Consider the following 60,624-nt stretch of genomic DNA (forward strand, 5'->3'; position numbering starts at 1 on the left):
CAAAAGTGTTGTAGTAAACATTAGGCCCAATTTAGTTTTTAGGAGGAAGTGAGTCTGAGAGGGAAGAGGGGATTGTTTGAGAACGTACTAAACTAAATTCTAAAACAAATAGAAGAGTCCATGTTTGAGGGAAAGAAGGCAAGTTTTCGTGGTACAAAATTTCATAGGGTGGGAAACACAAAACAATCTTCCAAACACACCCTTTCTCATGTTGCTGGCAAAAGATCGCAACAGGCTCTCGGGTGGCGACCTCCATCTATTTCTCTGTCTTCTATCTCCCTTTCTCATCTATCTCTCTCGCCAATCTTTTTCATGCTTTTCTCTATTTCTCTCTCTAAGTTCCGACGAAGGGGAGAGTCTCTTCGTCTGATTTCCAGAGGACTCTTCGTCTAGAAAACCAAACGGATTTCCAACGAGGAGAATCAAAGGTGAAAAGACATTAAGGGAGGGTGATGTTTGGAAGAAACAAAAAATTATAATTTTTTTTGTTTCCATCCAAAAATTTGTACTCCGAAATTTTTTTTTGTTTCTCCAAAACATCGACCAATCGTAGCTTAAGTAATTAATACAACAAATACGATCAAAAGTAACAAAAGAAGTTGTTACTAGAGTCGTAAATACAATATTTTGGTGAAAAACCTAAAAAATTGACTTAAATAGTACAATAAGTCCAATGTTAACACAAAATTTACAAAAGCCTAAAACTTTATAAATTTATTTTTGGATTCATCACTATTTTTGCATGATACCATTATCTTACTGCATTAACCAACGTAATTTGTCCTACGTATTTTACTTTATTGCAAGCAACTTAGTTTGTGTTGCGTAAAAAACAAACTTGTTCTTATACATTTCTACACATTCACTAAACAATTAAAACATTATTGAAGCATTTGTGTATTGCATGAGAAAAAAATCAGAGATTCAAATATGTCCCCGAATAGCCATTTAAAGATAGTTTCAGTTTAGTTGAGCAAATAATTGCAAAGGTATCTCATCAAAAGAAATAATTGCAAAGGTCAACACATTAATTTGTTCATGAGCTTTGCTAACTAGAATTTTCATAAGAATACTTTTCTCGGTCCTCTTTTCTTGGGAGTCAATGTTATCTAATATGTAGTAAATTTCACCATTTTGAGTGTTGTCTCAGCACAATAATCAATATATTATCTGTTTCTAACAAAAACTTATTTTTATTTTTCATTAAATATTTACAGTAGCTTCCTCATCCACTTCCTCACCACAAAGTGACATAATTCTCAACAAAAAAACGATAAAGTGACATAACATTCCATTAAATTCCTTGAAAGAATCAAATAAGCCAAGAATATAATTTATTTTAACCCATCTCTCATCAGAGTTTCATACATTTCACCGGCGTTTAACAAGGGTGACAAGTTCTCCCACTGAAAATTGATTCGTATACAGAAGGGAGACCAAATTTTAATAGTAAATGATCTCCCGATTCAAAATCAATCAACGCTCTCTCGTTTAACACTCAAAGGTTTAGTAAACCACTTGGATATAAGGCATGAAATTAACTTTGTGGTCTTGACTTCTAATGGAGTTGTTAATTGAATATAAAGCAAACCAAACGTAAGGTGATAAAAAGAAGTTGAAAGATGACAATTGACATCAAATGTGATGGGACTGGCTTTGGCCACACACATTTCCTTATTGCTAATGAACAGAGTAACATCTGAATTAAGTTTGTAGATTTGTACCCCTCCCTCTTTACTTTTTGTTGGGGGCTCACCTTCAATTGTGCCTCCCAAACTATTCAAGGAAGACCCACCAGGCCACCAATGCCCCAATGTTTTGTGATTGGCCCCTAACTCTGATGAGCTTTCCGCATAACTCCTTGAGTTAGAAAAAAATTCGATGCGGTTTTCTTTTTTACACTTTCCAATCAAGGCAACAAAAAACACAAAAGGGAGTCATCTATAAGGCCACGCAAGAAGCTAATCATACTTTAGGGGGCTAATTAACTTGTAAATAACCCAAATAAAATTTTGAAAATGAGAAGTCTAAAGAGAAGGAACTTTAATCACTTGGATAGTTGGGTTGCAGCCAAACTGGTTGTGCATTCACTATTAATAGGGAAAGAATATCCCAGACAATAAGGAAATTCACAAGAAGAGAAAACAGGAAACTAAATCATCATATATTTCGATTTTTCTATTTTACATTTGTCCTTTCCTTTTATCTTAATCTCCTTGATATGTTTCTACTTTCTGTCACCTCAATATTATAAATTAAGGTGCAGAAGACTCTAATAATCACTCCAGTTTCATAATCTATTAACTACCATCGGGGGTGGTCATGGACTAGTCGTAGAGTTGATAGTTAACCTTCTAAATATGTATATTAAAAAACAAACTAGTTCCTGATGGCAGGTAGAATTTAGTGTCATGATCATCAGGATACGTTTCTAGGTCTTTGTTTTCATGATGGTTTATGAGCTTATTTCATGCTCTTGACGTGTCAAGGCCATACTACGTTTTGTAGTTGTTATGTGCTCATTTCATCTTTTGATCTCTATCTATGCTATATGATATGATAACTAGAAGATGTGGGTGCAGTCTAACTAATCAAATGTTAACACCATATTTGGAGGTCTAAATGAATCTTATGAAGATTAAACCAAACTCAAACAATAAATTTCGACAATTTGATTCGCAATATTTTTCATACAACAAATTACACCTCGCTCATAAAGCCATTTATTAACATTGGATACTTAAAACACAACTTATTCTCTTAGGAATTGGTACAATCATACACTAAGTCTTTGCCCAAAGTCTCCCTCGAAGCATTGATGGCACAATCAATATCGTCGACGTTACGTTATTGAAACTTATTAGTTATTTTCAGAAAGCAGATAAAAGTACCTGGTTAAGGTGTGCTAAGTGAGACTGATTGAGACTCTTGGTAAAAGAAGCAACCGTCAGCTGAATTTATAATTTTGCTACTTGCTGAGAGAAGGTTGGATCAATACACACAACCACCTAAAGGGTTTTTACATCAAGAACGCAATTTAGCAACACAAAAATTGGTGGCGGGGTGAAGAAGTAGATAAATAATAGTTTAACTTTTACATACCTTGCCAACACTTTTTCCAGAGTGGAGGTATTCGACAGCATCTGCAACAGATTCAACACCTACAAATCTTTTTGGGTCTAAGGAGACCTGGTATAGAAGTAAAAATTGGCTACTAGTTAGGTTATTCGAGTAAATAAGAACTTGGAAACAGATAAAATAAGTTCGCTTATGAATCTATCCAGGGTACAACCAAACGGGGAAACATATTGTCACGGAAATATTTTGTTATTTCAATCTTTTCGATGGAAACTTGTACGCAGTAGAACTATAAGTGAAACTGTGTTGGCTGAGCTGAAATGGTATTTTGGTCATATAAGTAGAAATCTGTCGACATTAAGTAACACGGGTAAAGTATAATTTAGCATTTTTAAGTTCAAACAGACTTACCTTAAGCTTCTCTGAGGAGAAGAGATGAAAAAGCTTATCCAAATGCTCTTGCCATAAGTGACTGTACTGGACCAGGAAAAACCCCGCCTGAAAACAATAAAATACTGTTAAGATAGCCAACCCCTAAAAAAACCGATATCAGAAGTTTTAACTGCGGATCCATTTACTTTGATGAAAAGCTTTATTCTAAGGAAGAAAAACGTTGTGCTTTATGGGACTTTAGGTGCTGCTTGGTTTGCCGATCCAAAAACATATTTCACAAACTATTAGACTAATTATATTCTAGTATTCTACACCTTTACTACATCCATCTGATTTCTGAGTGAAAAAACGAAAAGCACGTTTTCCTTTACACAAAGGTGAATGACTAGAGGAAGTTAATATCGTTTTCTGAGCTGTATACATACCACAGTTTGGCTTTTCGCGAGAATCTTTTCACACAGTCCAGTATAATTTGAAGGAGTCCATCCATTTTCTCCTTGATACTGAAAACCAGAATTTATAATTCATTAGCAGAGAAATAACTCATAGACAACAACTAATTTAGGAACGTTTAGTACTAAATTTTAAATAAAAATGACGATAAACCCCCTAAAGAACCAGTTACTAGGTACACCCATAGAAACCAATGTAATTCTTTAAGTGATATTAAAACTGGAAAAGACACTAGTACAAGTAGTAATAAACTACTAGATGTTAGAAGAATATTCGAGACTTTGGGAATTCAACTGACCTGAGAAATCATTCCAATCACAACAAGTCGTCCATAGACTGCTAGTGCATTGAAGCACAAGTCGAACATTTCTCCACCAACAGACTCGTACACAATATCAACACCTTTAGGGAATTCCGTCTTCAGAACCTAGAACAAGTTAACAAACAAAAGTATTAACTCAATAAACAAGAAAATAAAATCACCAGCCACTATTAGTCTGAATTATTCCTCAGAAATATTAGAAATGTAACTCTATTCACTTCTTCTCTCCACAAACTTGCTCAAGCAGATGTAAGAATAGCTTGATATTTATAACATCTCTGTTATATCTATTATTATTTCTTCCGCTACGGGGTGTCTTCTTTTATGTTTGATATTGGACAAAATTAACAATGAGCCATTCGTAAAACTTCAAGAATGAAGCAGATACACAAGATAGTTGAGGACATGAAAATATGAATTGAAGCATGTTACGATATTATTAATAACTGCATACTATAAGAGATGCAAATCTAATTGAAGCACGAAAACGAAAGATATTGGAGAAATAACTTACTCTGGAGCACAACAAATTTCATTTAAGAATGTGGCAAAAAAAATCCAACCTTTTCTCTTTAATTAATTTTGTAGATATAATTCTTACAAGTGAGAGAGAAATACATACAGATTTCACATCTTCAGATCTATAATCAATTACACGATCAACTCCCAGATCTTTCAAAAGCGAAGCCTTTCCCTGACCACCACATGTAGCAACGACTCTATTTCCTGCTAATTTTGCAAGCTGCACATGAAGTAGTTTTGAGATCATTAATTTCATTATGAAGTACGGTGAATATAAAATATAAGGTTATCCTTAATTAGTAGACAAACAATGTATTTTTACAACGTATATGAACACATATTGGGATATGTCGAGACTTGAGAGACATGCTTCCAGGACAAGTTTGATTATGGTAGAATACTAGCAGGAAGCACACATATTTTGTACTGCTACATTACTTAGAATGCACATACTTCAAATCAGTAGCATAAGTCTTCTCGTGGTCAGACTAGTTTAAGGATTTTACAAATTAATTATAAAATCAGATGGGATGAAAATAAGAAATAGCCTATGATCAAATAAAAGTTGACTACACCTCTCTTTTGTCTGTATTAATTGCAAATTTGGCATTTCAAATTATCGATCTTTCTTAAATATTTTTTTTTTTTTGAATTGTTCAGCGTGTGCCTCGAACCCTTGACCTCTAGGTGGAAGATTATACCTCTTACCACTCCAACCAAGGGTTGTTGGCATCAATGTGATGAGATCTACTCATTTGAAGGTATCAAATGTTATTCCTCTTAGTGACAAAATGAGTTTGACTTTCTACTGATAACGCACAGATTGTGAATTCTAAGCAATTCACTTTATGAAATTTCTTATATTAAGAAAGAATATTTCCGAGTTAGCATGTAAACGATGATTACTGGTGGCTAACTAGCTAGCTCATTAGATCTTTTTGGAGGCTCGTCTTCAGACTGGATTATAAATGATAAAACGTTATTGATGTATTGCATGAAACTACAGTTTCAGAAACTTTGGGAGTTACCTACAAACACCAAGCTCATATATATCCAATCAGTAACGAACCTGTACAGCAAACTGGCCTGTCCCTCCTGCAGCAGCAGTAACGAGAACAACTTTCCCAGATTCCATCTGTGCTGCCTACAGTTTCAAAGAAATAATAAATCATTTCCTGAACATAGGGTTAAATGGTAAAGTGGAAGTCACGATGCAAAATCTACTAAAAGTTACTTGAGATCAAGCATCATATCGTGTAAATGGCAGAAGGAACCATCAGCCAGGCTTTTGTAGTAAACTAAACAGTATTACAGTAGGTTAACTCTTTAATTAACTTTTCTCTACATTTTACGTAGAAAAGGCACAAACCTTCTCTAGAGCAATTGATGCTGTAAGTCCTGAAGTAAGCATGGCCACAACCTCTGGATCTGGTCTAGGCACAGCAAGAACGTGTCTTGAAGGTACCTGCAATTTAGAGCATGAAAGAGCTGAAGTAAAATGATCTAAAAGTTGCTACGATGATTCGGGGCGGATTTGAAAACCCAAAAGGTTAATTGTATCATGGAAATGGGAGTAAGTTAATTCGACAAAATGAGAGATAACCTCTGCACAAAATTATACCATCATAAACTCAGAATAGCTTCCAAAAGTCATTACTGCAACTGGAGTGCCTACTTTTAGATCAGTGATTGAATCACCTACAGCAGCAATCAATCCCACACCCTGCAGTAAAAGAGAATTTCCATGAGAGAAGAAATATGAATAGATAGAGTTTTAAAAGGACCCAAGTCTGGTATTAGGATGTGTTGGTAACTTTTGGTCCAGTACTAGCTGACAACTTATTGAACCACCAACACTAGCTTACTTAAATTGAAATCCTATGAAAGAAACAAAACTACTCTCTACATGCTACTACAAGATAGTTGATTGGGTCATGCAAATTCATTTGGTGATCACTAATGGATCACATCCGACAAGATAATCTATAGAATCTGTGCATGGATAATCCTTAACTTTAAAGCTGAAGTCTGAAAAATCCAAGACGAAGGAAAATAATTTAATGTTGAATACCAGACTCTAAGATCGGCAAGATGGTCAATCTGTAGTTTGCTGCATTATTTAACACTAACAAGACCAGAGAAGTCACTTCGAAGAAACTGACAAACTTGAGAATAGACTGTTTAAGAGGTACAAGTACTCTATGGTTTCAGGTACAAAACTAATAGAATCAAGGTCATTAAAGTTCAGGTCGTTTTGATATTTATACATTCCTGCACATTGGATACGGGGAACTAATTAGAATAGCTACAAACTCGATACTTCTTAACAATCATTATGAATATGTAGAAAACACAGGAAAACATGGAAAGGCTCCGAACACCACACTCAGATAATAAACTTTACAGCACCTCAAAACCAGCATCGAGTGGAAGAAGAGAAGCCAATTCTTTGCCACCCCCACTGAAATATCGTCCAGAACTGTAATTTACCTGCCAATTGTTTCTTCATGTTAACTGAAGCAGGAAGCATAAGCTAGAACTGTTAACTATAACAAAAAGAATGACAAGGACAGTGTTTCCGTGAATTGGTATCATGAAAAATTAAAAACCTAATAAATAAAAAGGAACAAAAGTAAATTTGTGATGCTAGAAAGATAGAAATAGAGGAAAAGATAGACTTACATCACTAGCATTTACGCCAGCATAAATGATTTTGACAAGAACATGATTTTGTTTGATAGGCAAATTCAATTGTGTACGCACCACCTTTGTTGCATTTCTGAAATTGTGACTTAGAGTATGCACAATTCTGTATAATAGGAGCAGATAATATAATGTGTTAGAAAAAGCAAGCTTTCCTTTTAGTGTCTTGGAAGAGAAATATATGACAAATTAATCAGATAATGCCTTAATCTTAGAAGAAGACACAGAACAAAGGAAGGAAGACCAGAAGCTAACTCAAGTGTCACATAAGGAACAGAAAACTATATGCATTCCACAGTCTATGTAACATTCTGCAGGTTTACTCATGCACTATGTAGTTTCCTTTCCCTTAGTGACGATGGTGGATTTTTTTTTTTTTAAACTTTGAATGAATATATTAAAGGAAAAACTATGTACAGAAGGGGGGTATACCTTCTCAGGGTAGGTTCTAGACATAACATAAGAGATAACTTTTTGCAAATACATGTTCCAAACCTTGCGCACAAATATCCATCGGGATGTATAAACCTTTCATGAAAATCTACGAAATAAAAAAATGATCAAAAGATTGAAGAAAGTATGAGGGGTTTTCCCACAAATATCCATTTTTTATTTCTTAGATTTCTTAGGGACTGAGATATAGCTTCAATCTTTGTTTTATATCCTTTATTTGCTCTTTTAAAAAAATTCTGTTGTTTGTCAACAAATAACCATTGTCAAATTTATTAAATCATGAGAGAACAATTCTACACAAAAATCACGAGAGAATTCTTAATGATATGGATAATAAAGAACAGTTTCTAGGTTCAAATGATAAAAAGTAAAATATATAAGTATCAAGAAAACTTGAAAAAAGTTCCACTTACACTTTCTGGTAACTTTGAGGGATTTGGAAACTAGATTGTCCAGTATAGGAGAATCTTCTCTTCAACTTATAAGAAGGTATTAAGTACTTAGATTCTTCTACAGGAGTGGGCCAGTACTCCATGCCTCTGCGCTTCGTGATCCATAAACATGAGCCAGCTTTACTCTCATCTTTTATAAGTTGAAAAGCACCTAAACAAGTACAATATGAATAGTAAGTATATAGTCACACGCATCACCAGATCTATATAACTGTATGAGAGTACATATATTATTTATATATATATACAAGACATGCTTGAACCAAGATATCTATAATTCACTATGATAATTCCTTATGACACTTCATGTTTACGTCATATATAAAACAGATGTTCGAGACCTGATTGAAGTAAACGACGTATGAGCATAATGAGACGAACATTTCTTGGGAAGTTATAGCAATCTATGAGACTCATTTTCTCCAAATAGGTGTAACTTATCACATGACTTACCTACTTATTGTGCATTATTTTTGAGAATTTGAGGATCCCCTTGTGCTTGATTTACAAAGGTACTGGATTAACATGCAAAAAAAATTTTGGCTGTCTGACATACAAAAAATTGTTGTTGTTGGTTGTGCATGAAATCAAGGAATGAAATTTTGGTTTAGGTGGAAATTGGTAGGCATCGGATATTTCGAAATATAATTACTTGATCAGCCATTGATAAGAGAAAGTAATTAAATTCCGTGGTAATTTCGGTAAGCATAGAAATGGAGATATTTCGGTCATTTCGGCCGTAATATTTTTTAAATTTAATTCCTTGCATGGAATATTACTCTCTCATCTCACCCACATACTGGTAGACCCAGAGTATATGGAGAAAGTAGAGATAACATTTAATATGACGTAATTTTATGATTTGTAATTGTCAGTGTCACTTTAATAGGTAAAGAGCAAAGATCTTACAGACATCACATTTAGGATAGAAAACTGAAACACAAAACCAATAGAACTGTGAAATCATTTCATTGTGGTTCTTCCTGAACATTATTTCATCATATGTAAGATGTTACCCAAGTTTAGCCTAATAGAAGTTGGAGTATGGACTATGGACTGAATTTCGGCGTTTGAAACACACTCAAGATCAACAAGTGGTATAATGCTTCATTTCTGTTCCTCTAATTGTACTATGCAGTGGCTCCAAAAACAAGAAACACTGATGAAAGCCAAAGGAACACAGAAAAAAAATAACCTTCATTTTTTCGCCTTCAAAGAAGAAAATAACATAATAACCAAGTGGAAAGTGGGTAATGGTCATAAGATTATGTTCTGGGAAGACACTTGGTTAGGGAACTTGACCCTAAAAGATCGATTCCCTAGCATATATTCTGTCGCGGTGGAGAAGAAGGTGAAGGTGTGTAAAATGATCTATTTAGAGTCTGGAGTTTGGGTCATCAAAACTCGAAGAAGCCTAAACGACTGGGAGGCAATAGACTATGTGGGGCTACTCGAGGCTCTCCAGGAGGTAAGGCTGAACAGTAGCCAGGACACTAGAGTTTGGAGAAGGGAGGAGAAAGAGAAGATGTCGGTTAAACAGTGCTACTCGTTGATGGAAACAGGAGACCAAATCATGCATCCAACACTAGTGAATATACTCAAGAGGAAGGGCATCCCTCCGAGAGTTGGATTCATGCTTTGGGCGACCTTTCTCAATAGAATCCCGACGGCGGACGCCCTCAGGCATAGGGGTTTTATGATTGTTAATCGCTGCATCATGTGCAAGGAAAATGAGGAATCTAGTGACCACTTGTTCATCCATTGTAAGGTGGCGCAAGGCCTTTGGACATATTTCCTCAAATCAGCCGGCATCAGCTGGTGTTTGCCATCGTCGGTCGCCAACTTATTCGAACAATGGGAGAATACCCCTAAGCCACGTGGAAAGAAGGAGATTTGGGACTTTATCCCAGCAGCTATAGTGTGGAGCATTTGGAAGGATCGCAATAACAAGATTTTCAAGGACGCGAATGAAAACTCGAGCCTCGATGTGGAGGATATAAAGTCTGTTATTTTTGGTTGGGCTAAAAACCTTACTTTAATTGGATCTGCTTCTTTCAATGATGTTGTCTTCAATTGGGAGGCGTGGATTGCTTAAGTCTACCACCATCCTCCCTCTATTTGTATAATTCCCTTTTGATTAATATTAATTCAAATTTTCAAAAAAAAAAGAAGAAAAGAACATGATGCAAATGCAGCAAATCCAAAAAGATAGAGTTAACAGTAAGTTTCATTGGTAAAGTGTTTGATTGCTTTATCAAATTTGACGTACCATCCACAACCATTTGCATAGGCATGAAACCGCCAATAGACTTGATGAACTTCTGGTCCACCTTTAATCCCATATCAGTTTCAACAAACTGCATTTCAAAACCATAGGTTAAGTAGCAAGTTTAATTGATAATACAACAATACGATAACATTCACATTGATCAGCACACGAAAATTTGCTGAAATCATTCTACGGAGGGATGGCAAGGCACAATGATTCAGTATTTGCTTGCAAGGAATGGTTGAAGTGGAACTGTGGGAGTACCAATAAAAAGTGGTTGTTTATCTGGAAGGCATGCCTAAGGGAGCTCGTCACATACAATAGGTTAGAGCAGATTGCTAGATGGGCTATTCGTTGGTAAATAGATGCCGCATGTGCAGAGCAAAGAGGAATAGGTAAGGCATCTTTATCCTACGGACTATTCTATTATATACTCTGAACTGTATATGAATATAAAGGAGGGAGCATTCCTAAAAAATGCTGAAACAACAAAGACTATCATGTTTCAATAGCGACAAGCAGGAAGTTTTAGAGGTTGAAGACAAAATATTGAAGAAAAAAAGTGGCTTGACCAATGAAACAATCAAAATATTGAAGAAAAACCACCAAAATGTTTTCTCAAGACTCAAGTTCTCTTCAAGCAATTATTACCTCTGGGCAAAGCACATTGACCCGAATTCCTTGTCGTTTGTAGGGAAGCAGCGATCTAGTAAATAAAACCACACCACCTGTGAAAGTATAATGACGAGAAAGGACAAAAAGTGGCATATAACACGTATAAGAGAATGTCTCATTAAGGAATTAGTTTGCTTAATAATAAAAGAGAAGAAAAAGGAAAACAATACTGAAAAAAAAAAAAGGCAACAAACCTTTGGATCCAGAGTATATAGGATCACCGTACATAGGATAAAGACCAGAAGCAGATCCCATATTTATAATCACACCAGGTCTTCCTCCAGCTTGCATGGCTTGAATCTGTCAATGACTCAATAAATTCATTACAAATTATAATGTAAGAAAATCCTGTATTCTAACTTAAGCAAGATGAAAGGAATGCTGAGTACACCACCAAACCTGACACTAGTAAATAAAAAGACTGGTTTCTCACCTGAATGAATAATTAAAGTTCATGATGGAAAACGAAATCAGCAGATAAATCAGTCTTGACCTATTTCAATTTTCAAGTTACCATTTTCTTTTTAACAAATCTAAATATAATGCACACTAATTACGCCACAAAGTAAAACTTCATCATCATGCGTTATCCAGTAAAGAACTAATTTCATAACTCTTCTCTTACATAGATGCAATCAACTCCAATTGATTGTATCGCGAAAAATGAACAAAACTGAGGAGAAGGTTTATATATTCTGTGCTTAATTGTGCGAGGTATATCCTGATCTCACAACTATTTGAGCCAAGGTGATGACTTTTACAAGATCAACAACAAATATCTACCCAAATCTCATTCAACGCCTTAACAGAAAATACAAATACTGCTAATGGATGATACTTGACAAGCAGCACTAGTCCGCCAATATAGCAGCACCCCTACCCTTCAGACTTTCTGAACGGCCAATCTGCTTCTTTGATCTTACCATTTCGATCGACTAAACTCCTCCATACAAGAGAACATGAATATAAAAGTCTTAGTACAAGATTAGTTTATGTGCGAACTCAACTTCACCCAATATATTGCAATTAGGATCTCTATGTACATGTCTCAAGACATAAAGATGTAACAAGTACCCACAGTCGGAACCCAAATTTATTTGATATTATATTTAGCCTCCTACAAAGAGTTTTATAGATTATTCTGAAAAAGAAACTTGCAATTTGCAATGGCGTATACCAAAATGAGATAAAAACAAACTGCAGTAAGCACCCAATAAAAGGAATTCAAAGGCACTGCTATGATGATTTAGAGAAATTCTAGTCCAAAGGAATTCAAAAGCACCGCTATGATAATTAGAAGAAAATGTAGTCCTTTTAAGTACATACCGCATGGCGGGTGCAATCGACTATTGCTATAAAGTTCACGTCTATAGTACGTCTCCATGAATCAGCACCATCAGAATTATCTTTATAAAATGAAACAGGGTTACTTATACCAGCACAGTTGATACAGATATCCAACCCTCCATATGTCGCCAAATGCTTCTCAAAAGCAGAAGAAACATCTCCTGCTCGCAACGATTAATTCAGTACTTAAAACATATTAAATTAAAGTCAGTACGTAAACAGAAGAACTTGTGTTCTGGAAACATGAAACGTTCATTTTTTTACCCAGCTAAAATGTGGAGTACCTATCATAGACATAGACTACCATGTAATTTGTACAATCAGCACAAACTCTGGTTTGTTTGAATGTGACAAGTCACAGTTATTATGTTTTTAAGAGTTTCAACTGCCAACTTCGTGTAAGGACTGAATAGTTACCACTATTTAACAAGCACAAATCATACATTAAACACTTCAAGTGAAAATAACAGTCAAATTACCAGAATTAGAAACGTCACATCTGATAAACAAAGCTGAAGGAAACTTCAGTTCTGAGTGAAACTTCCCACATTCCTTTTCGACCATGGACACCACTTCCTTGCCATTCTCTTCCGAAAAATCAACAACAGTCACAAAAATGCCTTTCTTTCCGAGAGCAAGGCTAAGTGCTTTACCTGTATATCAGTCAGTAGTCCTTATGTTAAGAAAATGTACATGAATATCGTATATCCATACCGTCAAATTCAAAATATAAAGCGGGCAACAAATGGGACCAAACAACCAACTCAAAAATTAAGGTACAGTGGTTATATTTCTAAGATTAAGTTAAGGATGTGCAGTGTAAAAGCCAAAAGGACAGCGAGGATAATGTGATAAAATTAGTTTAGCATTTGATATGCACATATTACATCTACTAATGATCAGTTCTTGCACTAAAATTCATTATCTTGTGCAAGGACATTTTGTGGTGCTGTACGCATATAAAAAATGGTAAGTTCGATTGCTATTAGCATTCGAGCTCATTTCATCAAAATTCCGTTAATTTTGGGGATGGACTCAGAGTCGGATTCAACAGGAAAGATTCTAGAAATCTGGTCACCCTCAGTTAGGCACAATGATAGGAAATCTCACAAATCATTTCCATCCTTTTAAGGATTTAATTCATGAGAAAATTGACCAAAACCCTGTACGCCAAAAAAAATGTTGTCAGAAAAGGATTTATGAACTATTGTTTAGGTTTCAACTCCCTTTGTAAGGTTTGTGCGGGTTTGCACCAATATGGTTTGCATAAAATCACACACATTTTGCATGGGATTTCTCTACCAGGAACCCAAATCTAACAAATATTGGCATGTCCTTTTAACCAATACTAACACGAATTCGAGTCTTGGGTCTAATTTTGTGTTAGTTAGTCGGAGTGGGAGGGGTTGCACTAGGGGTGTAAACGGTAGTTTACCGGATCCGATATAGGCATATATAGGTATCTGATAAGGCAGCCATGGTGGCAAGTTGCGACCTTGACTCTTATCTTCTTGAGAATTCATCAAATTTAAACTTGTACTATTTTCTTAATGTACATGTCCAACCGGATTCAAAACTATAAACGAGCAAGTATAAAAGCACATACGACTTTGATTTAAACACTGACTAGAAAGAATTAATCAATCAATTAAATTCCCAATTATGAATTCCAATTTGATTTGATTTCTGTAATCAAACTTTTATCCAACTGAGCGATTCAAATACGATAGGAAGTTGAGTAAGATAGTAAGAGAGTAAGAGAGAGAGTACCAATTCCAGAGCCTCCGCCAGTGACAAGAGCTGATAAACCTGGTTTTAGCTCCATTTTTTTCTCCGATCAAGTAGGGTTAAGTGAAAACTTAGGGCAGATGAGGAAGTGAAGAAAAGAACTTGAGTGTTTACAATCTCTCTACTCTCTCTCTCTCTAGTCTATATGTTCCGTATTCGAGTTTCTGTTGATTTTGTCTGTTTCAGCGTTGGACGTTGTGCCGATTCGGCTGAGCTCTATATCAACTGAACCGTTATCAATCATCGTCACCAAGGGGTCTTTTTTCTCCTGGGATCCGTTTGATACGTGGGAATGTATGTGGATGAGAAAACTAACCTTCTTTTTTGTTTTTGAAACCCCAGAAACCATATTCCAAACATAAGAGCATCTCCAATGCGAAACTCATAAAAATCTCTATTCATCCTATGTGTCAAGTTCCAATTGAGATTCTCACTCCTAGATGGCTTTAATAGAGATCCTCAATTTTTTATGTCTCGAATGCAAAACTCTAAACTTATCTTATTTACTTATGTGACATAGTTAATTTTTTCAATAAATAATTAGTTATTTTAGAAAATATAGAAGACCCGATTTCTATTGGTTGAAAATCAAATGTTGATGAGTTGGACAATTAGAGATATCTCAAGAGGACACTCTAGAAATAGAGTGTCCTCTTGAGATATCTCTATTCCACTCTCGACACGTCATCTTAGAGATCCAAATAGAGTGTTGCGTTGGAGGGGAGTTTTAAGAAAAAACTCTAAAAATCTTAGGTGGCACTCAGAGTTTCTAAGATTGAGTGTTGCATTGGAGATGCTCTAAGTGATACAATCACAAATTTACAGGGATAATATCTTATTCCTCTCGGCCAGATATTTTTTTTTTTTTTAGGGGAAAATACTTTAAACTAACAGTATGATACAATTAGTTCATATAACGTTATCATCTAGGACTAAACCACAACAAAATTAACCATTAGGGGTCAATAAGGAAGCAGCCAGAGAGTGGGCATCTTTATTGTAAATTTTGTTGCAATAGCAAAGTTGCACTTGTCTTTCTCGATTCTCACACGTGCTTCTTTAACCTCCTGAATCAAGCGCCACGGTATGTCCTCATCAACGGACAGGATTGCTTTAATTAACACCCTTGCGTCTCCTTCTAGTATAAATTCAGCTAACCCTAACTCATTCGCCACCTCCATTCCACACCAAAACCCTTCCATTTCACTGAAAAGCGACGGTATCGGATTGAGGAGTTTTGCCTTCGATCCAATGGTTTCTCCATACGAATTCTTTGCTATAGCAACACAGGAAGCCCGGTCATTCCTATATGATCCATCGAAATTGATTTTAATCTTTCCACTTGGAGGAGGCATCCATCTGTTAACCGGCAAAATGGAGTTAGTGTTTGAATTTACATGCGAATCAGTGATGTACCTTAGTTGATCTTCCGATTTCCATAGACATCTTGTAAGGTCAGATACTTGAGAGTTACATAAGTAAGTTCGCAAAATTGTAAAGTGCCTCATGTATTGAGAGAAATTGACAAGACACTGACGAAAATAAGTAAGAAGAAAGATGAAAAGATCCTAAAGATCAAAGATGAAAAGACCCTAGAGGTCAACAACATAACTGAAAAGAAAAACTAAGAGAATCGTCGTTGTCACCGGAAACCACCGCTGTCACCGGAAGACCGTCGTCGGGAAACCGTCGTCATCACCGGAAAACCGCCGACACTGAATCTCAGAACCCGCCTTTCTCCGTGCCACCACCGCCACGAAATACACCACCAAAAACACCCCCATTGCTAAACACCACAAACCAACACCACCATCACGGAACCCACAAAATCCCCCACCACCGCCAATAACCACAAACAACCCTCTTCTCTACCACCACCCCCACCAGTACCATCGTTCTTTAATCATAACCATCGTGTGAAAGTTTTAGAGAGAGGAAGAAAGGGTTTTAGAGAAAAATAGAAAATGGGATGAATCATAAACCAAATCGGATAAGCACTACACAAATAAGGAGAGAAGAAGTAAGAAGAATCAGATGAGAAAACTAACCTTTTATGATGGAAAAGAAAATCGTATTTGGATGTGAAAATCAAGCTTGAAGTGTTTGGTTAGTAGGAAGTTAGGAAATAAAGGTGCCTTTAGGAAATGATATGATAAGTGGGCTTTTAAGTGGGGACTTAATAATTTTTGCCTTCTGTCATCTTCTCTACCCTAATCGACATAGGGAAAGAGAGGGAGAGATCGTTAGATAGGGAAAAAATTTTAACTTCTTATTGATATCCATTGTTCTTTCTATTAATTATAACTCGTATACATTCAAAAAAAATGAGTAAATTAATTTTTTTTTCTTATTTACGAATTTTATTTCGAGTTGTTGTGATTTATCAATTTTAAATTTTCGATAAATGTTGTTGGTAAATTAGAAAAAGATGGATAAGAGAAAAGAAAAACTATGATAAGCGAAAATACACAGGTAAGCATAACACCAAAGAGGTATAAGAAATTGAAAAAAAAAACATTAAAGACAGGGTAATTTTGTACTTTTAAGTGCAAAAAGTGGGACATCCCTAATATCCAATTAAAAAAGGGGCATCCCTAATTGGACATTAGGAATGAGGGGTATCGCTAAATACTCCAAGTTTTTTCAATATCAACTTCTTCCGTTGATGTAGCTTCATATATCAACTTTCTCCGGGTAAGTGGTTGTGGTTGTTGGGCACAGGTGGTGCTTATAATGTGTTGGTGGTGAAATTTGAAGATGAATAACAAAACATATTTTTCGTTTGATCCCTTAATTTCTTTTGTCTTTTTTTTTTTGTTGGAAGGGTTAATTTCTTTTGTCTTAGTCCATAAGGTGATGTGTAAAAACCAAATTTCATTTTTATATTTCTTTTTTGTTAAAAAACCCAAATTTCATTTGGAGATTGAAACTATTCAACAAAAATGATATGCTCTTTAAAGAACCACTAGTGCTCTGTAAATACCAGTTGCCTACTAGAACTAGTCAGATCACCTATCTGTAGACTGTACCCAAACCTCTGCTGCTTATTAATACTCACTCACCAGCACCAGAGACTGAGAGAGATAGAGAGGGAACCCAATTCACAGCTTATGGTCACCCAACAACAAGAAATGAACAAAGAGAGTAGGAATGATGAAGAAAGTTCAAAACCAGAACAAAAACCTGAAAAATTAGTTTCTTCTTCTCCAACTTCTCCTTCTCATGAATTCACCTTCAAAATTTCACTCCAACCTTCTTTACCACATTCCCATGACAAAACCAATTCCCCTTCTTCATTTGCAATTGATCTTTCTCCTGCTGATGATATTTTCTTTCATGGTCACCTTCTCCCTCTTCACCTTCTTTCCCACCTCTCTATCTCTCCTTCTTCCTCCACCAATTCATCCTTCCATTGTTTAACTACTCAAAAACCCAATACAGAATTTGTCTTAGAAAACCAACCCACCACTACCACCAACAACAATAGTAATATTGAAAATCATCAACACCATAGTAATGGTGGAAGAAGAAAGAGAAGAATTAAGGTGAAGTCTTTTTCAATATTTAGCTTAGTGAAATGGCAAAAAAAAAGTGAAATTGAAGAGGAGGAAGAAAAGGGTAGAAAAAACAAGGTGAGCTTTGTTGCTGGTAATATTCTAAAGAAGTATTTGAAAATGGTCAGACCACTTTTGTTCTATAGAGAGAGAAACAAGAATGGGAAATTGAACAAGATACCTCATTCATCTTTTTGCAATTTGGGTTTTAATGTGAATCAAGAAGAGACAAGAATAAGAAGAATTTCACTCAGTGGTAATGGAAGTTTGGAAGAATTTGAAAGTGCAATTGAAGCTGCAATTGCTCATTGCAAAAATTCTAGTACCACCAATAAGGAGAAAGTGAGTTCCCAATATTAATCCAGTATCTCCATTGATACAACAAACTTACAACAATTATGGGACTGGTCTTCTTTTGTTAGCCCGGATTTACAATGTAACTATTTTGAACTTAGAAGAACAATAAACAAAATTACCGGATATTGTATTTGCAGAAATAAAATTGGGTTGTATAACTGTAATGTTTTTGTTTTACAAATAACGTTTTTTACTATTAAAATTTTGGGTAATATAAGAAGAACTATCTTTCAAAATTCCGTCCGATTTCTTCTCACTATACAATGTTCATTATCTTGTGATGAAATGAATTTTAAAAGTGGATACTAGGTTTAATGAATTATGATTTCAAATATGAGGAATAGTAATATTTGTTTCTAACTTTATTTGATATGCAAAATTTATTCTACTCTGATTTGAACCCTAAAGGCCATACATATCTGTCCTACGTATCTGTCTTTAGAGTTGTTTTTCTTCAATTTTCAAGATTCAAAGTCGTATATTTTCAAAATAAAAATCAAGCAAAAGATCAATACATCACTTCAAAAAACAAATACAATGTATTTATTTCTTCAACCATAAAGAAGAACAAGGAATTTAAAAAGTATCAACAACAAATATTTGGTGATTGAGAGCTATGAGTTGGAGTATAATGGTAATGATGATGATTTCAATCCATTAAAACTAAGTAGTTAGTTTGTTTCTCTACTTTAAAGGTAATATTGTCACCCCACTGTATCAGAACTCCTTTCCTAACATTAAAGTGCTTTTATATCCATTGAAACACACACTTTAAAGACTTCCAAGAAACAGATAAGAAGGCATTATAGTGCCATCTCCACCATAAAAGACAATGGAATATGACAATGTATGTTGTGATTTAAACCTAGTCTCTGGTTGGTCCTAATGTTGAACAATCTATAACTTTGCTAGGATTGATAGACTACATTGTCAATGTTATTTTTGTGCAAAACTAATAAGTGCGGGTGACATCCTCCGAAACCATGACCAATTGTTGGTTGATATTAGAAGTGAAGTCAACTTGGTCAAACTTGTTTGTCCGATCTCAGAGGTCACGCGTTCGAATCACTCCACGTACCATTCTTTCCCCGAAGCACGTTGAAGTCTTAGAAGTCCCCGAGTTGTTTCGAAAGTTCAGTTCTCGGAGATATGGCATCCCTGCACAAGTTGTTCTTGGATAATTTATATATTGAATGAAACGTACTATAGAAGTGCAATGTGAGAAATGTACCTCGCGGAATTAACATTTTTCGGGATGTTCGTAGAGCTCTAGCTTTTCACCTCCTATAAGGCTTGAAGTGAAGATGTTGAAACTCAGAACCAAATGTAATAGATTCTTCGTCAAGTCTCTTCTTTAATCTTCTCCAAGTTCTTAACATATCAGATTGAATCAAACCCCGATAAAGTGTTTCAAATGTGATCTTTTGTGGAAGAAATCCTTTCTCAATCATCTCCATAAAAAACTGGCAAGCTTCTTTCCATTTCCGTTTCTCACATAATCCGTGAATAAGCAGTGTATATGAATCTAAATCTGGCCCAGCTCCACTCTCCTTCATATCGTTCCATAATTCCTTCACGACTTCCATTTGATTCAACTTTGAAAACATACCCACTAATATATTATACGTCTGCAAACTTGGAGTACACGAAGATTCCTGCATTTTCCTATACAATTTCAAAGCTTTATCCGTGTCTTTCCTGCCTCGGAACTCCTTAAAGAAACAATTAAATGTTGCAGCAGATGGGGTTACTCCATTAGTTTCCATGTCATTAAGAAGTTCTTCGGCATCTTCAAGTCTTCCACATGAACCAAGACATTTTATAACTGAAGTGTAGGTCGCTACGGTTGGACAAATTCCTTTCTCTCTCATCGAACTCAACTTATCGAGAGACAAATCTGGTTTATGAGCACGACTATACACATGAAGAACGATGGAGTAACTAGTAACATCTGGCTCTATTCCTCTCTTTTGCATTTCATCTAACATGTTTTCAGCTGCTTGAATTGTTCTTTCAAATCGATCTTCTGGGTGTAAGCTTGATTTCCGACAAATTCCATTTAAGAGAACATTGTAAGTAATAACATTTGGTTCTAATCCACGATCCAACATTTCTCTAAAGAATCTCTCTGCCATTTGAGGTCGATTTAGTTTACACCACCCATAAACTAAAATTGTATAAATTTTTGTATCGGGTTCGAATCTGAATTTTCTTTTATTGAATATCTCAGTAGCAACCTTCACATACCCATACTTACAAAGAGTGTCAAGAAGGTATGTAAAATCGTCTTTATCAGTTTCTCTCTCGATGAAGCTCTCCATGTCATCAAAAGCACGAATTGCTTGCCGCGTAAAACCTGCAGATATTAGTCTTCGAACTAAAATTCCGAAAGTTTTAGAAGTGGGTTTTATGCCTTGTTGATCCATTTCAACTAACAACTGCCATGAGACATCGAATTGTCGAACTTTTGCCAAGATATCGATTATTAGATCATAAGAGACTACATCATGGCTATAACCCGCCTGTTCCTTCGCCCAAACGAAGAACCCCATCGCAATTTTCGATACATTTTTCAGGCGAATCAGAGTCTGGTGAACAAGATCATTAGTAACTCTAATTCCACTGAGCTGAAGAGCGGTTTCCATGGCATGAAAAGGGTTGTGTTGTTCGATTAAAATTCTAGAGACCATATCCGCATCATTGGAGATCTGAAGAGAAGGAAGCAAGGGTTTTACACTTTCTAAATACCCCAAGTCAAGGTCCGAATCCATGGGGGTGTCGTTGAACTCAGAAGAAGCATGGGATGAGAAACTTAATTTACGGAATTGCGGAGGAATAAAGGTGAACATGAACTGTCGTCGGGCAACTAATCTCGATGCCATTAATGACATGGTAACCTTCACAACTAGATCCTTATAGCATCTGCATATAACCAATCTTGTTCTCTTAGTTTATAATGAAGATCTCACAAAACAACATGTACCAAGTATTTACCCAATTAGCCTAAAGAAAACCAACAACTATAAAGGGCAAGATTTCAAGCCATGGGAATAGTTATGAAGCATAAGCTAGAGTTCTACAACTACCATTTGAGCTTATCAATAATCACTCACTCACTCACTCAAGAGATTTATATTTGAGCTGCTGAAACAAATTAGTGCCACAAGAACTTTACTAACTATGCTTTTGATTTGTTTTGTGCAGGTCAATGAAATTTAGGAAGAGTTAAAAGAGTGGAAAAAGTTCTTTTTTCCTGCTGAAGCTATAAATGCTTCTTCCAAGTTCACAAGTAAACTGAAGGGAACAAAACCCATGAACAAAATTGGCTTTCTTGGTAAAAAAAATAAGAAGATGTTCATCAAACTGATATAACCAAAACCCTAAAACAAATAACAATTTCAAACTATGATTTGAATAAATTAAAACTAGGTTTTATGTAAAACAAAATTACTAACCTTAAGTTGGATTTTGTGTTGTTATTAGCTAAGGTTTTATTGAATTTCTTGCTTGCTTCGTTTCCTCCTCTCGTCTCCTTCCTGAGAATCCTGATGTTGTCGCCTAATTTCCTTCCTCAAAGTAAAACGGACAGTGTAGTAGATCAGGCTTGGGGGCTGATAGTGATAGTGTCCATTTTGACAGTACATCTGGCCACACGGTGTGCCTCTAGGTGTGGCTCGTGGTTTTAAAATGGCTCACTAGGAATGATGCTTAACTTTTTAAGAGGAGCATCACACTCCGTCTCACTACTGATGTGAGTTTGCTTTACAACACACACCTCCTAATACCACATCAGAGTAGAGTGAATCGTGTTGATAACGTATATATAGAATGGTGCGGACCAACTTTTTGGTCTGCTAGTGACACTGTCTGTTTTGACACACCTGGATCTCACAGTTTTAAAACACCTCTTAGGGAAGGATGCTTAACCTCTTAAGAGAAGCACCACACTTCGTCTCACCACCGATGTGAGATTGCTTTACAGCAAAGATATAACTTTAACCACACCCTCCAAATGGTAAGTTGCACGACTATATTTAAAGTCATCACGTAAATCTTCTCAAAAGTCAAAACAACCAACCTTCCAGTTAACTTGCGATTATATCCTCGATTCTACAAAAGAAACAAACTTGCCTATTGATGAGTAGCCGCCAAGAAACAACTTCAACCAGACCATCACTTTAAAACCTGAAACTGTTCAAATCACACAAGAAGAATCATATGGAAAAAGAAATATAGAACTTCAAGAAATCTTGTAATTTCATAAAAGTGGAATCCAAAGATTTCATAGTACCCCACCAGGATTCTCTTGAAAGATAAATTATGCCTCACCACAATCGAGAGATCTAATCAGACACCTAGTAACATTAGTTGAGGATGATGCCCAAACCAAAAGGCTTGACAAAGATAGTTGAATAACGCAGACAAACTGCAAAGGGTGAGAGGTGAGGCAGATCACCATAACCGGCTAAAGATAAGGTTATAACTGAGAGCCTGAGACCAAACTAGCGGTGCTAACCAAAAAAGAGCTGAACGCATTTCCAAAAGAGTCATTGTTGTCTTTGCAGAGTCAAAAGGTTGATCTAGAAGAAAAAAGACACAAAGTCCCCCTAAACTCTCCTTGGTCGAAAAGAGTGACCAAAAGGTAAAACGACCGAACAAGACGGTTTAAAGCATAATTGGGCACAATAATAAGGATCATGCCCCTTAAGGGTGGATGCTCACGGGGACAAAATAAAGTACACGTGCCTGTAGGAACTATAGGGGTATCAAATTGCTCAAGACATGTGATATCTGGATTCCGTCGGCTATTTTTGCCAACATCAAAGATGTAGTCGCTCAAAATCATGAAACCTTGGTAAATAAAACACGAAAACTTTAAAGACATCTTAAAGTTGTGTTGGATAGTTGGAACACTAGTTTCTCAATCAGAAAATGATATCTACAACACCAGAGTATTAAATCACTAAAACACACACCATATAGATTATATATATCTTAGAAAAAAAATGAAACTACAATCTTACTAGAGACCAGATGAAGTAAGAAACATGACACTAAAACGGTAGGAAAGCATAAAAACCAAGAAATCTCCAACACAAAGAGATTTAGGTTAGGGCGTTGATTTGGGGAATAAGGTGGAAACCCCAAAACACATAAACCAAACATACCCTTAAAGTCGCCGACCGGAGTTAGCCGGCGACGGCGGCCGACTTCGTTCTCTCATGTTTCTCTCTTCTCTCTTTTTTTTTCTCTCTCTCTCTCTCTCTCTCTCCTCTCACTATCTTCTCTCTCTCCTCTTATCTATATCTCTCTATCTTCTCTCATTATCTCCGACGAAGGGGAAGAACCCCTTCACCGAGTCTGGTTTGAAACTCAAACTAGACAAACCAAACTCACCTGGTTTGAAACCAGACGAGACCAGATCTGGTTTCGTTTGGAAACCAGGGCTCCGGCGAAGAGGCTCCTCCCCTTCGCCGGAGATGTAGAGAGAGAGTATGAGAGAGACAGAAAGAGAAGATGAGAGTTGCCGAAGATGATGAAAAAGTGGTTTGGATTTGTTGTGGAGGTTGCCGAATTTATGATGGAAGTCGCCGATGTTCGTGGTTTAAGTGTTTGGATGAAACAAAAAATTTTAATTCTTTTTAATTTCCGTCCAAAACTTTATACTCCAGATGATTTCTTTATTCAAATCACCCACCTTAAGTTAGCACGAAACGAATCTTCGTCCCTTCCGACAGAACCAAGTTGGATAACGAATAAAAAAACCTCAAAGTTTGGTTCACACAATCATATTAGATGTATATTTTTATTGGTGATTATTCTTTGAGTGACTGTTTTGTGAGCTTAGTTCAACAAAAAAAAAAAAAAATAAATAAATATAAATTTACATAAAACTTTCTCATAATAAAAGTTAAAAAAACGGACTTCCTTTTGTCCTGATGAAGTGTCTCAAGAAGTTTTCTTATAAAAAGTCTCCTTTTCAAGTCATCCTAACAAATGCCTCTATCATTACATTGTCCACCGTCTGATCTTACATCAAATCTCAAGAAATAGAAATCAAACAAGAATGATCCAAAGGAGTACACAGATAAGTAATACTCCTTAAGGAGAATTATAATCATGGTTGAAAATCCCTTTTCATGGCAGAAAAAGGGCAAAAAGGGTAGTAGAAATTCCGCAGTCTTTCTTGCCACGAAATCAAATTAATCATATCACCACCTTCTGACGTGGACGCCATTGGATCTCTCTCTCTTCACCTTCTTCTCCCCTTCCTTCCCCCACAAAAAGAATCACCAAATCCTCCTTCCTAGAGAGAGAGAGAGAGAGAATTGACGAAAAAGGAGAATAGACCCATACCGGAAGTTCACATTTTTGATCCATTTTAATTCATTCAGGTCAGTTAAATAAATAAACCCCACAACCCTTTTATTTAATTTCAATTTTGTTTTTGTTCTGTTTGAGATCTAAAAGAAGCATTTGAATGATATATGCGAATATACCTAGGATTGGTTGTTTCTTTCTCTTTTATGGGTCCTATTAGTTTTGTTTTGACATCTATTGATCTGGGTATTCATCCATTTATTCATCTTCTTCTTATCTTAGGAAAAAAAAGAGGATAAATTTTTATGGGTTTTGAGTTAGATTTGATGATTTTCTGCAGTTCTAATTATCAGAGGTGACCAAGATTCGATGAGTTTGGTGTGTTTTCTGAACTGGGTTTTGGTTTTTGTGGTGGAAATTTTAACAACATCAGATCTTGGTGTTATTGATTTGAACCAGAAAGCCTCACAATTTGGTGAGGCAACAACTGATATTTTGAGATTATTTTACCATTTCTTTATTGAAAAAAATTCAATCTTGGGAAGATGTTTGCTGTTGAGAAACTTAGTAGCTACATTACCCAAGGAGTTTACACAGTTTCTGGGCCATTTCACCCATTTGGGGGAGCTGTTGATATAATTGTAGTTCAACAACCAGATGGGAGCTTCAAATCTTCTCCATGGAATGTTAGGTTCGGGAAATTTCAAGGAGTTTTGAAGACAAAGGAAAAGGTAGTTAAAATTAGCGTAAATGGAATCGAAGCGAATTTCCATATGTATTTATCACATAAAGGAGAAGCTTATTTCTCTAAGGAGGTCGACAATGAAGAAGAAAATTCGGTTGCTTTGTCTACTCAGTCTTCTATGTATGAAGCAGATGACAATATTGACCAGAACCAGAATGTGAAGTTAAAACAGTCTAAGAGTTGTGATTTAGGTTCTGATTTACAGAGTTCTGTTACTCAGATTGATGCAGGGAGTCAGAAGATAGTGATGACAACTAATTCTAACCGGTCCCAGATTTTTGGGTTCATGTTTGGGCGAAAATCTGTTGATTATGGTGTCCAGGAGGAGCGAAATGGGTCCGGGCTAGAAGAGACGAATTGTTTAGATCATGCTGCGATTGCAGCTGACTTATTGGAGGTTAACTGGTCTACTAATCTATCAATGAATAGAGAAAAGAGGAGTGATAAGCCTTCGATTTTGTCTTCTTCAAGCCTGCCAGTTGAGGTTTATAAAGATTTTGAGGTTAGTGATGAGAATTATTCCGAAAATTGTGTTCTGTCGGAATCGATTAGTCTACCCAATGAGGGTGTAGGCAATCATTTAGAGTCTATTCCTCGAAATACCAATGCTTTTGAGGAGGCAAGTAGTCCTAGTGGTTCATGTCTAGAATCAAAACTCACATTGGAGGAAAATGTTTCCAATGTGGTGATATCTGAAAAAATAATCGAAAATGACCAACTTGATATAGGTAATGGCGGATTTGTGGGAAACAAGAACGACTCACTGTCTGAGGTCACCCCACTTCATGCTCATAATCCTCATTCGGATGAGCTTGAAGAAGATCAGAGTAATATGCAGTGTTGCGAAGAAGAATCCTTTGACAAAATAAATGATAGTTCAAATTGTGGGATGTCTGATAATGAAGGCGAAACTCTTCAAATACAATATCAATCTTCGGAGATCTTAGGGGAAGCTGTTGATATTCCCGATTATCAAGGAGGTCTAGAGAATGCCCATCCTCCCCATTACGGATGTGAGGTCTCTGTAGTCAATGGGGATACAGAGGTATCATATGGGACTGCGGAGAAATTAGAGACTGAATCTGAAATAGTACTGACTACTAACAATTCAGACGATTCTTGCTTATTGAGCCGTGAGGGTTCCTATGATACCCTTAACACCAAAAATGTTAGTGAAAATGAGGTAAAATCTTCTCCCGTTGAAGCCAAAATTATGTGCATGGAATCCGATAATCTTGGCAATAGGTATAGTAAAGAATTGGATTCTTCGCTTGTCATCCATCAAGAAACAGTAGTCGATGTACTAAATGAGGATAAGACTTCAGATAAAGAACAAGATGAGGGTTCTAGGAATCAATCTCCAGTAAGCTTCTCTAATTCTTGCTTGTATGGAAATATTACTCTAGAGAGGTCCTTTATAGCACCAGACCCGCATTATCCAGAGGCTGCTCCCGAGCAAAGCATAGATTTAAATGAAGAAGTAGAGTCAGGAGGAATTTGTGTGGTATTCAGTCCTAGCTACGCAATTCGTCAAGATGAAGAAGAGGAAAATCATGACGAAGAAAATAAGATGAATACTTCAGTTGACTTTGTTGATGCTCCTCAGGGATTCAGTACTGATTATCTCCCAGCCGAGTTACCAAATTCAAGCTTTGCACCATCAGAAAGTTCAGATGAAGAGCAGTTCCTTTTCAGCGACAATGAAGATTTCATAACCAATGGGGATCAGCAAAAGAGTTCTGTTTCTCCTGATCCTGTATATATTAGTCCAGTTATCCTTGATGATGAGATAGGTGACATAAGCTCGACTGATATCAATCATGTGCCTTATTTGTCTACGGATGAGTTTGCTCATGAGAGTTCCCTCAGTGCTAGTCAACCACTGGTTGAAGAATCAAACGCTACTTCTCCGATTAGTATTCAAAGAAGTCAAAAGGGTACAACTGAAGAAAGTAAATGGGCAGCACAGTCTATGCCCAATCTCAGATCTTGCATTGACAACCTGGAGGCATCTGATGATCTTCTCCCTCTTAGCCACTCTTTCAGTTCTAGTTCTGAGAATTTAGAATCGAAAATGCTACGAAAGGACATATCATGCTCTTTCAAACTCAATTCCGACGCTAAAAGTCCTTCATTAGAGGGAAAATTTACAGTTGATGATCCTCAATTTTTGGAGGTACTCAAAGATATGTCGACCAATCCTTTGTTCGGTAAGACAATCTCCTTCCGCATTTTCCTTCAGATTACTTATTTGAAGTAATAAAGCTTGTAAATGAAAATCTTTTAAGTTGTATGCTTTATGTAGAAACATCTCTGTGCAAGCACTTGCTAAATGAAGGAATGGGGATTGATGCTGCTTCTCAAGCATTTGATGCTGAAAAAGTGGATTACGATAAGTTTGTTTCTTTAGCTCCTGAGCTTGTAAAGGACGAGAGACTAGTTATTAGGATTGGAGGCCAATATTTTCCGTGGGAAGCCGCTTCACCTATTATTGTGGAGATGGTTTCATTTGGTCATGAACACATTTCCGAGTCCAAAGGCATGATAGCTGTTGACCGAGTTGAGGAAACTCTTGAAGATGATGCATCGAACACCAATGTCTCTGGTGGAAGCTGGAGAATCTGGCCTTTCACATTCAAAAAATCAACATCCCTGACTTCAGTCCAATCAGCTCAAGACGGCGCCAAAGATTCTGAGGCGGACAATCCTTCGCAGAGCAATGGTGGTGGAATAACAAGGAATAACAGTTCAACCAAAGTCAATGGTTCTAAACGTAAGGTGAGATCGACTATTCCGACATCTGAACAGTTGGACACCTTAAATCTGAAGGCAGGGCAGAATATGGTTACCTTCACATTCTCAACTGCAATGCTGGGAAAACAACAGGTGATCATCATATATGATATATGCATATTTTTATTTTCGGTTAAACTAGGTTTTTCTATCTCCTTGTAAATATTTGTCTATTTATGTTCTCTCGATCATGTTCTTGAACAGGTGGATGCAAGAATATATTTGTGGAAATGGAACACTCGGGTAGTTATCTCGGATGTCGATGGGACAATTACAAAGTAAATCTCATTTTCTATTGCCTTTTCCCTTAAGGAGTTAGATTATTAGGCAAATACATTTTCAACATTCATGTCTCTTAAGTCAATTAGCTAGAGTTACTATTTGTTTAATCTCCAAATTTACCTCAGATGGGTGTTTATATAAGTTAATTAGAAGATAAATGAAATGCCACTTAGTTTGTACTTACATTACATCATGTACCAGTATTACCACATATTCAGATTTTGTTTTCTCGTTAATATTTTCGACTCTTTCTTGGGCTCAAAATGAGAAACTTTCTGTTCCCATGTCTGATTCCTCCTTTTCCGTTCTTATTAAAGATCGGATGTTCTTGGGCAGTTCATGCCTTTGGTTGGAAAGGATTGGTCACAGACCGGAGTGGCCCATCTATTTTCAGCAATTAAGGTATGTCTATATCTTATCTTATACTCTTTCAACATTACAAAGCTTTAGTTTTGTTTATAGTTCCACAGTTCTCTTAGAGTCTTATTACTACCCACTCAAGTTTGCCCACTCAAGTTTAGTTAGGATTGATCTTCCACAGTTCTCTTAGCACCCACTCAAGTTTGCCCGGCAATGCAATTACTAGGACGCAGCTAGAATAGATTGGAATCTATGATCCGAAACAGCAAAACACACAATTGTTTCCTTCAGTTCTTACTTGGACCGAGTAATATATCCGAGTAACTGATTAAGAAATACATTGTCCTATAAACCTGGATCTTTTCTTATCTTGTAGGAAAATGGGTATCAATTGCTTTTCCTCAGTGCACGTGCAATCTCGCAGGCCTATCTTACTAGGCAATTCCTTCTCAACCTTAAGCAGGTGATACATAAAACTCTAATGTGGGAAGCAAGTTCCTACTTCCTTGTCGTTGTCTTTTCGTTTTCGAAGCCTCGTGACAGAAAAAGCTATACGACTTTTACTTGCGCAGGATGGCAAGGCTCTTCCTGACGGACCTGTTGTTATTTCGCCTGATGGACTTTTTCCTTCCCTATTCCGTGAAGGTTAGTTTACTATCTACGATGCACTAATCTGTTGCTTCATTCAAAGTAGTGCAGTTTATCTGACAAAAGGCATCTCCAAAAGTTAGAGTTTGACTCCTGAGTTAGTTTCGAGATTTGGTTGTGGAGTATGTCTGCTCAGTTACAGAACCGAAGTATAAATTAGGTTTTAGTTATTGACCGATAACCGCTTTACTGACCTTGATTGCTGAATGCTGACCTACTTTCAGTGCTTCTCTTCGCTGTATTTATTCTAAGAAATGATTTAACAAAACTGTTCTTTCTTTTTATCTTTTATAATAACAGTTATCAGACGAGCTCCTCATGAATTCAAGATTGCATGTCTAAATGTGAGTTCCCTCTTACAGTCAGCAGACTAATCTGTAACCTTATAGTACATTATATTGGTCAAAATCGTTTTTGTTCTGCTGGAAGAGTTGTTATTAATGCGTCTGATTCTGAAATTACCAGGATATCAAGGCATTATTTCCTCCCGATTGTAATCCTTTTTATGCTGGTTTCGGCAACAGAGATACTGATGAATTTAGCTACCTTAAGGTTGGAATTCCAAAAGGAAAAATCTTCATTATCAATCCCAAGGTATTAATTTATATCCTAATTTTAGTTTAATATGCAATAACATAAACCCTTACTCCGGTCATTTGCCTTCTTCCAATTTGTTCATCATGTAATTGATGGTACAGGGTGAGGTTGCTGTGCATCGTCGAGTTGACACAAAATCATATACTTCGCTACATGAACTCGTTAATGGCATGTTTCCTCCCACATCAGCTGAGCCGGTATCCTTTCACAACTGTTCCTGTTTCTTCGCTGATTCCCCTAACTATGTGGAAATCTAACTTGCTTGGTCTCTTAGGACATATATGAACCAACTTTTATCTCGTTTTTGGTTCAGGAGGAATACAACACATGGAATTACTGGAAAATGCCTTTTCCTGAAATCGATCTCTGAAGATACCATCAAGAAATCTTGTCATGCACAACGCCGTTGGAAGCACAAGGATGTCACCTTATCGGTTTTGGAATCATCTCAGGTAAGAATCATGATCTTGTTTCAGCTACTGACAAATACTCGGAGTCATGAAACCGCTCTTCTGTAAATGTTCGCACATGCAAGCAAAACACGAAAAAATTTTCTTGCTCGAAGAAGAGTGGAACTGATTTTTGGCCTCAGACCCCTACAGTCTTTAAACAACTACGAAATCTATGAATTGGGTACTACTTGAAAACTGAAAGAGAATCATGAAACTGTTAGTTCATACAGACATCGTTCCTATTAACGGCTGTGGATCATGTGCAGAAAAATTGTTTGAAGATGATGAGCGATGAGGCTGGAAAACTCCTTGTGGTGGAATATATAAATCAATGATTGTCAAAACTGATTGATACCCGCAAGGCAGATCTAAAGAGAGAAGATGGATCCGAATCATGTCCTCCTAAACACTTTTAGCTTATTATTTGCATAATTCAATCCTTGTGAGAACAACCCATTGAGCAATTTAACGACGTATATGTATAGATTGATCTATAAGATGAACAAGAGGTATTTATACTCGAAACTGTACAAGAATCATTGTTTATATAAATGCAAGATTCATTTCCATCTTCCTTTAGATTGTTGCTATTATTGATAATCTAAATGCTTGATTGCTAAATTGCATAAAAGTTTTCGAGTTTGTTAAGTATTTCAATGGCTATAATCACTGAAATAGAATTATTTAGGGAGTAGAGTTTTACATAAACTTCAAGACAGTCAGCCGGATAGCACGAAACATATAATATAATTCTAGTAGGCGATGATCTTAAGACCTAAGCGATCTTCTGCGAAGTCCAAGAGATTGTAGATCTCGTCATCGTCAATATAGCCATCACCATTAGTATCTGCAGAAATCCCCTTATTGGTGTTCTTGTGGGCACTAAACCAGCCTTGAATGCTTCGAATGGCCTTTCGAAGCTCTTCCTTGCTTATACGTCCATCCCTGTTTGTGTCGAATGCCATCAACCAAACCTTGAACTCGTCGATAGTCATCTGCCTCTGATTAACGCCCTGAATGTCACGAGTATGAGTGACTATTGATCTGTTTTTGATGGCCATGTTTGTTAGGTGAAGAAGAAGATGGAGATTGATTGAATTGAGGGAATGAATTATCTCTCTCTCACTAAATTTGAGTAATCTATATGATCTTTCTCTTTTGGTTTTATTCCTTCTTATCTAATAGGAATCGAATAGCCAAAATACACTTAAAAAAGAAAGAAGAATGAAAGTAAGACTGAAAAGCTGATTCCCTCACCCCATATACCAGTGCAGGGACCGACGCTTAACTGCCTTCAAGAGGTCACTAGTTTGATTCTTTTCTGGGCAACTGAAGTCTTTATTCGGCCTTTTTTATTTCGATATTTCATGGATTGCTCGAGCTGCACCAAAAGTTAATCTGGGTGGAGATAGACACAAAGTACATTAGAAACTGAATTACCCATCAAGTTTTAAGAGAAGAGTTGACGAAGGCGTATTACATTGATCCCTTTGCTATGGTGTTGTTCTATTTCGAAGTCATATATAAAATCTGATTCAAGGTCTGCATTGTCGCCGGATTAAGACAACACGAACACCACTTTAAGTCATCATAATTGAGCCAATTACTGATGTATCAACGATAACATATGTTTTTTTGGGAAGCAAGACTCGAACTCTGGTCTATTCTATAAAGAGATGCTAGAAAGGTAGCGGGTCTAACACAATCTATCAGACCATCACAACTGAAGTTAAATAGGTTATAAACGCAAAGATGAGCAAATTGTAGATGTATATCACAATAAGAAAAATGTACAAGAACTTCCCTCTATTTGAGGAGAGCACACTCAACAACCCTGTCTTATATGGGAAAAAAAAACTATGAACTTGGTTCATAGAAGAAATAAACGAAAATATGGAAGAAACTAAATGTTTTCTCTAACAGTCTCACTTTATCAGTGGCAGATTTAGGATTTATAGTTAGGATAACTAATTATAAGAAAGTGAGCTTTCAACAAAAAAAAAAAAAAAAAATTATAAGAAAGTGAGAGCATTTTTATCGAAATTTCGTCTATAATTTGGTTTCTACTATATTCTATTCTCCGTTTCGTGCTTGTTTTTAAGTTGGTAGTGGTTGTAGGGGTTAAAGGGTGCAGAAAGTGATTTGGAGGAGTAACAGTGAAGAAATTGGTTTGGATGAATAATAGGGACCATACTCTTACTTACGCGAGCAGTTTGGCTCAAATCGGGCTTAAGTTAATGGGAAATTTGACCAAAACTTTCTTAAAAAAAATTGGACTTTGGTTAGAAGGGATCATTCAATTCTTTTTTAGTCTTCAGCTCTCTGAATACTTTTCTAATTAGCCATGCCTTGCAACAGTTTTACAACACTTTGTGACAGCTTTGCAACGTCAGCCTTGCGACAACTTTACAATTGCTTTGCAGTAGTCTTGGAGCATCTTGCAACACTTTAAAATAGTTTTGCAACACCTTTGTAAAAATATTGAATCTCTAACCAAATAAAAGTTTTTAACAAAAAGAAATATACGGAGTACAAAATTTGAGTTTTTAACAAAAAAAATTCACAAAATTTGAATTTTTAACAAAAGATATTTTAACTTGTCTTTTTAATTAATTTTTTTTTTGAAGTTTGGTCTTCGGCCTAGTTTCCTCTAATTAATTAAAGTTGGGTTACATGAATGTTGAGCTTAAATTAATTTATGTATCTTGAGTTTAAAGGCACGTTTACACACAAGTTCACATTTGAGCCGTAGGGCCTTTTGTGGGCTCGCCCTTGGTTTTGGAGTGACAAAAATGCCTCAAACCATCAATCTAACTAGATTGGCTTTTGATGGATATTTGGGGTTCATATCCATCACAAGAATCACGTTGGCAAGAGAGAAGCTCATCCTTTATTAAAAAAAAAACACTTTCAAAGGAAATTTCGTGTCTTGGAGCTCTTACCTAAGAAAATGATAGAACCACCTAAAAGTTAAAGACGAAACCAATTCAAAATTAGATCGAACCATCGAGATTGAAAGGCCAACTTTCTATCTAAAAATGCCAAACATCTAGATTCCAGTTCGATTTTGTTATCGATTTTGGATGGTTGTACGATGGTTGTCTAAATTTGGCCATTCCCTTTTCGCCATACGATTGAATCCCATGTGTCTGACCTGGCCACTTGGGAGTCGAATGGATTTATCAATCCGAACAAAAATAAAAAAAGAAATAATTAGCACTATAAACCCAAAGAATCAGATCTGAATATCGATAACGTTCACGTTGGGAGACTTAAAATGTCAGTCAATTAACATAATTGACTATAGACTTCAAGTATTATACTAAACTTTTAGTACATAACACTTGACCTTGACCACCATTTTATATTAACAATTTCTTCTTTGTTTTTTTTGTTAGATCAGGTATTACTACTACTACTACTAAACAATTTATTTCCTTTCTCTCTTCATCAAACACAAAAACTTCAAGTAACAAAATCTCTCTTTGTAGATATCTTTCTCTTTCATTACTTCAATGTATCCTCAATTAAACCAACATGATGATGATTATCATAAGGTAACTTATGAATCTTCTGATTCAAATCCCCGGCCTAAGCCGCCTCCGGCCGTACTAAATACACGAGCACACTATCACCAGCAACATCCGCCACCGACAGCACCCTATATAGCCACCACCAACACCACTATGCATATTCAAGGTCAATCTTCCTTAAGACAATGGTCTACTGGTCTTTGTCATTGTTTTGATGATCCTGGCAACTGTAAGAAATACCACCTTAATAACTACTTAATCAAGATTTTATGGGTACATTTTTTTTGATGTCTTTGTGTTTGCATTTGTGTTTTCATGAAGGTATGGTGACTTGTTGTTGTCCTTGCATCACGTTTGGGCAGATTGCAGAAGTTGTCAGCAGCGGTTCTTCAAGTAATACATCTTTCCTCTGCCTATAAAGGCTTCTGAGTTTATAATGATATGATTTTCTGTGAAAATGATCATATTTATACGAAGATGTCACACTCTCACAAAAACTCAATACTCGAAAAAAACGTACTTTTTTAGAGGGAGCTTAATAGGTATAATAGTTTACGATTTACACTAACTAGTAACTAGTCGGGGCAGTCCTTGAGTACTAGATTAGTCCTCAAGCGCTCTTCCAAGTAAATTTTTGATCCGCCCCCGCCTATAGGACTCTAACGTGTGGAATTAATGTTTGGATGCAGCTTGTGTGACATATGGGGCAACATATGTGCTCCTAATGTTAATAGGGATGCCATGTTTGTTTTCATGGTGCTACCGATCTAAAATGAGGGGGCAATATGACTTGGTTGAAGAACCTTGTGTGGATTGTTTAGTACATTGTTTCTGTGAAGTGTGTGCATTATGTCAAGAACATAGAGAGCTCAGAAATCATGGATTCGACATGGGAATAGGTATGTTTGTAAACCCCAATCTTGTATACAAATTGATTAGATTAAACGAATCGGTTAATCCTGGTAGTTATAATTTGATTGATGACCATTGAATGGGCCAATCGACTTTAAAACAATTTATTTTCGTAAGAGTGATTTACATATTTTCAGGGATGGAAAGGCGTCGGACTAATCCAATTTGCCATTCTTATTTTAGAATATTACTTTTCTGTGAAGAAACTCTAGCCAAAATCTGGCAGGGACGTGATGTGGACGGATGAATTTCACCCGTCTTTCAATCTCTTGATGGATCGGGCAAAATTCAGCTGCCCACGTTGAATATCGGCCGGGTTTTGACCCACTTTTTCGAGCAAACTATCACAGTTGTTCATTTTAACCACCAGGGTTTTCTGTGGCCACAATGTGAATTAAAAATTATAGTCATATAGATTTTGGGGCCTGCAATTTCTAGCCCTAAGAGTCCGGGCAAATCCACACTTACATGGGGAAGTGAAGCACAGCTCGGTTGCTTGCCCCTAGGGCTATGCTCCCCACATGTGCTCTCATATTCTAATGTTTGGCTAGAAGGTGATTGTGCTTTTCTTAAACAATACTAGAAACAAAATGGGTTAGGTAAACCACTAAAACTTCACTCAGATAGTCAAACTATTAGAAAAGAAAGTCCTTCTATGGTGTGGTGTGTGGCGCTTTTTATCACAAGCTACTAAGAGATGTTGGAGTTTATCGCACATTGGTTGTAGGAAGGGCAGTGTCACTGTATAAGTATGCGAGAAAGACTCGACTATTAAACTAATTTTTAGATGAGACTTGGGAGAGTCTAAAACTACTTAGGGGCAATGAAAACTCAAGGCCACACATGAAATTACCAACTATGAGCTTTCCGAAAATTGAGTCAATTGATGTTTGTTAATTTTGATGCATGTACAAAGGATGGCAAGCGAATATGGACAGGCGAAGTCGCGGTGTTACTGTACCTCCTGTTGTTAATGGTGGCATGTATAGATAACGATCATGATTACAGAGATGATGATCATGATTATGGTGGGGATGACGATGGTCATGCTTATGATGTTCACCAAAAACACTTGATGCAGTTCTTTCATTTCATGTGTAATTGATATTTTTTTAACTTTGAGTGTTTAATTTCTAAGAGCATTTCCGGCGCAAAACTCAAAGAAAAAAAAAACTCCGTCCAATCCTATATGTCTAGTTTCAATTAAGATTTTCATTCTTATATAGCAAGAAAGAGACCATCCATTTTATTTTTTTTCTCGAGTACAAATCTCTAAAGTTGTTTTTTACTCAAGTGACACGGTAAATTTTATAAAGAAAAATTTAGTTAGTATGAAGTTCTATTGATCTAAATTTTAAAAATGATGAGTTGAACAATTAGAGATATCTCAAGATGACACTCCACAAATAAAGTGCCCTCTTGAGATATCTTTTGTTAACTACAACCACATCATCTAAGACATTGAGTTTGCATTAGTGAAAGTTTTTAAAAAATTCTAATTTTTTTATGTGGCGCTAAGAGTTTCTAAAATTAAGGGTTACATGATGCTCTCAGACCATCTCCAATGCAAGACTCAAATCGAAAAACTCCTAGTGCCGATTGCAATTGTTTGAATTTTTTACAAAAAACTCTCTAATACAAAACTCAATATGGGTCTTAAAATGATGTGACGACATTTAATTTTAAGATATCTCAAGACGACCCAATATTTGAGACACTCAATACTAGAAACAAAATTACCCATCTTGGAAATGGATACCTACGTAATTCTTAAGTTTCTAGAGTGTTGCATCTGAGATGTCTTATGATCTGAGGATTTCAATAGTGTCATCTAGGAAAGAGTGTCACAATTCCGATGACACATAAAACAATTAGAGTTTTTTTAGCTTTTCATTAGAAATGCCCTAACTCATCATGGAAATACCTTTTTTCCCCTTATTTATCAGTTTCAATGGACACGCAAAGCCAGTACGAAAAATTAAAGCAAGGGCACAGGAAAAAAGGGGGAATAATTACAATAGGTCAATAGCAGTTCATGCCGTTGGACACAGTAATAATATATCAATGTACAAAGAACGGGTGTTACTACAAAATACAAACGATGGGATTGGATTTGAGAGGGGTGGTGGTTAATTTATAAGTGTGACAAAAAAACTTTACCTCTTGAGCTAGCTTTTGAAGTGAGATGAATCCAATCACTTCGGACAAGTGAGACTCATGGACACATCCACAAATTGTATCAGAACTAAAGTTCACTAAAGTCTTTCAGGTTAATTGTTGAGGAAGAAATTGTACGTGTTTAGTCTCACATTGAATGTGGGAGGGGGTGGTTACTTTATAAGTGTGAAGGAAAGCCTCACTTTTTAAGCTAGTTTTTGGAGTGAGATTAGGTAAGAACATTTTGGTGGGCAAGTGGCCATGGGCCAAACCATGAATGGTATACGAACTCATCTTTACCAAAATGTTACATTGTAGAAGGGGAGCTAGTTTTGCAGGTCTTATGTGTCTAGGAAAGATCATTGGTGTTAGACCCACATTGGATGTGGGAGGGGGTGGTGGTCACTATATAAGTGCGAGGAAAAACCTCACCTGTTGAACTAGATTTTGGGTGAGACCCATGGACCACACATCATTTTGGGCCTCATTTGGCTTATAGTGTGAATTATGTAACACAATTTATGAGTAGTAATCCCACTGAAGCTCATTCACTCATGGTCAAAAAGATTTTCAAATACCCCACAGGTACTTTTAGTGCTGTTCTAACCATTTCCAAGTTAGATTTGGGGTCTCTTGCAGTCTTACTGCATTCCCTGACTCAAATTGGGTAGGGTGCCTTTATACTTAGAGATCTACAATTGGAATTTGTATTTTCATTGGCAAAACCAAACTATATCAAGGTCTTCAACTTAGACAGAGTACAAAGTGTCACCTATTATAGTTGTTGAATTACTCCAGGTTTCATTACAAACTACACCAACTTTATGATTACCCAATAATGAAGTACAATTTATTATGTAAGTACCACAATATCATAATTGAAATATAGTTTAGGCTCTAAATTATTTGGATTTGGTTGATATTATATCGGGTCAAACAATCACGTTCTTTTCTAAATATAATACAAGAATCATACGCCTAATATCAATCATTTGATTGTTGCTATTATATAACATCTGGCAGTTTTTGTGTCAAACAATGTTTTCGTCTCAAGTTGTTGAATTATAAAATCATCCAACCACATAGTTCTAGAAAATTGTAATAAAAGTAGAAGAGGAGCAAAAGAGGCATCTTTGTCTTAATAAATTTTGGTGAGAACCTATAAGAGAAGAAATAGATGGAGCAGCCAACTAAGTTGGTGGTCTTTCAACAAAAAAAACTAAGTTGGTGGTTGTGGTACAGGATGTGTAGTGCTTGCTCAAAATATGTGCATAAGAAATGTGCTAGACTCAGCTCCAGATAAAAGAACGATCTTGATCACAGTCAAATTTTATTTTTTAGTGAAAGTGAGTCAGCATGTCATCCTCTAAGTAATTGTAGCATCTTCTTTTTGGAGACGTCTTTTGTACATATTTTGGGCACAAAGCGCTACTATATATTAGTGGCCCTCAAACCCCAAGTTCCAAGGCTAAGTTTTGATTTTTGAACTTTTAAGCTTTTCTTCATCTTCACAGTTGCTCCCATCTAATTGCTTGTTAGATTTAACGACGTGAGTTGACATCTCGAAGTATTCCATCTTTAACCAACAATACTGAATTATTAACTAATGGGTCAAAGTAATGGTAAACACTTTTGGGGTTTGGCTGGATGAACTAATTTACAAATAGAAAAATTATAGAAGAGGTTAAAAAATAGACATACCGGAGACTTAAAAACGAATTAGTCATCCATCCGTAAAAAAATCCATCGAGAGAGAAAGAAGGTTGATTCGAAAATGGAAACCGTTGATTTCGTAGATCAGACTTACAAATAAAACGAGTTAACACGCAAAGAAAAAATACTCAACTTTAATTCATTTGGTGAGTCATGTAGTTCCATTTTTTGACATTTTTAATACAATAACTTTGAATAGAGAAAAGCATAAAAATATATAGACATGTTAAAGTTATGATGATTAATTTTCATATCATAGTAATGTTTTGGAGGGAAAGGAAATCCTAGAATGAGTTAGGAAATTGAATTCCTTCTATTTATTCTACCGTTTATCTATAGGATTTCTTAACCGAGACAACTAAATGCAGCAAAAATCATATCTCTCACTCTATGTAAATGTACATACATGATACGTCTATATAGTTTCATGTCGAAACTAAAAGTAATATTATAACCTATAATATTTTAAAGACCTACCTAACTTCATCATTATTAAAAGAAAGGGAGACTTTATACATAAATTTCCCCTTGTCTTTTGTTTGTTACATATATTTCCCCTTGTCTTGTAAAGGGGGTACTTGAATGTACAGTAGCTAGCCCTCCTAATGGAATTGAAGATGAAAAGGGCTACTCCATCTAGGGGCTTGGTTATAAAGATCAATCTATTCTTCCTTGCTTTCTTATTACTCTTATGTGCTTTCCTACTTCTCAAACCTTCATCTTCTTATTACGAGAATTCGGCTTCTCTTGTTCGGTCTTCATTACACAAATGGTATCACAACAAGGTAAGGTTAGTAAGACTCTAGGTACATTTTTTTCCTTTTTGGTTTTTTACTTATGATCGAGAACTATGCATGTTAATTTCTAAAATTTGTACATTTTATGTGAGTGGAACTTGTAGATTGACGAATATGGTGGGCTAAAGAGTAAGGCAATATTCGAAGAAAAGATGGGAGCAAAAATGAAACGAAGAATGCCTAAAAGAGAGATCCCAAGTTTCTTAAATGAAAACAACATAGTGGGTAATAAGAGAATTGGGTTTGTGAATATGGAAAATGAAGATTTAAGCAATTGGGAAGTCATGGGAGGTGGTAGACATGAGATAAAACATATAACTTTCGAAAAAGTATCGAAAAATTTAGAATGGAAAGATTTATTTCCAGAGTGGATAGACGAAGAAGAAGAAAATGATGTGCCATTATGTCCAGAGATACCCATACCAAATTTTGAAAGGTATAGTGAAGTGGACATGGTAGTTGCGAAAATACCATGTCGATATCCGGACGAAGGATGGAGAAGAGATGTATTTAGACTACAAGTTCATCAAATAGTAGCCAAGTTATTGGTGAAGAATGGGAAAAGGAAGGGAAATAAGAGTAAATTGGTGATATTGAGTGAGTGTAGGCCAATGTTAGAGATTTTTAGATGTGATGATATGGTGAACAAGGAAGGAAAATGGTGGTTATTTGAAGTAAATATGGACAAGTTGGAAAAGAAGGTTTCTATGCCTATTGGTTCTTGCTTATTGGCGTTGCCTCTTTGGGGAGAAGGTATGTTTATTTAATTTTTGTTTTTTGGTAACAAGTTTGAAAGTGTGTATAGAGTAGTAAAACCTAAAAAAATGGGGGGAAAAAGTTAACCGCGCCAGGTAGGGGTCGAACCTACGACTTTCTGCTTAGGAAACAGACGCTCTATCCACTGAGCTACAGGCGCTTTGTTGTCATTTCAGGTCATACAAACTTATTGGACTATTAATACCTTAAATGTGAATCACAGTCATAAGGTTGATTTGGTTTGTGTATCACTTTTTTTGTTGAATTGAGGTTTGTGTATCACTTTCTTTTTTATTTTTTATTTTTTTTTGTTGAGAAAGGTTTGTGTATCACTTGGTTAAGGATATTCCAATGTGGGGGGTGGATACAATTCCATAGGCAATGTGCTTCTTGTCGATCAAACACTATTTTAGAATGAGATTTTTCCCGTCGATTTAGGGTTCTTCTGAGATCGTGCGATGTGAATCAAATTTTGTTTGGATGTGATTTTTAGTACATTTACATGCACCAAATACGATTTTGAAATGTACCTCTTGGTGCTATAATTTATTTCCACAAGTCAAATATTGTGGGCCATAAAGTTTGGTTGTAGTAGGACAATATCAATTTCCTAGGACTTGAAATTTTGTAGTTGGTACTAGGTATTGCCTTGCTCATTTAGGTTAAGCAGACATTAATTAATAAAATGTTAATTCAGCCAATAACTTTTAGTTGGAGTGGTAAGAGGTATAATCTTCCACCTTAGAGGTCAAGAGTTCGAGGCACACGCTGAACAATTCAACAAAAAAAATGTTAATTCAATAATTACAATAAAAGCATAAATGTGGAGATATCTAAAACATAAGGTTCACAAATCTTGTTTATCTGCTTAAACTATAAATTGTTAAACATGTTACCATGTTAAGATATAGGTGGATTAATTATTTATTTTTATCTTTCTTAAATGTAATCTTTTATAAAATTTATTAGATGTTAGGTGGAGAGTTGTTAGCAAAATTAAATAATAAATTTAACTTAGTCTCCTTGTCACTCCATTTTTCTTTACGACGTTTGTCAAGATTTGAAAGAAACTCTCCACTAAATGCATAAAATCACGTAACACCAGTTATTATCATCCATAAATATATCTTTTTACTTAGAATTCTATTCAGATTTTAACTAAAAAGTTGATTTGACATATTATGGATGTCAATTGTTCTTTTTTTCAATATTATAGAATCGTAATAGAGATTGTGTCGTGAAGTATTGAGTTTGGTTATATTTGAGTCAAACTTTCAGTAATTGTTATAATAACTTTCCCGAATATTAATACTTAATCTTCTAAATGAATATGGTTTCAGGAACCAATGGTGTTTACAATCTCTCTACGATCAAAACCATCGTCAAGAAACCGAAGAAAGAAGCGTACGTAACAGTTCTTCATTCATCAGAAACTTATGTATGTGGAGCCATAACACTTGCCCAAAGCATCCTCAAAACAGGTACAAAACGTGACCTAGTTATGTTACTAGACAGCTCTGTCTCCCAACAAAAACGAGACGCTCTCGCTTCATCAGGATGGAATATTCGTATAATAACACGAATCCGAAATCCTAGAGCCAAAAATAACTCATACAATGAATATAACTATAGCAAATTTAGATTATGGCAGTTAACCGATTACGACAAAGTAATTTTCATTGACTCGGATATTATTGTGTTACGAAACTTAGAAATATTATTCCATTTTCCTCAAATGTCAGCAACTGGTAACGATGGGTCTATTTTTAATTCGGGAATAATGGTAATTGAACCATCAAATTGTACATTCAATATACTAATGGAACAACGAGAAAATATTGTTTCTTATAACGGAGGCGATCAAGGGTTTCTTAATGAAATATTTGTATGGTGGCATAGATTGCCAAGGAGGGTAAATTTTTTGAAGAACTTTTGGGCTAATACTACATTAGAAGCAAGTATCAAGAACCAATTATTTGGTTCCGATCCACCAAAACTTTACTCAATACATTATCTCGGTATTAAACCATGGTTATGTTATAGAGATTATGATTGTAATTGGAATAAAGTCGATCAACAAGTTTATGCAAGTGATATAGCACATCAATCATGGTGGAAAATTCATGACGAAATGGATGAGAAATTACAAAGGTTTTGTAAACTTACTCCTCGACGAAGATTCGAATTGGATTGGGATGCCAAAAAGGCTGGACAAATGGGATTACCTAATGAACATTGGAAGATCAATATTACAGATCCTAGAAGACATGTTTAATTACCATTAATTATTATTGTTTTTGTAGTTCTAATTTTTTTCATTCCAATTTTTTCTTTTATCTACTTCCATTAAATTTACCTATTTTAATGAAGTATGTCTGAATAGATAAAATAGAGAACTGTTTGGAGCTGAAATTAGTATAGTTTATTTCCTTTTTTGATCTTTATTAGGGGCCATGGGGCTTAATCTATTTCACCTCTTCTGGCCTTCAGAATTGGCCACCCGTATTTTAATTAATTTTTGAGTCTATAGACCAAAATTAGGGTCCTAATAGGAGATTTAATCCTCTATAATCCTAAAAAGGATTTGAAAACCTAAATAATAATTTTAATAGATATCTGGTCCTTTTGGTGTCATCTAGAGTGATTACACAAATCCATATAATACTTATTATATATGTAATACCTATATTAACCTTCTTTTAATATCTAATCGTGATTTTCATTCTAAACCGTATTAGATTTCTCTCCATATTTATCTCAACTTTCTCTCTCCAATCACGTTTGTTTTGTAACTAACATCTCTATCTCTATAATTCCGTAACCGAAATCCAGTAACTTTCCCACTATCTCTCTAAAAATAAAATCTTCATTAAACATTCATTAAACTCTCCCCCAGCTGTAAAAAACTCCATTGATTAGTATTCAATCAAGAACTATCATCACAACCTCCATTGTTATTTAGGGTTTTTACTGATTATCTCTTTATTCTAGCCACAACTATTCAAGTTTAAAATCTTATGTATATTGGCTTATAGTTTAACGATTCATATTGAAGATTTGATAAACATCAAATGTTCATTTTTTTCATATCATTTAATCTGAATCTGTCTTGCTGTAATCTTCTATATCTAAAGTGTTCTTCCATGTATTTGATATTTCTGTTTCATTTTTATTGAATCCATGTAATCTAGATCTGATGTTTTCATTCAATTATTTAGATGTTTCACATCTTTGATTATCTTCAGATCAAATTGAACTGATAGTACAGATAATGATGGGTATTAGATTCCAGTTATTTAATCTCAGATCTGTATGGAAAACACTTTGTCTGTTGTATACATTATGTATACTTTATGTTACATAATTTATACTTTTTACTATTATGGTGTTGTAAAATATATGTACATATATAAAATTCATTACAAATTATACATACTTCTGACATGGTGTTGTAAAAAAATTTATAATAGGCATAAATTATAGTTTTACTTGCTACAAAGTATGCGTACTTTTTTTACAATTGACTGCTATTCTCATACATACATTTAAAAGTACGTAATTTGTTCTGTACAGTTTGAATTGTTTACGTATCTGAACAATTTGTCTGTATTGAAAAATATCCTTAAATATTAAATCAATATCAAATAATTTAATATTATGTTTTACAGAACAGATGGAGATTCAAGCAGATTCATCAATACAAAGCAAGAAGACGATACTAAAATCCGATGGTTGGGATAAAATGTTTACTGAACCTAGTCAATTATTTCCCGGGGGTGCTAAAGCCTTTCGATTTGCTCTTCGGCAATATAGTATAAAAACTGGCCATGATTTTAAATTTATTAAAAATGATTCGAAGCGGGTAACTGCTGTATGTCCTGTTGAAGATTGCAAATGGAGAGTACATGGATGTGCGCCATTGAAATGCGAATCTATGTTTATTTTGAAAGACATGGAAATGAAACATGACTGTGAAGATTTCATTAAGAAGAACAAGAAACCAAAAATAAACAGTTCATTTGTTGGGAAACTTATTTTAGATGATGTTACAAGAAGTCCAGATCGTTCCACAGCAAGTCTGAAGAAAGATTTCTTGAAAGATTACGCTGTCCAACTTCCATATTACTACACTTACGAGGGGAAGAAAGTAGCAATGAATGAAGCATTTGGTCAAGAAGGAGATTCCTATGCAAAACTTAGATGGTATGCTGATGCCTTTTCACGTACCAACCCAAACAGCATAGTACAACTTGAAGTTGACGAGGTGTCTCGGAGATTTAAAAGAATTTTCATTGCACCACATGCTTGTATAGTTGGCTTCCAATATTGTCGACCAATATTATATGTTGATGGGACTTTTTGCAAAACTCGTTTTAATGGGTGCATACTGGCTGCTGTGGCTAAAGACGGTAACAATGGTAATTTCTGAACATTCTTAAATTTATCAAAATTAATATAAAAAGTATCTACTTTTTCAACATCATATTACATCTTTTTGTGTACATTACTCTAAATTTACAATAAATTATGAAAACTTTACATAACATCTTATATAGTTTTTTAAATTTTCATACTTTAAATTTATGTACATTACTTTAAATATACCATAAATTATGAAAACTTTACAGTAGTATCCTTGATAAATATTTAAATTTTCATACTTTCACTCAAATATTTTCAAATTACAGGTCTATTTTCGTTAGCATATTCTGTGGTTGATGTTGAGAATGACCAAAATTGGGACTGGTTTCTAAGGCATTTGCGCAATGCTCTGAATATGGAAAAGACTTATATCTTTATTTCAGACCGTCACAATGGTATAATCAACGGTGTTAAGAACATTTTTCCGACAGCACACCATTCGTTTTGTGTTTGGCATCTAAGGAACAATCTGAATTTAAGATTGGCAAATGGAGCTAGAAAATCAAAATTCTTCCAAACATTGATTTTCAAGGCTGCTAGAGCTCTTCCCGAATCTGAATATCACGCAACTATTAACCAGATGATACAGATGGGTGGTTCAAAAGTTGCTGCATTTTTTCAATCCTTAGACCCTTCTTCTTGGGCAGATGCTTTCTTTCCCGGTATAAGGTACGATCAGATAAAATAGTGTATTCATTTCATTATCTATATTGATTTTTTTTATGAACATTATGTACTTTACCGTATAAAGTTTTGACTTTGTGTTGCAAATAACATGTACTTGGCACAGCATTTTTGGGTTCTTTATTGTACATTATTTATTCTTCTTAGTAAAAATTATCATATTATAAAAAAATATAAAAAATTTATATACGTTTTTTTTGATACAGATACACAGCGATATCATCTCAACTATCAGAATCCTTTAACAATCAGATTCGACATGCTCGTGGACTACCAATTACAGCAATGTTGGAGGCAATTCGTATTCATATAATGAACAAAATGAACACAACACGCGAATTGTCTAAAAAATGGACGACATTCTTGTGTCCAACCATCACTGATCTGCTGAAAGCAAAATATGATAGTGCGGCAACTTGTAATATTGCCCAGGCAGCCCCATTCATTTTCGAGGTTTACTCAGAACCTTCTCATTGTGTTAATCTTCTATAGATTTCTTGTACTTGTAGAAGGTGGCAAGTTGATGGTGTTCCTTGTGAGCACGCAATGTTGTGCATTAAAGCTTGTCTGAAGACCAACAAGATTGTTTTTACGATCCTGTTTGGACAACTGAGTCTTATGTGAAGACTTACCAGGAACATATAATGCCTATATCCAATGTTGATGAACCAAGGAATTTTGATGAAGCTACCAAAATTCTCCCACCGTTGATTCGTCGTAGACCAGGTCGTCCAAGAACAGTACGGATCGAGAGCTCGGGAAATATGCCAAGAAAATTAAGGATATGTGGTAGGTGTAAGCAACCTTCTTACCACAATCGCAAAACATGTAGGGCAAACATTTGATGTATTTACATATGTTACATTACACTTTCAATCCAAATAAATTAAAAATATTAAATGTTTTAATTATACGTTTTGTTTCACTATTCTATTTTTATTCTCTATCAAAAGGGTGTACTTTAGCGGTTTTGGTATGAACCTTGCCTAACATATGTGGTTAATATTTAAGAACACCAAATACCTCTAATACTTTATATCGTAATATTGTAAATTTTTACGGATTTTATCGCAAATTTTTTTCAACAATAGCCAATACTTTTTTAACAAAGTAAATGTTTTGCATATTTAATACATACTTTCATGTAAATTTCAAATTTATCCTGTTGCTCATTCATATTTGTATCAAAAATTAAAGGAAGAAACTTGATAAATTTCAGTCATTTTTTCAATAAATATGATATTTTTAATTAAAAATTACATTTCCCATCCAAATATTTTTTACTTCAAACGGTCAAATATAATTCATTACAACTACTTTAAAATCCAAAAAATAAAACCTTACTTAAATTAAAACTATATTAAAGTTTTTTTCCACAGATCTCTTGTTTCATACAATAGCTCGTACGTCACTTCCGCTCTTCTACGCTGAGCTAATTCAATCCAATCGTCCGCAAAGTATTCATCTGGTACTCCCCATTTGTAATGTTTCATGAATACTAAATCCATATGAAGCATAACAAATAGTCCACAATCCGCACTGTCAATCATTGATATAACATTTATTATGAAACCACCAAATAATTTTTAAACTATATAACTATCTGTATGCATTACAGTAATCACAAAAGTGAGAAATATTTTGTACTTACTTTTCTCCTTGTTGATGATCATACGACGTCTTCGAAATCTTACATTTTTTCTTAAATTCAGGACTCACATATTTAGTTTTGTGAAGCACATCTAATATGTATTGTCCATATCTTGCAGCATTTTCTTCACATTGTTTACGGAGCTTTGTGTCAAAGAATAACGAGTTGTAATGGGTCCAAGACTGATCAAAGTAATCAAATACTAACAAAGTCCAATGAATACCCCTACTAACATCTGTAATCATCGAATGACACATTGGAGCAACTATATAAGATATAAGCCCTCTTTCAGCCTCATTTATTAACCGATCTGATAGGTGGGGGTCTATGTTTGACTGAGCTGACTTGCAATTTATCATTGTCTGTCAAATAAAAACAACATAATGTATATTTCAATATGAATACTTTTCAATAAAGTATTTATAATTTATGACAGACAATACATATACTAAGTAAATTATACATACTTCACTAATCATTCTAAATCTTTCATCTTTAGAAAAAATGTAATGTATAACTTAAAAAAATATCTATTATGAAATTATGAATTCTGTAAATAAAACTTACCCATAATTCAGAAGCGAGAACGAACACTTGTCCAGCCCCTTTTAAAACTTTGGAAGATAGATGCTTTGACCACCAATTTATAAGCTGAGCATCGGTTTCACAGTTCATCATAAGCCAATTCACCTCTCTTCCTCTAACATCACTTGTCAGATTTGATTCCCATACAATTGTTCTGCATGTTAATTGTTGTTAGTTTAAAAAACTGAATTTATAGCAAAATATTTATATTATATTAGAGATAACAGATTATGTTTGTTACAATCATCATAATGTAACACAAACAACAAAACATTTCATAACATAGACAACGACAAGTATTAAACTTCTAATTCATTACTTCATCTTCACTCCTTGGTTAAACTCCTCAAGCAGACCTTTCTCATTATCTTTCACTTTCTTCCAAACTTTGCTCTTCTTCCAGTTGCCAAGTGGTTCATCATCCTCAATCGAAACTCCCTTCCCCTTTTTATCCAATTCTTCAACATTCACTACTTCCTTTTTCGCAATTTCCTTCTTTTTTTCTTTCCCGGCCTTTTCTTTTGGCTCGGCTTTTTCAGTTAGTTTCCTTGTTCTGGGAGCTTGTTTGATTCTCTTAATAAGAGAATTCTGTTTTGGTGTTTCAACCGGATCAACTGTTTTATCCGATCCACCCTTAACAGCTTTTGATTTTGTTCTCTTCTTCTTTACTGTTGTTGGAGTTGTCTGGACAAAGTCATCATCTATGAGTCTATCTGTTTCAGCATTCTCTTGATAGGTTTTTGCAACTTGAACAACGTCGGTGAAGTCGGGTGCATTTGTGAAATCTATTCCCAAATCAAAATTGGGAGTTGAACTATAATTCTTCTCTTCCTCATTATGCACCAACACAATGGCTGTGCATGGCACGTTTCCATCTTCATCTGACAACAACAATCATGTGAAAAAAATTCATTTATCATAAAATTTACAAAAAATAATATATCATTTTTTCCTGTGATTATAATAGTATCTGTAAAGTATGAATAATTTACCATAAATTATAAATGAATTCAGTAAAAGTATTTATAATTACTGACCTTCCTGTTGTTGTTCTTCAACATTTTCTTCTTCCTGAACCTTATCATCCGGTTGTACTCCATCAATCTTCTCATCATTGACATTATCTTTCTCCCCAACATTATTTTCCTCCTCATTCTGGTCCACATTATCTCCACCAATTCCTTCATTATAATCATTATGAATCAATGATTCATCCCTCTGTTCAGACTTTAAAAGTAACTTCAGTTGTATTACTTCATTTCTCAAACTTTCAAGTTCCTCATCCTTTTTCTTTAATTCTTCTCTTTGTTTATTCACTTCTCTACTGAGTGCTTCCATCATCTCCAAGTTATTCAACTGTTCATCAAAAGGTATTTCCACAACTACCTTTTCAGTAAACTGTAACATTTCCTTCTCTTCTTCACACACATCATCCACAACATCCTCATAAACCTGTATGTAAAAAGTTACATAAATCATAGAGTGTTCTGTAAATGCATTCAACAACCTTCTGAAACTATATGTAATTTATGATAAATTACATATACTTTTAAAAAAAATATAACATATTTATAAAGAATTTAAATTTTCATTAATGAAAGTACAGATAAAAAGTTAATTTTACCTCCTCAGGTACAAGTGCAGCTAGATCTTTTTCCATCCCATTACTAAATCCATCCACAGACCACCTCAAGAACCTTGGGTATCTTGTTCCATTCAGTGCATTTTTCGGATACAGATTAGTATGCATGCACACCCAGAACTAAAGGAAAAAAAGAAATGTAAATTACTCATACTTTATATGAAATAATATGCAATTTATATAACATGGAGTTCTAAAAAATTTACTCACAGGCAAAAGTAACAAGCAACCAGATGCTTTGGTTGGGTCTTCTGAATGTTTGTCGATCGTTTCCATCATATATGAGTGTATGGCTCTTGGCCATGACACCCTGTTGATTGCTCTTCTAGACTGGATGTTCTTATAAATGCTAGGCAATACAGTGAAACCAGCCAAAGTGGCAAACAGGAAGCTCGCCGAAAACATCATTATTAGAAGACCAACAAATTCTATTGCTGGTTCACTGTTCCTCACGCATTTCTGACGTGCATTCCCAACAACAGCACTAGAAAGACCCATATTTTTGTTTCTTGATGCTTCAAGTGTTTCCTTGAAATACTTGGTCAAGAACGCACACTTTAAATGATCTATATCATTTTTCTTAAGGAATGCCTCATATTCAGAACCTTCCATGGGCATACCCAACAACAAAGAGACATCTTCAGGTTTGAATTCTATCTCAACACCCCCAATAACAAATTTCTTTGTCGATTTTTTATATCGACAAAGAACATCCAAAATGGCAATCGTTGGACGACTTGTATAATTCTCCCTTAATATAGTACCTTCTGCCATTGCATCAAAAAGTTGGCTGAAAGGAGTTTTGCTTATCTCCTCCTTCATTTCTTCAGTCATATAGGAACGGATGCTATTGATCAACTCTATTGGTTTACTAAGGGTGTACCTGAATAGAGCCGATGTCTTTTGCTCCGGTATTAGTTTATGTTCCCCTACTATATCAACCCACCTACTAGAGCTTCCTTTGTCCTTCAACTTCAAACTTTTAGAACTACCACCAGCCTGCACAATATCACAAAAAAACAAAATTGTACACTGTAACATAAATCATGTAAAGTACGAATACTTTACTTAACATGATGGAAAAATATATGAACAGAATTAATACTTTAATGTATATCCCAAATTTGTATATACAACAAGGGAGAAACTCTTAAAAGATCAACACATATATGTAAAATATTCATAATTTATCAATTTAGCTTCACAATATCAATAAATTATATCATATTCCAAATACATTACCTCAGATAATGATGTTTCTTTATTTTTTGATTTCTTCTTAACAACAACTTCTTCAACAGTTGCCTTTCTTTTCATTGGACTCCTTCTTAATGTGGTTGTTTATTCCAAAACATTCGATTTAGATTTACCTTTAGGTGCCATATTCAACCTTTTGCTGCAATAGACAATATTTTTATTAAACCCTAAACCAAGAACAAAAATTTCATAAAACCCTAAAACCAAGAACAATGGTTTCATTTTCCATAAATTATATGTTTTTTCTAGCACAAAGGTATTTTATTATTAGACAGAAGTAAAAGTTTAAAAAGAAGAATTAGGTTTTTCATTTTAAACTAAAAACTTTAATGTCGAGATTATCTTCAAAAACATCTAAAGATCTATTATTCCTGATACAAAACCGATTTTGTACCCTTTTATTTTAAATAAAAATCAACGAAAAAACCCTAAACAATTTCAACAGACATTAAACCGAAAAGAACCTTCCTATTTACAGAGAAATCGTTACCAAAATCAACAAATCCTCTTCAATAGTAAGTGAAAAGGACATGCAACAACTATTTATAATGATTTCAACGAAAAGAAAGACACGTTTCGTTTTAAATCGTTTTGATAACGAAAAGGGTTTATCAACCAGCTTACCTTTTCACCTGAACAGGTTCTTCAATGGAAAAGATGAATGGAGAAGATGAAAGGATGCAAACACTCTGGGTAAGACGATCTCTTTAGGGTTTTTCGACGAGATATTCGGACGATTTTGGTTGAAAACCCAAATCGAGTAGGTTTAGAGAGAGAAAGTGTCTTTATGAAGAGTGAGATCCACTTTCTGTTTCGGCTTCTATAGATACTCCACAAATCACGCCCACGGGTTTTGGGAAAGTTTCCTAAAACCCTCGGAAATTCAAATATCCCGGAGTTTTTTGATTTGGGATACATTGGGTAATACCCAATAAATTATCCATACTTTATGCCCTTCTTGTAAAAGGACCAAAAATCCATAATATAAGACGAATGGTCTATAAACCTATTATCAAATTGATTTTGGTCTATATACCCATGGACTCTATTTTAATTAGGGTGGAGGTAAAACCCTTCAAATTCGCCGATTCACAGTAATTTTGTATGGACAATCGTTTTTAAGGGGACAACATTCTATTATCTTTTAGTATTGTCTTCCAAGAATTAAAGTTTTTGTTTTAAGTCCTCCATCTTTTCTTCCATAAACCTTAAATTTTTTTTTTTTTTGAGTTAAACCAGGATTTCATTCATGAGTATGAATTCAATCCAATACTTTACATGGTTTTGAGACTTTTGACTCCTTTGAGTACACCAGGGATTTACTAAGGTAAATTACGACATGTAACATACAAAAGTAAAGACAACATGAAGGAAAATAAGTACAGTATTGCAAAGACAAAATAAAAAGACCCTAAAGGTCACAAACAAAAGACCCTATAAATCAGAATGAGAAGACCCTAAAGCTCGTAGCTTTGTTATACTTAATTATATGTAGAAAAAATGAACCAAGTAGATACGAATTATGGTAGCATCAAGAACACCACCAAGTTTTTCAGAGGACGTTTGATGTTAAGAGGCATTCCAACTCCTTCACGAACAAAGACATAAGCAACTCTTGTTCTTGCAAATTGTCTTGCTAACGAGAAGATCATCATCAGATTCATCATCGTCGTCGTAACTATTTCTTCTCTGATTACCTCAATGATCTTGCCTATGAATCGTAGACGAGCCCGATATGTAACCGACTAAGATGATTTGATAGCTCCATCACCAGATCAATGATCATCATTGTTAGTAAGAATCGTCGATGAAGCCTTCGATCTTGATGAACGTCGAATCGGTTTTTTGAACTGAAGATCGGTTGACAATTTTTTATTTAAATTCCGTTTAGGATTTGATTCGTCGAAATCGAACATAGTGTCTGAAGATTTAATTATTCGATTTGCTTTCTCTACATGATGACTCATAATATGGTGACTTAAGTAATTTCGCGTAGCCGCCATTGAAGAAGAAAAGAGAGGTTAAAATCAAAGAGTAGTAATTGTTTCTCTCTCTAACTTCTGAATTCATCTTCCTTCATTCTCATATATACTCCAAATACCTTAAATAGATGGAATAACTAATGCAAAACACTAAAGCAGGAAACATCCTCTTCGAAAGTGAAGGGGATTTCGGCGGTGGAACCCCTCCCTCCGCCGATGCACGAAGAACTTGTGGTTGTCTGCAAAAACGATTAGTGAGAGAGAGGACTTTTCTCCTTCTTCACTTACAAAATTTGTAGAGAGAAACTTTGAAGACAGTGTCGATCATGACACCAAGGAAATCAAAGGAAACTGTTGAAGAATCTTCCCCAAATATAAATTGTTAAACAAAACCAACCAAAGCAATGGCATATCTGGTCTTCTTCATGAACCCTAAAACCCCTTGAAATCAAAAAATAAAACCCTAAAAAGTTAATTTCTGTTACCAAAACTACAAGCAGATCCGTTCGTTTTTTGTGGCAAACTACAATAAATCTGCCTATATTTTCGTGAAAAAACCATAGAAAAATAGCAAATTTGCGTGGGTTTTCGACGAAATTCTGGTAACCTTCTCTTTCACTTCGAACTTTGCTCATGACATCGTTTTCGATTCTTCCAAACTATAAAATAAAATAATAGGCTAAAATAAATCCGTATTTTATAATAAATCCGCAAGTGCACGGGTCTATGTAGTGTAGACCTAGCAAGTACGGGTCGATCCCACGAAGACAAGTTGAACCTATTTTTAATCTTAAACTAGTGAATAAGTAACTTTGAGATTCAGTTTTGATGATAAAATTAAATAACTATCGAAAATAATAAATGATTGAGAGAAAATCAATGAAAAAAAAAACCTAGAGTTTGGAATCCACCATAAATATTCATAAAAGTAATATCTAACCATTCATAATTCTCTATCTATTTTATAACTCAATATTTTATATACCACTTGCATTCAAATATCGGATAATATGTAGTTTCAAAAGCACATAATCATATAAAAGTTTAAACTCAATTTAGCGAAACAATGATGACTTAACTATTATCTATCAACTAATAAGCATAAATCATTAAAGATTCAAACCTAAATATGATATATCAAATCGGAAGAATAGATAATGAAAAATACATCAAAAGAAAAACTAAAAAGAGTTTAATATTTTCTTATAGCAAAACACAATCAAGAGAATCATTGAGACTAAACACAATTTTATTCATATTTGTGGTTTCATCTTTCACTCTAGGTGAAGAGTTTAGCACTCCATTACAAGGATGAAAGTAGTTAAATTAAAGAAAAAGAATAAGATTTCACCCATATGACGTTTCGGTGTTGATCTCCGTCCACTTCCAAAGTTGTACTTGTTGTCCTCTTCACTTTATCTCTGAGAAAGTAAAAATTACTTTCTTCTCTGTTTTCTTAGTTGCCTCTCTCTGCTCCCCCGGTTCAGTATGGCTACTGTTATATATATATAGAGATAGGGCATTAGGGTTTCAAACCAGTTTCTTTTACGGCAAGATATTTCATCCTAATCCAACTCCTCATGGATTTCTAGATTCTAATGAATCCAAAAAAAATCCTTGTGTAGTTATCAAATCAGTTGATCAAACTATTAAGTATCTCATGGGACCCACATCTCAAACAACCAAAATTGAAAACTCAAGTTGGATACCCATTTAATCTATTAAAAGTGGCGGTCCCACTTTCTTTTCTTTCTTTGTTTTTTTACCAGCTCAAACTCATTAACAGTAGCCACCACATGGGTAAGCTATTTACACATCAGGTCCATGTGAATTTGGTTATCTTCTTCATGCCTCTAATAAATTGCCTGACTGCAAAAACGAACCCTAAACAAACCATTCTTTTCACCAGCATCATCTTTTATAAGTACCAGGACACATATCTTAATAGATATCTCCATCATCTTCTTGTAATTAGTAACTTCTTTGTATTTTTGAGAGTATCCTGCAAAAAACTATTTAACACAACTAATTTCTCCAAACTTAGCGACTAACACACGAAATTTGAAGACAAATAATTGAGTTCCAACGAACTCATCAAACATCCCCAAACTTATATTTTGCTAGTCCCCGAGCAAAACTTAAAAATAAAACTATGCCTAACTCACCACTTTCGTAGGGATCACGATTGCATTTAGCACGTGCAACAAGCCGTTAAACCTCTAGGTTGCCCTAGAGGACGAGTTTTGTCTCGTGAGGGTTTGCAGTGAATGTACCCACAAAATTCAAAAATCTCAAAAATGCACAAGGGTCTAAACATGATGTGGACTAAAAATGTTCATCCGGTAGATTTTCGAAAGTTAATAGAAATGAAATCCAAGTCAATCAAACCATACAAACGCTAAAAATCCCTTCACTCGTAATCAAGACCTAAAGTGCACGTGACCAGCCAATGTGAGTATCATTTCGGTTCGGAACAGACAAGACCTCGATTACTGTCTCGATACATTTCGCCTCGACTGCTGCCTCACGGTCATACACTCAAAAATCAAAGTGACTCAAGAATGGTTCACTCTATGTGTTAGTATGAATATGAAGGAAAACTCAACACATGAAAAAGACGGACTAAAACTCTGTGGACGACTGATCTCAAAGAAGGAAACAACCACTAATATGGAATGGGGAAGCTAACCAACTCTTCTCACCTGATCTACTATCTAACAATGCTTCCTAGAGGTCGATAGACACTAATGATGATGTGACTAGAACACCTGAGAACTCGACGTCTTCAAATCTTCAAAAACTACTTTAAGGGATAAACACTCAAACAAAACTAATCAAACACTTTCTTCTTTTCTCTCTTTTTTTTTTTTTTTTTTCTACTGACTCTGATAATAAAACTCAAAATGCATAACATGCTTTCTTCACATTATTTTTTTTCCTTGGGTAAAATTCTTTCAACTTTGCTTCATGCCTTATTCTCAGGGTTCTAAATGATGAAGTTCCTATCTTCCTATAGTTGACACTGTTTTCAAGTTTCTCAGACTACAAGAGTAAAGTTCGCTTCCTGATGACATCCCTAGTGGTTGTAAAATTTGAACTCAAGAGATCAACTGAGTTCTAATGAATATTGCGAGGTTGAGTAGCTCTTCATTCTACTCAGAATTAGCTCAGAAGAGATCACTCAAAACAAAAAGAAAGGCTCAGAATCTCACATGGGTTAAGTCTCCACTAATGATCGATTAAGTTCTCTTAAAAAAGTCTACTCTTCACCTATCTAATACTCACATGGCTAGTGCACAGACAACTTCAAGACTCGAAATTCATGGAAAAACCTTTAGCAAAAGCATAGTACAACCAACTAGACTCTATAACTATTAACAAGCAAAAACAACTAGGCTCGCGTTTCTAATCCAAAAATTAAAAATTTTGAACCCTTTTGAATTTTTGAAATAAGGACTAAAAATTCAATCCCCCATTCCCAAACTTAAACCAAACATTGTCCTCAATGTTCTGAAGACTATGCAAAATAACAGGATTAGGGAAAGATGTTACCAGATTCAGAAGTCCTATGCATGGGTTGCCTCCCAGAAAGCGCTAAGTTTAACGTCTTCAGCCAGACGATATAGATGAGTCAACAAACCTTAAGAACAGCTCCATAAACCAATAGGCGAAACATCTGTGGATCTACCCAAGACACGAAGCGTTTAGTGAAGGATAGTCTCACATTTGTGTAAATATGTTGTAGTACCCGTGAGACTATCGTGATCGGGTAAGAATCCCCAAACTTAGACGACAATAAAGTCGTTAAGTTTGGCCATGGACCAACAAGAGTATAGTCCTGGTAGAAAGGATCTAGGTAGGGATGAGAAACCAAGTGAGGTATTGCACAATCTGTTAAACATGCTCCCGAGGGATACGACACAAGAGGGTCTAGAGGACTATCAAAGACACCCAGAGTTAAACAAGAGGTTTCTAAAATAGGTACACGGAGTTCTTCCAAAGGAATCACTCGGTTACCAGATTCAAGCTCTACCAAATTTGGTTCAGATAAACCTCTATAATTTGTTGAATGATGATGTCATTAGTGTCCTTAAAGAACTCCAGGTCCTTGACTAAGTCAAGTGAGTCATCATTCTCATTTACTAGATTGAGCAGCCAAGATTCATCATCATCTTTTATGGTGGGTCCATAGCTCAGTGGTAGAGCATTTGACTCATATGATGGAAGTGGTGACTCTAAGGTTGGCAAAGTAATCGGCTCAGACACTAACAAGGAAGTAGACTCTGACATGTTCTCTATCTCATTAATACTACCTTCCTCATCTAAACATAAAAGTGCCAATAGAGTTTCTAAAGGATCTCTCGACTGAGTTGTTGGTAATGCATCTTGAACTAATAATTCTACCAAGTTCAACCCACTGAACTCATCTATGTCATCAGGGTGAAGTCCCATATTAAAAATATTCATCTCCACCGTCATATTTCCAAATGACAATCTCAAAAGACCACTTCTACAGTATATGACAGCATCTGATGTAGCTAAAAATGGTCGACCCAAAATGACAGGGATTTGACTCTGGGTATCATGAATTGGTTCAGTATCTAAGATGATGAAATCTACAGGAAAGATAAACTCACCAACTTTTATCAAAACATCCTCTACTATGCCACGTGGTCGTCTGACAGACCGATCTGCCAACTGAAGGACTACAGAAGTAGGTTTTATTTCTCCCAAACCTAATTGTAAGTACACCGAGTAAGGAAGAAGGTTGACACTGGCATCTAGATCTAACAAAGCTCGTTCAATCTTATGGTTCCCTATAGTGCAAGGTAATGTAGGGCTTCCTGGATCTTTGTACTTAGGTGGGAGGTTTTGCTGGATAATAGAACTCACTTGTTGAGTCAAAAAGACCTTTTTATGCACATTCATCTTACGCTTTCTAGTACATAGGTCCTTAAGGAACTTAGCGTAAGCTGGGATCTGTTTAATTGCATCTAGTAATGGAATGTTAATGTTGACTTGTTTAAATATTTCCATTATCTCCTCATACTGAGACTTTTTCTTTGGCTCTACGAGACGTTGAGGATATGGAGCTCTAGGAATGTAAGGCTCAGATACTACAGGTGGTTCTTCAGACTCAGGAGCCTTCTCAGGCTCATCATTAAGGGCTTTATTTGATGAAGACAAAGGGATACACTCAGCATCATTTTCCTGGGGAACACTTATCTTATTATCCACGACTCTTCCACTCCTTAGAGTGGATATAGCATTGGCTTGGTCAGTTGGCCGTCTATCTTGTATGGCCTTAGGGTTTTGTTCAGGTTGAGTCGGAAACTTACCATTTTCTCTTTGATTTAGGGCCTCAGCAAGTTGGCCCACTTGAGTTTGTAAACTAGTCAAGGATTGGGTGGTAACTTGCATAAACTGTTGGGTAGTTTCCTTAAACTCTATATGGCTCTTAGCTAACATTTTTATAGTATCCTCTAATAACCCCTTACTTTCAGAAGAATTTTGGGTGCTCGTTTGGGTAGGAGGATTCCTAGGATGGCTAAAACCTGAAGGGTTGGTAAAATTATTAAACTGACCCTGAAGTTGACCTTGAGACCATGAAAAGTTTGGATGATTTCTCCAACCTGGATTGTATGAGTTAGAGAAAGGATCATACTTCTGATGATTATCATGCCTAAAATTTTGGTAGATAGCATGAGCTTGTGCTCTTTCATCTGAACCGAAGGATAAGGGACATTTGTTCCTTGTATGATTGGGATCTCCACAGACTGAACACGGATAAGAGATGGGTTCATTTCCGACACTCATGACCCGAGTGGGATCCTCCATGAAGGTTTTAGGCTGACACATTTCTAGGGCTTCTATCCTTCTAGTTATGGCGGCAAATTTGTTTTCCGAATCATTTACTCTATAAATGCCACCTCTGTTCGGAGTAGGATTAGCCCTAGTAGGGGGTCCTCTGGAAGTTTCCCATTGCTGGGATTTCTCAGCCAAATCTTCTAAAAATGCCGTGCAATCATCGACGGGTTTAGAAGTAAAACCGCCACCACAGAATGACTCTACCATGGATGTAGTGGGATAGTCTAGTCCGTCATAGAGAATCTGGACTAGTCTCATTTTCTCAAAACCATGGTGTGGACACTGCAATACAAGTTCTTTAAATCTCTCAAGATACTTGTAGAGAGACTCTCCTTCTTATTATACAAAACTGTTAAGACTTTTCCTTAAAGAGGTAGTTTTGTGTTTCGGGAAGAATTTCAGAAGGAACGAACTGCTCAATTCTTCCCATGTAGTAATTGAATGGGGTTGTAAGGCATACAACCAAGATTTTGCTTTCTCTTTCAAAGAGAAAGGGAATAACCTAAGTCTCAATATTTCATCAGGCATATTGGGGAATTTCATAGTCCCACAAATCTCTTCAAAATCCCTAACATGGTAGTAGGGATTCTCGTTCTCATCCCCACGGAAAACAGGGAGCATTTGGATAATGCTTGGTTTTAACTCGAAGTGAGTTGTGGTGTGGGGTAACTGTATGCATGATGGCTGACATGTTCTAGTAGGATTCATGTAATCCCTGAGTGTCATAGGTGGATTTCCACCCCCGGCTTGGTTCAAATTTTCACCCATAGTGTCACTCAAAGAGAGATTCGCTAAAAGATTACTTAAATGTGTTTTTCTACTAATGAAACGACCTCTCTTATCACGATATCTATCGGGCATACACTAGAGCCCAATGACCAAGGATATTTTCAACAAAACTTTTTTCTTTTTTTTTTCGAACCAAAGAACACTACGAAGAACCTATAGGAAAGCAAACACAATCAGGCTGACTCCACCAAGCAACCTAGACAAAATCTAGCAATGAGTGGGTTTGTCAGATTCACCTAAAAAGCTAGACAGCTCCTACTTCGCCACAACACTTGAACTTTGACTGTTATAAAGGTTACTCGATCAGAGTAGTCAGTAAACCAACGATGAACGTTGTGACAGCCGTCTTCCTTCGGCAAACGTTTCCTCTTCTCGAGGCGGCCTTTTTGACAAGAATTGTTTACAAACTTTCCTCTGAGAATGCCTAGATAAAAGTCAATTTTCCGAGTTGTTTTTGAAGGGTCCTATGAGCTCGATACCTTAGGGGCTGATGTCTAAATAATATTTTAGCTTTTTAAGTAAGGTTTGGGTTTGTGAATGTTGTTACCTATGTGGGCAAGAGAACGGTGATGAAATCCGTTTCTTATCTTGTAACTGGGTTAGTGCCCTTACTAGAATGATTACACTAACAGTTCGATCAAAGCAATTAGGCACACGAATTCACACCAATACCCACTGACAGGAGATTCGTGGGTGTTCAAGAAATTTACCTCCCGTTCAAGATGGGCGATGACCTTTGTAGATGACCCGCGAGTGTTCCGACCCGAGGCTTCGTTTTGGTTTTCGGTTACAATTTAATTAAGCCCTCCAATTTAGGGTCAAAACTTTAAAACAAAAATAAAAATAGAAAGTCTAAAAGTCTCTCTCTCACCAAAAATAAAAATAAAATCTAAAATAAAAAAAAATCTTTGTCTTCTTAATTTCCTCCTCCTTGTTTGCTCCTTTTCTTTAGCTTCTTTTGTGAACTACACACCAAAAACAAGAAAAGCAAGTTAAAGTGATCCAAAAAGACAAACAAAATAAAAATAAGAAAATAAATTTGAAATCCTAAAACTAACTAATCCAAGATCAAAATAAATTTCCTAACTTATCCCCGGCAGCGGCGCCAAAAACTTGATGCGTATTTATACTAACCTAAATAATAGGCTAAAGTAAATCCGTATTTTATAATAAATCCGCAAGTGCACGAGTCTATGTAGTGTAGACCTAGCAAGTACGGGTCGATCCCACGAAGACAAGTTGAACCTATTTTTAATCTTAAACTAGTGAATAAGTAACTTTGAGATTCAGTTTTGATGATAAAATTAAATAA

At 35.5% G+C, this 60,624-nt stretch overlaps 8 protein-coding genes and 1 non-coding gene across 13 annotated transcripts; 4 read left to right on the top strand and 5 right to left on the bottom strand.

Moving 5' to 3' along the window:
* Positions 1-1,274: 1,274 nt before the first annotated feature.
* On the bottom strand, positions 1,275-14,878 carry LOC147533186 (ARP protein (REF)). 3 transcript variants are annotated; one of them, XR_015228303.1, is made up of 19 exons: positions 14,438-14,878; positions 13,147-13,320; positions 12,647-12,828; positions 11,515-11,620; positions 11,297-11,373; positions 10,646-10,733; positions 8,338-8,527; positions 7,451-7,577; positions 7,178-7,258; positions 6,390-6,491; positions 6,138-6,233; positions 5,838-5,912; positions 4,869-4,988; positions 4,223-4,351; positions 3,897-3,974; positions 3,490-3,576; positions 3,103-3,189; positions 2,892-3,008; positions 1,275-1,901 (listed from the first exon to the last, which is right to left on the bottom strand). XR_015228303.1 is itself a non-coding variant. In XM_086650673.1 (18 exons), exons 1-18 carry the CDS (start codon positions 14,490-14,492, stop codon positions 2,958-2,960), a joined length of 1,905 nt encoding a protein of 634 aa, XP_086506799.1. In that variant the 5' UTR covers positions 14,493-14,878; the 3' UTR covers positions 2,610-2,957. The 3 variants fall into 3 exon arrangements, 1 of the variants encoding a protein (XP_086506799.1); XR_015228302.1 differs by lacking the exon at positions 1,275-1,901 and adding an exon at positions 2,610-2,806; XM_086650673.1 differs by lacking the exon at positions 1,275-1,901 and having other exon boundaries at positions 2,610-3,008.
* A 2,651-nt stretch (positions 14,879-17,529) lies between these two features.
* LOC147533187 (BRI1 kinase inhibitor 1-like) lies at positions 17,530-18,521 on the top strand. The gene has a single exon (XM_086648574.1). It carries the CDS (start codon positions 17,566-17,568, stop codon positions 18,367-18,369), a length of 804 nt encoding a protein of 267 aa, XP_086504700.1. The 5' UTR covers positions 17,530-17,565; the 3' UTR covers positions 18,370-18,521.
* A 335-nt stretch (positions 18,522-18,856) lies between these two features.
* On the bottom strand, positions 18,857-22,158 carry LOC147533188 (pentatricopeptide repeat-containing protein At2g13420, mitochondrial-like). Its single transcript, XM_086648573.1, has 3 exons — positions 21,822-22,158; positions 19,598-21,288; positions 18,857-19,524 (listed from the first exon to the last, which is right to left on the bottom strand). The coding sequence occupies exon 2, from the start codon at positions 21,255-21,257 to the stop codon at positions 19,644-19,646; it is 1,614 nt and encodes a 537-aa protein (XP_086504699.1). The 5' UTR covers positions 21,258-21,288; positions 21,822-22,158; the 3' UTR covers positions 18,857-19,524; positions 19,598-19,643.
* Positions 22,159-24,272: 2,114 nt separating this feature from the next.
* LOC147533189 (phosphatidate phosphatase PAH2-like) lies at positions 24,273-31,138 on the top strand. Of its 3 annotated transcripts, none has more exons than XM_086651106.1 (12): positions 24,273-24,761; positions 25,028-27,642; positions 27,738-28,318; positions 28,430-28,503; positions 28,825-28,909; positions 29,244-29,330; positions 29,440-29,512; positions 29,816-29,859; positions 29,981-30,109; positions 30,214-30,309; positions 30,426-30,564; positions 30,831-31,138. In XM_086651106.1, exons 2-11 carry the CDS (start codon positions 25,233-25,235, stop codon positions 30,480-30,482), a joined length of 3,636 nt encoding a protein of 1,211 aa, XP_086507232.1. In that variant the 5' UTR covers positions 24,273-24,761; positions 25,028-25,232; the 3' UTR covers positions 30,483-30,564; positions 30,831-31,138. The 3 variants fall into 3 exon arrangements, with proteins under 3 accessions (XP_086507232.1, XP_086507233.1, XP_086507235.1); XM_086651107.1 differs by having other exon boundaries at positions 24,449-24,761; positions 24,970-27,642; XM_086651109.1 differs by lacking the exon at positions 24,273-24,761 and having other exon boundaries at positions 24,826-27,642.
* Positions 31,139-31,316: 178 nt separating this feature from the next.
* On the bottom strand, positions 31,317-31,625 carry LOC147533190 (uncharacterized). Its single transcript, XM_086650024.1, has one exon. It carries the CDS (start codon positions 31,623-31,625, stop codon positions 31,317-31,319), a length of 309 nt encoding a protein of 102 aa, XP_086506150.1.
* A 2,335-nt stretch (positions 31,626-33,960) lies between these two features.
* On the top strand, positions 33,961-36,269 carry LOC147533191 (cell number regulator 2-like). Its single transcript, XM_086645785.1, has 4 exons — positions 33,961-34,326; positions 34,419-34,490; positions 34,787-34,996; positions 35,926-36,269. The coding sequence occupies exons 1-4, from the start codon at positions 34,080-34,082 to the stop codon at positions 36,000-36,002; spliced, it is 606 nt and encodes a 201-aa protein (XP_086501911.1). The 5' UTR covers positions 33,961-34,079; the 3' UTR covers positions 36,003-36,269.
* Positions 36,270-39,449: 3,180 nt separating this feature from the next.
* On the top strand, positions 39,450-42,794 carry LOC147533192 (UDP-glucuronate:xylan alpha-glucuronosyltransferase 2-like). The gene is made up of 3 exons (XM_086649422.1): positions 39,450-39,664; positions 39,781-40,429; positions 41,773-42,794. Exons 1-3 carry the CDS (start codon positions 39,485-39,487, stop codon positions 42,705-42,707), a joined length of 1,764 nt encoding a protein of 587 aa, XP_086505548.1. The 5' UTR covers positions 39,450-39,484; the 3' UTR covers positions 42,708-42,794.
* TRNAR-CCU (transfer RNA arginine (anticodon CCU)) lies at positions 40,520-40,592 on the bottom strand. Its single transcript has one exon. It is a non-coding gene; the product is annotated as a tRNA-Arg (tRNA).
* Positions 42,795-46,893: 4,099 nt separating the features above from the next.
* Positions 46,894-54,131, bottom strand: LOC147533194 (uncharacterized). The gene is made up of 8 exons (XM_086650026.1): positions 50,659-54,131; positions 49,627-50,415; positions 49,399-49,536; positions 48,812-49,226; positions 48,094-48,655; positions 47,757-47,928; positions 47,397-47,551; positions 46,894-47,077 (listed from the first exon to the last, which is right to left on the bottom strand). Exons 1-8 carry the CDS (start codon positions 50,731-50,733, stop codon positions 46,894-46,896), a joined length of 2,490 nt encoding a protein of 829 aa, XP_086506152.1. The 5' UTR covers positions 50,734-54,131.
* Positions 54,132-60,624: the final 6,493 nt, after the last annotated feature.

This window comes from Eschscholzia californica, unplaced genomic scaffold (assembly GCF_041429995.1).
Source record: "Eschscholzia californica isolate CP2 unplaced genomic scaffold, dmEscCali1.0.p SCAF_6, whole genome shotgun sequence".
NCBI classification, from domain to species: Eukaryota; Viridiplantae; Streptophyta; class Magnoliopsida; order Ranunculales; family Papaveraceae; genus Eschscholzia; species Eschscholzia californica.

Excerpts from the sequence above, each read along its gene's own strand:
- LOC147533194 (XM_086650026.1), bottom strand. The coding sequence starts at position 50,733 with ATGAAAAGAAAGGCAACTGTTGAAGAAGTTGTTGTTAAGAAGAAATCA. Across the intron at positions 47,552-47,756 it reads TTCTCGCTTCTGAATTATGG|ACAATGATAAATTGCAAGTC; the intron begins GTAAGTTTTATT and ends TTTATTTGACAG. Across the intron at positions 47,078-47,396 it reads AGGGGTATTCATTGGACTTT|TGCGGATTGTGGACTATTTG; the intron begins GTTAGTATTTGA and ends AATGATTGACAG.
- LOC147533186 (XM_086650673.1), bottom strand. The coding sequence starts at position 14,492 with ATGGAGCTAAAACCAGGTTTATCAGCTCTTGTCACTGGCGGAGGCTCT. Across the intron at positions 11,374-11,514 it reads TATATACTCTGGATCCAAAG|GTGGTGTGGTTTTATTTACT; the intron begins GTTTGTTGCCTT and ends ATACTTTCACAG. Across the intron at positions 3,190-3,489 it reads TCTCCTCAGAGAAGCTTAAG|GTCTCCTTAGACCCAAAAAG; the intron begins GTAAGTCTGTTT and ends CTTCTATACCAG.
- LOC147533192 (XM_086649422.1), top strand. The coding sequence starts at position 39,485 with ATGGAATTGAAGATGAAAAGGGCTACTCCATCTAGGGGCTTGGTTATA. Across the intron at positions 39,665-39,780 it reads ACAAATGGTATCACAACAAG|ATTGACGAATATGGTGGGCT; the intron begins GTAAGGTTAGTA and ends TGGAACTTGTAG. Across the intron at positions 40,430-41,772 it reads GTTGCCTCTTTGGGGAGAAG|GAACCAATGGTGTTTACAAT; the intron begins GTATGTTTATTT and ends ATATGGTTTCAG.
- LOC147533188 (XM_086648573.1), bottom strand. The coding sequence starts at position 21,257 with ATGTCATTAATGGCATCGAGATTAGTTGCCCGACGACAGTTCATGTTC.
- LOC147533189 (XM_086651106.1), top strand. The coding sequence starts at position 25,233 with ATGTTTGCTGTTGAGAAACTTAGTAGCTACATTACCCAAGGAGTTTAC. Across the intron at positions 28,319-28,429 it reads CAATGCTGGGAAAACAACAG|GTGGATGCAAGAATATATTT; the intron begins GTGATCATCATA and ends GTTCTTGAACAG. Across the intron at positions 30,310-30,425 it reads CTCCCACATCAGCTGAGCCG|GAGGAATACAACACATGGAA; the intron begins GTATCCTTTCAC and ends TTTTTGGTTCAG.
- LOC147533191 (XM_086645785.1), top strand. The coding sequence starts at position 34,080 with ATGTATCCTCAATTAAACCAACATGATGATGATTATCATAAGGTAACT. Across the intron at positions 34,491-34,786 it reads TGTCAGCAGCGGTTCTTCAA|CTTGTGTGACATATGGGGCA; the intron begins GTAATACATCTT and ends GTTTGGATGCAG. Across the intron at positions 34,997-35,925 it reads TGGATTCGACATGGGAATAG|GATGGCAAGCGAATATGGAC; the intron begins GTATGTTTGTAA and ends GCATGTACAAAG.
- LOC147533187 (XM_086648574.1), top strand. The coding sequence starts at position 17,566 with ATGGTCACCCAACAACAAGAAATGAACAAAGAGAGTAGGAATGATGAA.
- LOC147533190 (XM_086650024.1), bottom strand. The coding sequence starts at position 31,625 with ATGGCCATCAAAAACAGATCAATAGTCACTCATACTCGTGACATTCAG.